We start from the raw sequence: 56,929 nt of genomic DNA on the forward strand, positions 1-56,929 counted from the left end.
AGAATATATATCGAAGAATAAAAATATAATTATATATATATATATATATATATATATATATATATATATATATATATATATATATATATATATATATATATATATATATATATATATATATATATATATATATATATATATATATATATATATATATATATATATATATATACATATATACAAAAATCATTATATATATATATATATATATATATATATATACATATATATAAAAATAATTATATATATATATATATATATATATATATATATATATATATATATATATATATATATATATATATATCATTATATAAAGAATATAAGTTTATTTGAGCCAGCTTTGTAGATATATCTTGCGTAATTTACGAAATAATAATATTTGTTCGTCTAAATTTTTAACTTCGTTCCTTAAGAAAGACTTCGGTTTTTACATTAAACCGCTTAAATATGACAATAAAGCTTTTGTTTTCTATGGGATATTTATATAATCGGGGCCTTGCCTCTATAATATTGCTGTAATACATCGACTATTTCATTTGTTTCAATCATTCTGAGCGAAATGACTATTTTTAAAGGTTGATTTGATGCTATGTAGGGCTGCCGAGGCACCAGTACCAGGTGCATGGAGGATGGTTGGCTGTCCACTGATCGTTGTTAGTCGTTACAAAGGGCAGTATAACTTTCAATTTACAAATAAACATCTCCTGGCTTCCTACTATTGTGTTAGATAGAACGAGGCCCCAACAAAACATCATCAGTTTAGTATTTTTGCCAGCTGAAAAAGCTATTCGTTATTTAATCATACTTTTAATACCAAATTATTATCAATTAGTATTAAAACTTAGGCTTTTAAACAATTTTTTTTTTACTTTTAGTACTCAAGTTGTAAATTCTTATTTAACTTATATAGAACCATTCAAAATTCAATGATTCTTCAACAAGGTTAACAGACGATAAATAATTCATTTGTGCGACATACTTCATTTATGCTAATTATTGTCCAAGAGTTCAAGTCATTAAAAATGTTAATAGAATAATTAAGAGGCTTAATATTATACTATATTAACATTTACTTCTTAAATTTTATCAAAGGAGAATGTCAGTACTATTTTGTCTGTGGGATTGTGCAAACCCAAAAATTATGATTAAATACACAGTGTATGTATTAGTCTTAAGCATTGTGAATGGCGAAAGTGAAAGCGTGAACAGTACTATTCCTGAACATACCCTTCGAGAACCGAGGCAACTTTTGCCAAAGAAAATTATTGTTGGCTATCACAAGAGAACTGGATTAGCCCCCGTTGCAGATGCAGCACAGCCACTATTTTTTTTCGTTCCGCAGCCCTCAGTAGCAGTGAAAACTGAAAACAATATTGCTTCAAATGCGCAGAGCCTGCAACAGCAGTATCAACCAGTGCCGCAATACCCTCAAATCCCAATGCAGGTATATCAACAGCCAATGCAGCAACAGTATAAATCAGTGAGCTACCAGCAGCCAATGCAGCAATACGAACATTCAATGCAGTACCAACCGCAACATGATCAACCAATCCCATATCAACAGTCAATGCAGAATCAGCAGCAATATCCAATGCAGTACCAACAGCAATATAATCAACCAATGCAGTACCAACAGCAATATAATCAACCAATGCAGTACCAACAGCAATATAATCAACCAACGCAGTATCAGCAACAATATGAACATTCAATTCAATACGAACAGCAACAGAACCAACAAATCCCTTTCCAGAAATCAGTGCAGCTGAGTCATCCACCAGCAAACAAAAAAGACCAGGATAAACAACATAACAATTTGCAAACGCAGTTGCAAGAATCAAATGAACAGGAATTAGATAATGCAGATGAAAATACATTTGGTGAGGAAGACATTTCAACTTAGCTTACTGTTTGTGATATTATTTATTTGACTATTTTATTAAAACTGATTAACCATCTTAGATTACTTTGTTCGTCTAGTTTTAGTTTTTAGGCTAGTTTATCGATGCGATTAGCTAAAATTTTCTTGCCCGTCACATTTTCAACTCAGGTTACACTTGTTCCAGTCATTGGCCGCCCGTGAAAAAGTTTGGCTGTATGTTAAGTAGTGTGGTACAAGAGTTAGAACCTAGAACAGGCACAGCTTGGAAATTAATTTACTTTCAATCATTTTCTTGATTTCCGACGTAATATGTATTTAGGGATCTCCCACTCCGCACAAGAGGTTAGATTATGACCGGGTCTTACTTCCCATAAGGCTTGGCTGACTTCCAATACCCAACAATCTTGGTTGATTCCTACACTTTGTTAGATATGCTCATGACTGGAGCTTAGGGATTGCTTTTCACTTCCTCTACAGAGCTTGGAGATTTGACTCCGTTAAATATAAAAAAAATAATAAATTGCCCCCTCCTCAATAGCCCACTCTTCAAGCTATGTTTTTAGGGCTTCTATAAAGCATCTTATTCCAATTTAACGGCCCTTGTGTTTCAAAAGTAATTCTTAAATGATTGGGACAACAAGTCAAACCTTAGCGTAAAGAGTGAAGGATTGATGAGGGGGTAGCCCCCTCTCATAAACAGAAAAAATTCTGCTCGATTTAATATTTAACGTTACTCCTTACTTTTAGTTGAAAGAACGTCTTCAGTACCCATTTTCTGCCACGTGATGTACATCTTAGAACGTTAGATGTGTCGTGGAGTTCAGACACGCTCTGTAACATGGGGCGTAACTTGATATGGGGCAGGTGACAACTGCTCCTTTCAGACCTCGGTTTGACCCCCCCCCCCGACCTCAGCTTGCCCCACAGCTGAAATTTAGTTTCTTTCAAAATCTTGTCAAATCTAAGATATACATGCATAATGCAAGCACCAACAGAGACAGATCAATTTTTTAGTACATGTTTATCTTAACAGTACTATAAAGTACCTTTATAGTACTTTGTAGTACAAAATATTACCTTCATAGAACCAAATTGCTTCTTCTTAATTTTTACTGTCATTTTCACATGATTCTGGAAAATTGGCTTGAACTTTGACCTCCCCACCACCCCCCAGGATTTTTACAAAATTACGCCACTGTCAGTACCTGGTGGCGCTTGACACGCGTTAACTGGAGTACGAGACCTCTGAACCTGGGCTCCCCCTCTACACAAGAAGGATTTTAATCTTAATCAACATGGTTTCCCTCAAATTGCTAGGATGGAGAGTAATCTATTTGCTCATCATACCCGTTTATGTAGGGAAATTTGGAATGTGAAATCTGAACTGCTAACAGTAATCAAGTTTTAAACATATCAATATATTCCTAGGACAGGGATTATCAACCAATGCCTCGCTCTTGTGCTCGCTCTCAGTTTAACTCTTTCTCTTAACTCTACTTTTTAAAACAGTAAAAAAAACTTTAGCGTAAAGAGCAGGGCGTTGAGGAGGAAAAGCCCCTTTCATATACGGAGTAATTTCTGTTCGTTTTAAGTTTTAATGTCGCTCTTTACTTTCAGTTAAAAAAACTTGTTTTTTTTATATTTAATTTCTGGACGTTTTTGAATTAATGCATGTTTTGATCTTGGCTCTCCGCACATAAATAATTAAAACGAAATTTGCATATAATTTTTTTTGCTAAATGGCTGTCTCATAGTTTTAATCGGAAGATTTTAAGAAAAAGGAGCGAGGGAGCAGGCCTAGCTGCCCCCCAACTTTTTGATTACTTTAAAAAGGCAACTAGAACTTTTAATTTTTACGAACGTTTTCATTAGTAAAAAATACACGTAACTTACGTAACGAACTTGTATATTCGTATGTTTTTATTGCGTATATGAGGGGGGTTCACCCCTCGTCGATACCTCGCTCTTTACATCAATTTTTTTGGTCACTTAAAAGGGCACTAGAACTTTTAATTTCCGTTAGAATGAGCCCTCTTGCGACATTCTAGAACCACTGAGTCGATACGATCCCCCCTGGAGAAAAAAACGAATAAACACGCATCCGTGATCTGTCTTCTGGCAAAAAATGCGAAATTCCACATTTTGTTTGATTCTATGACTTTTAGGGGGTGTTTCCCCTTACTTTCTAAAATGATGCAAATTTTCTCAGGTTCGTAACTTGTGATAGGTAGGACTAATCTTCATGAGGCTTATATATTTAAAATCAGCATTCAAATGCGATTCTTTTGATCTAACTATTGGTATCAAAATTCCATTTTTTAGAGCTTCGGTTACTATTGAGCCAGGTCGCTCCTTACTGTTTGACAGACACAGTTCGTTACCACGAACTGTTTGACAAATTTCAATTGCGGAATTAAGTTTCTCTTTGGAGACGTCTTCACATATATTTTTTTTGTTATTTCAAACGCACACTATCAAGATTTCCTTTATCAAATTTGTATCATTTACCCATCTAAAAGTGTCAAATTATTCAAAAGACGATAAAACCAAAAGGCTCAATGAGACCAGAATACTAACAACAATTTGTTTTGACACAGATTATATGTTGCCAATATCCGTGTTAAGAAATCGGAACGGTGTTTCACTAAAGAAACATTAAAAAAAAATATCATTTTTTCTAAGTTGGGAATAGGAATCGATTTTATAGTGGTCTAGAAATACATGGTACTTGTGTATTATTCAGTACACACTCGAAGAGTGAAGTTAGGTTAATCCAAATGAAATATGCCCGAATATGATGAAAATATGATAATTTACAAACTAATTTGGGCAATATATTTGTACATTGGGGGGGGGAGAGTAAAGTATAGCGGGTCTGCATACAAGATATTTTAGCTACAGTTAATCTGCATATTATGAAGTAAGAATTGTTTTCCTAGCTTCACACGGTCCAAATGCTTTACCCCTTACCCCCCTCCCAAATGTGCAAATATATACCGGGGATTCAAAAAGACTAGATTCGGGAAATCGAGACTCAGCCCCGTTGGTTTGATCATAACACCTTTGTTTATACGCATCCATGTTAGCATATTGTCCTTATGCTTACTTTCATGGTATCGGTACTTGTATGATTGATTTAAAAACTTTTTCCACAAAACAAGTTTTTCAAAGAAAAGTGAAGAGCTCCGTTAAGCCAAGAATGAGCATAAATGAAGTCAAATAATCTTTCAAGCGTAAAACTACCACAAATCACTGTAAATAAATAACTAAAACTCAAAACATAGAGAAATTACAATAAATAGCCAAGTCAAACTCAAAACGAGCAAAAATTAACATGAGTAGGGCTGATAACCCCCATGCCTTCCCAAGACCAGAACACAATTTGCGCTTTATTGAAGAAAACAAAAAACAAATGACCGTTGATTGTCAGTTTAATTGACATATACTGATATTTATTCCATATAAGTTTTGATATTTTTTTTTATTAAAGTAAGAAAAGTGAAAACATTTCAAACGTATTTTGTTTTCAGTAGAATTAATTGTAGCAGCGTAAGCTTTAGAGGCAGTAGCAGCCACAGAGGTAGTAAGAATAGTAGTAGTATGAGCAGAAGCAGTAGTATTAGGATGCAAATATTTTCTTTTGGTTAGTTCAACATCCCTCACAACAAGCCCTGTTAGTTTCAACTTCACACACCTAACCGTTCCTAAGATATTGCTGTTACATCCTATGGACAACCTGCATACAGAAGGCATGTTCTCATTCAGTTCATCCCCCCTCAAAATTTCTTGAAAATTTCATCTTCATGTCCTTAGGCATAGTTGTAATAAGAGCCACGGTAGCAGTATTGGTATTACTAGTAATAGTATTGAACAGCGGTAGTACTACTAGCAGTACTATTCTCGGTAGAGAGTAGTACTGCTACTCTCGGTAGAGAGCGGTAGTACTACTCTCAGTAATACTACTCTCATCAAGTCCTGGATGTTTCAACTTAATACACTTAGCCATTGCTGATACGTCCTTTTAATAACCTGTCATGTTTATATGCTTCTTAAAATTTTCATCTCACTACTCTTAGCCCTATAAGTAGTTGCAATATAAGTAGAAGTACAGCAGTAAATGTAGCAGCAACAGTAGTATTAGCAGTAGTGTGCACATATTGCCTTTTGGTGACACGAGTTTCCCCTTTAAATATTTCCAGAAAATTTCAACCCAGATCCACACTTGAGGCACGCTATTTTGACAATGTGCATGCACATTGCGTTTTTGATTTACTTCAAGTTCCCACTTAATACTGTAAATGGAGTAGTTTGGTAGTATTAGTGGTGGTAGTTGTAGTAGTATTGATAGCATACAAATATCGCCTTTTTGATCACCTCCCTTATCATTTCCTGAATTTTCGAAATTAATATACTCAGTTATTCATGTGTCGTACCCTTTTGACAATCCATATTCAAAATGCCGCGTTTTAATTTAGTTCAACACTCCCTTCAACAATCCCTGAAAGGCTCACCTGAATACCCTTCGTCTTCTTCGAAAGTAAAGTTCTAACATGCATACCTTTCTCAATCACATATACTATGTGTAAACAATGAACGAATTGCCTAACTTTAACTTTTTTAACTTTAAGAAATAGAAAAAATATTAAAAGTTCAACGAATAAATATCAGTATATGTATACTAAACTGACGATCCACAGCCATTTTTTTCTTCAGTAAAGTGCAAATTATGTTCTAGTCTCAAAAAGGTATGGGGGTTGTCAAAGACATAATTTCCAGACCTTTCAATTACGCTGAACAAAATGGCCATTTCAAAATTTTGATTTGCTATGTTTTGGGAATTGATGGGCATGGGGGCGCTTGTTACCGTCCAATCAATTTCGACCAATAAAAAGGGCACTAGCCCTTTAAATTACCAATCGAATGTGAGCCTTTTTCGAAGTTTCTGCGACAACAAATGTCCATCTCAAAATTTCTATCAGATACATTTCGAGAAAATACGAGGTTTGGGGGGGGGGGGGTATCCACCCTTCGGTCACTCTGAACCTTAAAAGGACACTAGAACTTCTGATTACCAATCCAATGAGCCCCCTAGGAAGTTTATATGATCACCCTTTCCAAATATACCATGAATGCCCACAAGGGATAACTTACAATCCTTACTCCAAGGGCTCTGAGAGGGTTGTCATCTTCAAAAACATAATTTCTGTACCTTCACTTACGTTGAACAAAATGGCTATCTTAAAATTTTGATTGGATGTGTTTGGGAAAATGGTGGGCGTGGGAGGGGGTTAGTTGCCCTCCAATCACTTTCGACTACTAGAAAGGGCACTAGCCCTTTCAATTTCCAATCGAATGGGCCTTTTTCGAAGTTTCTACGACAATAAATGGCCATCTTTAAATTTCTATAAGATGCAATTCAGGAAAGTAAGAGATATGGAGGGGTATCCACCCTCGCATCACTCTGAATCTCAAAAAGGGCACCAAAACTCCTGATCAGCAATCCAATAAGCCCCCTCCGATGTTCATACGATCATCCTTTCTATATAAACCTTATATGCCCCCAGGGCATAACTTACAACCCTTGCACTTAGGGCTGTAGGAAGGGTGCCATCCTGAAATACATAATTTCCGGACCTTTCAACTACGTTGAACAAAATCCAATAGAATTAGCCCTTTTCAATGTATCTAAGACAACTATTTCGATACGAAGTGCCCTGGTCTAAAACCAAAAAAAAAACAAGAGCTAAGAGCTCATATGGCACTTGTGACGAGGTCGGAAGAGCCGAGAGCTCATATGGTACGAGGTCGGAAGAGCCAAGAGCTCATTTGGACGAGGTCGGAAGAGCCAAGAGCTCATTTGGCACTTGTGAGAAGGTCAGAACCTAAAGTTAAACTTTATAGCACAAGATCCTTCTAAATATCAAATTTCATTAAGATCTGGTCACCCTTTCGTAAGTTACAAATACCTCAATTTTCAAAATTACCTCCCCCCTCCCAATTCCACCAAAGAGAGCAGATCCGGTCCAGTTATGTCAGTCACGTATCTTAGACAGGTTTCTATTCTTCCCATCCAGTTTCATCCTGATCTCACCGCTTTAAGTATTTTCTAAGATTTCCGGTCCCCCCAACTGCCCCCCCCCCCAATTACGTTTGATCCGGTTGAGATTTAAAATAAGATATCAGAGTTACGAGGTCCTTCTAAATATGAAGTTTCATGAAGATCCGATCACTCCTTCGTAAGTTAAAAATACGTTATTTTTCTTATTTTTCAGAATTACCCCCCCCCCCCCCGCAATTGAGCGGATCCGTTCCAATTATGTAAATTACGTATGCAAAACTTTTGCTTATTTTTCCAACCAAGTTTCATCCCAATCCTTCCAATCTAAGGGTTTCCCATCATTTTAGGTCTCCCCACCCCAAACTTCCCCCAATGTCACCAGATCCGGTCAGGATTTAAAATAAGAGCTTTGAGCCACGATATCCTTCTAAAAATCAAATTTCATGGAGATCCAATCACCCATTCGTAAGTTAAAAATACCTCATTTTTTCTAATTTTTCAGAATTAACCCCCCCCCCAACTACCCAAAAGAGAGCGGATGCGTTCCGTTTATGTCAATCATCTATCTAGGACTTGTGTTTATTTTTCCCACCATGTTTCATCCCGATCCCTCCACTCTAAGTGTTTTCCAAGTTTTAGGTTTCCCCCTCCCAACTCCCCGCCCCCATCACCAGATCCGGTCGGGATTTAAAATAAGAGCTCTAAGACACGATATCCTTCTAAACATCAAATTTCATTGAGATCCGATCACCCGTTCGTAAGTTGAAAATACCTCATTTTTCTAATTTTTAAGACTTACTCCCCCCCTCCCAACTACCCCAAAGAGAGCAAATAAGTTCCGATTATGTCAATCATGTATCTGGGACTTGCGCTTATTTTTCCCATCAAGTTTCATCCCGATCCCTCTACTCTAAGTGTTTTCCAAGATTTTAGGTTTCCCCCCTCCAACTCCCCCAATGTCATCAGACCCAGTCGGGATTTAAAATAAGAGCTCTGAGACACAATATCATTCCAAACATCAAATTTCATTAAGATCCAATCACCCGCTCATAAGTTAAAAATACTTCATTTTTTCTATTTTTCCGAATTAACCGGCCCCTTCTCCCCCCCCCCCCAGATGGTCAAATCGGGAAAAGGACTATTTCTAATTTAATCTGGTCCGGTCCCTGATACGCTTGCCAAATTTCATCGTCCTAGCTTACCTGGAAGTGCCTAAAGTAGCAAAACCGGGACTTTAGGTTTTCCCCCTCCAACTCCCCCCAATGTCATCAGATCCGGTCAGGATTAAAAATAAGAGCTCTAAGACACAATATCATTCCAAACATCAAATTTCATTAAGATCCAAATACCCGCTGATAAGTTAAAAATACTTCATTTTTTCTATTTTTTGCGAATTAATCGGGCCCCCACTCCCCCCCAGATGGTCAAATCGGGAAAACGACTATTTCTAATTTAATCTGGTCCGGTCCCTGATACGCTTGCCAAATTTCATCGTCCTAGCTTACCTGGAAGTGCCTAAAGTAGCAAAACCGGGACCGACAGACCGACAGACCGACAGACAGACCGACAGAATTGGCGACTGCTATATGTCACTTGGTTAATACCAAGTGCCATAAAAAAATAATAATAGATTGTGCCCACATCACTCTTTACTTAGGCAGCGCTATTGCGCTACCTACGATATCCCAACCACGCTCAAGAGTGAAGTTAAGTCAATCATAATGAAATATACCAAAATATGATGAAAATATAATACTTTAGTAACAAAATTATGGAAAGTACAGAGAATTAGCGAAATCAGGGCGCCCAGAACGCATTATATTAAATACCTAACATAACCACCTCTATATATTAAGTATTTCATTAAAATATACGTCCATGGCATTTTATCTTGAACAGGCAAAGCTGATTATATCCGAATACACACATAGATACAGAGAGAAACTGGTTTTATTATACAGATAAAACATAAGTATGGTCGGGATATCATACAACTGTAAGTACCACTGCATCAATCGGACTGACATTGAGGTGGTTAAATGAGGAAAAGTTCAAGTTTAATCAAAGGCACAACCAATATTCTGTTTACAGAGGGGGGGCATTCAAAAGGCAGTTAAGTCATTAATAGGAACGATGTTTAGGCTACATTTCCCAAGCGTAGTGGCATATATCACTTACATACATTAGTATCAAATGTTTCGCAGCCAAATAATTTTTTCCAGAAAGACATGATAGAAGAGTACAAACTTACCTCAATACAATAGACACACTTGCACGTTTCTAATTCCAACATATCTGCCGCTAAGACGTCATCCAGGCAAAGCTTGCATATGACATTCTTTTTTTTAGCACTTCCATCACTTAAATTTCGGTCAGCAAACTTCCCCGTTTCTTGCACGTCATTTCCGCTTAAATGTTCACTTTGTGTCACTTCAATAATCTCCTCTGATGCTTCGATATCGACTTCTGTGACGATCGTTGCAGAAGACTCAACAATCCTCAGGCCAGTGATGGGATCTGAGCCCCAAAGCCAGGAGCCAGGAGAGTTCGGTCGACTACTTTCTAAGTTGGTGACTATTGTCTGCGTGGACTCAACATGACGAACTGGGGAAGACGGGGTTCGACGTAAGTTAGAAATGAAACGACGGATAAAATTTACATTAAGTTTTTTCTTTATATAACATTGGGAATCCGAAACTCGCTTGCCAATTGTTGATATTGTGCAGCACTTAGTTGTGGAAGTGAAACGATTTCGACGTTCTGAGCTCGTTGGGGAAGCAACTGCTAAAACGTCGATATCTGTCATACTTTTTCCTTTTCGATTCGTCAGGCAAAGGTAGGCTAATATGACACGTTTCCTTCCTAAAATTTAAAAAGTAATGCTAAGTTCAGAGGCACAGAAGCTTGACAAAATCCTTTAGAATTGTGTCGCTGTTTTCAACTTGATATCTTTTTCTAGAAATCCTTCAAGGTTCTGTTCAGAGCCAAAGGCTATAAAAATATTTCAAGTTTTCCTTGGAACCTTATAGGATATTTTGAAAAAAAGCAAAGATGAAAATGGCAACAAAATTCCTAACAATCCTTTTCAAAACCCTGTGACAGCAAATAAAAGGTAAGAAAAATGTATAAACAGAAGCGCCCACTCCTGTCAGAGAGCAGGACATTTTTTGGGGAAGGGGGCAAGTCATTAGGCCTATTGTATTGCCAAATGTTTTTTATTACACATTTTTTACTAATATACAGTTAGTCTTCTAGGGGAGGATAGGAGAGAATATGCGTTCTCTTGTCGTTCGTTGTCTATATATCAAGACAATGACGTTAGAGTCTTACAACAGTTTTTCACAAAATCAAAGACAAAATCCGTTAAAAATGATATAAGTAATGTCTTATTTTTATCTATAATGTTAATAAGTTTAAAAACCCACGTTTTACCTTTAACAACCTACGATCTTGTGATAGGCGACAAACAGTTTATATTACAAATACTTTTGATGTACAAAAGAAACACTGAACCAAAAGCAACGCTTTTGCTAAACCCTGTTTAACAAAAGTAAAACAGGGTTCTGTTTTGAGCCCTGCCATTTTTTACAGTGCTATTAGGGTCGCTACACGTTACATTCCCGATTACCTTATTGAACCCTACGTAGATGTATGTCACCTCAATGGCGGATCCAGGCGGCCGGGGGGGAGACCCCCCAAGATTTTTCCTGGCGCCCTCATTCCTTTTTTTTCTTTTACTCTTTTATTTTAGAATAAATTTGTCATTTGGTTATTTATTGGCACCTTTATCACATGGAGCCGCCCAACCCCCAAGATTTTTCTCGTTGGTGCCCTTGTCACATTGGGCCTCCCCCAAGATCTTGCTCTAGATCCGCCACTGTGTCACGTTTCCTACTCAGACACTACAGACTGCTGTGAATACTATTTATTCTAAATTAAAGGCGATTGTTTTTTTCAGTTGCCCCCTCAAAAACTGAATTCCTGGTTTTTGGTTCTAAACAATCTCCAAATATAATCATTCAAGTCGGTCCTGCAGAAATCTCTGTCTCTGCTTTACTTAAGTTTCTTGGTCTTCCGTTTGGCTGATCTATGAAAGCCACAAGGACACTTATTGTAAAAATTCTGAAGGAAAAACTGAGAAAAGCTTACGGTTTACTTGCTAAAATTAAAATACAATTTGATAAAAGAACGTTGGATAGGCTTTGTAATTCATTTTTTGGTCAGTTAAGGTATGCGTTCTATTATGAGCATAGTTTTTTTTTTTAGTTTTTAAGCAAATTAGTTTTTTTCGTGTTTTAGCAGTTTAAGAATATTATTGCCCTTATGTAGTTATTGTCTTGTTTTTTCTTTTCTCTTTTTATTTGCTCCTCTAGCGTTTGTTTTTGTATATAGAGGGTACAAATAAATTATTATTATTATTACACCAGTCATAGGAACAAAAGTAATGTCTACAAAACAGTATTCGGACACTTATTATAACGCAAAAACATGAAAGGTATTCCATGTCTGAGCTTTAGACAAAAATATCCCCAGAAAGCAGGCACGTAGCTCCAGCATTTTTATTTGAGGGCAAAAAGAGTCAGGGGGAGAGCCAAGGGACAAGGGCTATATAACAATTTTTTCTCCAGATTACTGGGGGGAAACTGCCCTACCGCCGAGACGATGCCACTGCCAGAAAACATAAAACGGAAAGCACAGCACTGTATTTGGTTTCTTGATTCAAGGGTTGGGTGGGGAGTTAGCTATGGAAAAAAATTCGTCCCATGCATTGAATAGCCGAGCCATTGGGCGCAATATTCAATTATTCACATTTTGGGGGAGCCTATTTATGTAATAAAAAGATTTTGCCGCTCTAAGAGATGAAAATTTTTGTTTATCAAAGAATTATTTTTTATTCCAAAATGTTAACTCATACAAAAAACGGGTAAAGCAAACGATTTTTTTTGGTGGGGAAACGATGTAGCTATTATACATAATTGCCAACCCGTCTTTTTTTTAGCTAAATTTTATTTAGGACAGATCAATCAGCTTTAAATAAAATGTTATAGACGTTTTGCATTTAATATCATTACTCTGCAATATTCAATGTCTTAGAACCAAGTAACTTATACCGTTTGGTCGCAACTAAATCTCAAAATGCAACACTTAATTTCTACATTGGATTAGCTACGATGCAATTGAGTTTTAGGGTTATTTTACATTTAAGATCATCTATATTACGGAAAAAAGGTTTTTTTCCGCAGTAGAAACTGCAGCACCAAAGAACTCACTGCAGCACCAAGTCACCGCTTGCCAGCACAGGTGCGTGCACTCGCCCTCCATCCCAATCTATTCAAACTTTCCTCGTACACCCTCCCAAGAAGTTCCAATTTCCTTTAAATCCTTTGGAAAGACTGCTTTCTATTCCATTCGGACACGGAGTTGGCAATCTTTCATCTTTTATCCGAAAAACATGATTTAGAAAAGGGACCATTACTAGGATCAGGCACGTACGCAGGAATCTTTTTCGGGGGGGGGGGCAAAACCTTCGAAAGAGCAGATATATAATAGCACTTTTTTTATTTAGTAACTAAATAAATGCAAAAAGCACGTATATCGGAAAAAACAGATTAACTCTAATCTGTAGTATTGTAGCGGATGGGGGGAAGAAGACTGAAGCCTCAAAAGTACGTTTAGGCTCAGGTTATGTTCATAGCGATTTAGAACCAGTGATTAATCAATTATATCCCACTGAAAGGGAAATTTTAGGGTTAACAGTGCAATATGGGTGCTATGGGGGGGGGTAGTTATTCTATTGCGAAAACATCGATTTTAATGAAAAATGATAGTTTCCAAAATTAATCCATTAAAAGCTGTACTTTATCCTGAAAAGGGTGGATAAACGCCCCAATATCAAGGATAATTCTATTTTGTTGTGGAAAGCAAACTCTCTTTACGAAAAAAAAACAGTACAATCGCAAATGACTTCAAAGAGGGTAAAAAGTTAGACAGAAATGGGTTAATAATTGGTCAGTTACTTGACCGGATAATTGCATGCTGTAAAATCCCCCAAAAAAAGCTTCACACATGTATCTAGATTCCTAATAAATGTCCTACTTTTGCCAGAAATCCCAAGAAACCATGGGGAAATTAAAGCATTTCACAAAATTTCGAGGGGGGCGGGTCCAAAGGCCCCCCCTGCGTACGTACCAGACTAGGATGTAAACAATAGTATTTTTTACTCTCTTTTTTGATACATTATCAATATATTCTAGTTTCTCAATTATTCCTCGTTTCCATTCTTAAAATGGTTTATCGAAAAAGGTAAAATATGTCATCTAGCTTCAGTTAAACCATATATAGTTAAGCATCTATAGTTAAGCCTCTTTGTATTCCTAAAGCAAAACCAAAGTAGAGAAGAGCTTGACAGCCTAAAATGCAGAGTGTATCGAACAGTTCGTGGTAACGAACTGTAGTAAGGAGCGACCCGGCTCAATAGTAAACGAAACTCTAAAAAACGGAATTTCGATGCTAAAAGATATATCAAAAGAATCGGATTTTTATGCTGATTTTAAATATATAAGTTTCATCGAATTTAGTCTTTGTCATCCAAAGTTACGAGCCTGAGAAAATTTGCCCTATTTTGGAAAATAGGGGGTAACACCCCCTAAAAGTCATAGGATCTTAACGAAAATCACACCATCGCATTCAGCGCATCAGAGAACCCTATAGAACAAATTTCAAGGTCCAATCTACAAAAATGTGGAATTTCGTATTTTTTGCCATAAGACAAATCACGGGTGTGGGTTTTTAATTGTTTGTTTGTTTTTTTGTTTTTTTTTCCAGGGGTCATCGCATCGACCAAGTGGTCCTAGAGTGTTGCAAGAGGGCTCATTCTAACCGAAATGAAAAGTTCTAGTGCCCTTTTTAAGTGACCAAAAAAATTGGAGGGCACCTAGGCCCCCTCCCACGCTCTTTTTTCCCAAAGTCAATGGATCAAAATTTTGAGATAGCCATTTTGTTCCGCATAGTCGAAAACCGTAATAACTATGTCTTTGGGGATGACTTACCCCCCACAGTCCCTGGGGGAGGGGCTGCAAGTTAAAAACTTTGACCAATGTTTACATACAGAAATGGTTACTGGGAAGTGTACCGATGTTATCAGGGGGATTTTTTTTGGTTTGGGTGTGGGGTTAGGGGGAGGGGGCTATATGGGAGGATCTTTCCTTGGAGGAATACTTTATGGGGGAAGAGAAATTCAATGAAAAGGGCGCAGGATTTTCTAGCATTACTATGAAAAAAAAAACAATGAAAATATAAACATGGAAAAAGTTTTTTCAATTGAAAGTAAGGAGAAGCATTAAAACGAACAGAGATTATTACGCATATGAGGGGTTCTAAAAATACTTTAGTATAAAGAGCGAGGTATTTAGGAGGAGATAAATACTTCGCTCTTTATGCTAAAAATTTTTTTAAGTAATTTCAACTATTTATTCTACGGCCTTTCTGATTCAGGGGTCATTCTTAAAGAATTGGGACAAAACAAGATTTAGCGTGAAGAGCGAGGTATTAACGAGGGGACCAACCCCCTCATATATATAATCAAAAATATAATAATATAAAAGTTTGTTACGTAAGTTAATTCTTAAGTTACGTATATTTCTTACTAATAAAAACGTTCGTTAAAAATTAAAAGATCTAGTTGCCTTTTTGAGTAACCGAAAAATTGGAGGGCAACTAGACCTCCTTCCCCACCCCTTATTTCTCAAAATCGTCTGATCAAAACTAAGAGAAAGCCATTTAGCCAAAAAAGAATTAATATGCAAATTTCATTTTAGTAATTTATGTACGGAGAGCCAAAATCAGACATGCATTAATTCAAAAACTTTCAGAAATTAAATTAAAAAAAAACAAGTTTTTTTAAATGAAAGTAAGGAGCGACATTAAAACTTAAAACGAACAGAAATTACTCCGTATATGAAAGGGGCTTTTCCTCCTCGACACCCCGCTCCTTGCGCTAAAGTTTGATTCTTTCTCGCAACTCTACTTTTTAAAACAATAAAAAACTTTAGCGTAAAGAGCGGGGTGTCGAGGAGGAAAAGCCCATTTCATATACGGAGTAATTTCTGCTCGTTTTAAGTTTTAATGTCGCTCCTTACTTTCATTTCAAAAAACTTGTTTTTTTTATTTCTCACTCAGGAGCCAAATTGTTTTTAAAAGTTGTGAATAAACAAAAAGTTGTGATTAAAAGTTGTGTTTTTAAAATCAGGAGACAAAATTGTTTTAAAAAGTAGAATTGTGGCAAAGAATCAAACTTTAGCGTAAAGAGCAAGGGATTGCGGAGGGGACAACCCATTTTATATACGGAGTAATTTCTGTTCGTTTTAAGTTTTAATGTCGCTCCTTACTTTCAGTTAAAAAAACTAGTTTTTTTTTATTTAATCGCAATAAGAAATTATTCCAATTGTTAATAAATACAGTTAGTGAAATGAATGAACCTTTTTAGCTTGTAAAATGTTAGCTTTTATCACACAGTCTTGCCTGAACTTTTCGTTGAGAAGTGATGATACAAGGCTATTTTAAAAAATGGATTTTTAACCAAGAACTTTTATTGTAAGTTTTTTTGTGTTATTTTTATTATTTTCTTTGCTGAAGACGACCCTTAGATATAGGACCGAAATATTCAAATAGGTTTTGTTAATTCGCTGTCTTGGGAAAAAAAAAGTCTTTATTATTCTCTCTTCTGTATTTGTAGGAGCATTACCGTATCGTGGCTATTAAAAATCGGAACATTAATTTTTTTTTAGCTTGGATGCGCCCGAGGGGGCACTAACTTTCAGATATCACGTACACCAAGTGATTGAAAGGGTACGACCTCGCACGTGGTAAATGGATTTGCTGTATCTATTTGTGGCATATGGCCTACCATTCAATGCTCCTACCATTCTAGCTCCCTCCCCTAATGGGGCAAGATATATAAAACACCATGACTAGACCTATATGCAAAAGTTTGCTGATCTTATCCTGTTATTTTTGATTGCATTGTCAACCAAACGTCGGTAAGAAATGAGCACACAAAAAAAAGCAAAATCAGCGAACTTTTGTATATAGCCTAACATACAAGTAGCCTATATCTAGCCCACTTAGAGAGGGGCCTGTTACCCCATAACAACGGTAAGCTAGTGATAGTTGTATTTGAAAAAGAGATTGAATTGAGAATTGAATGATATTTTTTTTTTATTTCTGACCTATATACAAAATTGGTGTAGGCCTACTTCTAGACTAGGACAAAAATAAGATAGAACTTCTTGCTATCTCAGAGAGGAGTTAGGTTAGGAAAATGAAACTTTCAGGGATGAGTCTACAGGCTAATGTATGTCCCGGGAAGGTATTTTGAAGTACCTACCTCCACTCTTTCTCCCTCTAGAGGGCCCTGACCTTTGATGACCTTCAAAAATATATGTGTTATAAAAGTGAAACCTTGCAAAATAGATCTTCTGCTTGAATGAAGTGCAACAAAAATTGCTTTCATCTTCACAACTTTGCCCAATCCCAAATTTATAAGATTTTAAAGATATACATTTCCTACATTTTGAAAAAAAAAAACATTGATATGGCTCAGGATTCTACACAAATAACAGTAATTGCATTTTCAGAACTAAAGGCAGAGAAAAAGCAACTGGTAGGCTAACTGAAAATTAAGGTAAAATGTTGTTTTGTCAAAATTTAAAAGGTATAGACCTGTAATGTAGGCGAATTTCAGGGCTCTCTAGAGGGAGAAGGAGTGGAGGTGGGTACTTTAAAATACCTTCCCGGGATATACTTTAGCCTGTAGAACCATCCCTGAAAGTTTCATTTTCCTAACCTAACCCCTTTCTGAGATAGCAAGAAGTAACTCAACTATAATTTTATCCTAACTTTAAATTCTGCATTCATTTTCTTTCCATATATAATAATCACTGCCTTCATAATTGCGATCCATCCCTTCTCCCTCAACGAGGTCAGTAGTGGCGTAATTTCACCAAAATCGTGTGGAGGGGGGAAGTTGGATCCAATTATCCCAAATCAAGTGAAAATGACAGTACCATAAGGGCGAAGATATACTAAAGAACACTGACTTGTTTCTCTGGATACTTAAATGTACAGGCGTATCTTAACAAAAAAAATCAACTTGGGGGGGGGGGGGAACTGAAGTCTGGTGGGGGGGCAAACTTGGGTTTGGAGGGGGCAGTTGTCCCCCTGTCCCAAAGCAAATTACACCCATGAAGGCCAGATATAGCCTTAGGTTGTATACAAAACGTTGTCTAGGCTTTTTTTCCGATTTTGCTTTATTATATGAGCCATTTGAGGCTCATATTTATTATATGAGGCTTTAGCATATGAGCCAGCTGTTGGTGAGATATAGGCACAAAAATAACAGCAACCCTACAAAATCGGCAAACTTTTGAATCTGGTCAAGGGCTATGCCTAGCCTCATTTGGGAGGGTCGACCCAATTACAAACAGCAGCAATTATTATAGGCGCTATTGAAGTAGAGAATCATATAGTATATTTCTTTTTTTAATATCCGATTGCTGTCCTATAAGAACGATTAACCAAATCAAGGCATTTGTTTGTTTTTTTTAATCTCACCCTCAACAAAAAGAAACTATCAAGACCCTTCCCTCCGTAATATGCCTACAACCATTGTTCTCGTAACAGAATGGATAGCCTCAATTCCTCAGAAAAATTTCAGACAGACAATTAAGAGAATTCTAACCTGATGTATTTCAAACTCAATATTTAAATAAACATCTCTAGTTAGTTTTTCACTTGGGTAAAAAGTTTCAAAATGAAAACACAACTGTATTCATAGCAGAGAAAATTGAACAGAAACCGCGCATGGGATGCTACCGGTGACGTAACTTTAGAGTCCACGTGCAAGTCGCATGGCTTAAACTGGAAACAATGGATCGATAACATAGCGGCGTCAAACCAGACTTCATTGGCTAAAAAAGAGGCGGGTAGATTGAACTCAAAACAGGTAATGAAGGGTCATACCCCTGAGCATGTTAATCACTTAGGAATAGTTATAATTTATTCAAATTAAGATTGTTCCATGGAAAATTGCATAGGAAACGTTTAAGTTTTTCCTGGAAGGTGGGTGGGTCTATTACACATTGTTCACGTTTTCTTTTTTACTTTTATTGAAGTGACTTAATTTTTGGAGGATATTTAGCCGTAGAAATGCCTTATTGGAAGTACTAAATGAAGCTACTAGAATGTCTGAAACTCCATTTTGGTTCCTCTAAGGGGCCCTTAAAGTGACCCTATTCAAATTTTTTTTCGCTAGTAGAACAAAAATACTAAATGGAAAAAAAGTCAATTTGACTCCCCCTTCAATGCTCTAAGCAAATATAATAATCAATGTTGTTCTAATTTGGTCCCACGCACTCTCCCCCCTAATGAGGCCAAATAGAGCTCTAGAAAAAAGTTTGCTGTTTTTTTCTAATTTTCATTATCTGGTATTATAGAACAACTGATGTTGAGAAATAAGCACAAAAATAATACTCCCATAAAATAAAAAAAAATAACCCAAAAATAAGCATACTTGTGCATTTAGCCTAGGATTATAATTGGTCCCATTAGGGGCTGTGGCACAGTTACGGTAACACGGGCGGTAATTATGCACCTTCCTTCCCAGCAAAAAGAAAACGCTACAACAACAAAAAGGGTAGAGCCATTCGATTTCTATTTAACAACTTAAAAATATAAAGGTCGCTCTCGTGACAATCTCGTTCGGACCCTCATAATAGGATCAGATCTAGCGCTAGGCTATATACAAAATTTAACTAACCTTATTGTTTTTTTGTTTTTGTTTTTTAAATTAGTAGTATTATCAATTATGAATCAATTGTCGATGAGAAAAAAGCAAAATAAGATAATAAAAACCAACAGAAAAGTAAAGTTTTGTTTAAAGCTAAGGGTTATACCTGGCCAGAAACGCAGATAAGGAATAGAGGCCCCCCACAAAGAAAATTCCAATGTGCCAGCATGCAGTGGCCACGCCCTAGAACTTTAAATGTATCCAGCATCTTAAACAGGATGATGTGTCCGCATCGAGTGTTGAATGGGGAATTGCACGGTACTACTCTGTGGTTAGTGTATCCTTCAAACTGGGAATGAAGGTATATGCCTCCTTAAGAATCACCAGAGTGATTCTTGCATTCGGAAAGAAAACTGGATGGTTTATTTCTTTATTTCGAACCATGTCCATCACACACTTTAAAACCCCCTTTAGAGCTCAACATGGTATTTTTCGGTTGCGGATACTATATTTGGAAAGAGGGTATTAGTGCTACTGCTAAATTACCCTCCAGAAGGAAACAATATAGAATTCTAAAAACTACTGTAAAGGATTCTATAACGCCTGCTAATATCATTCCTTAAAGTGCGTCAATGAACTTTATCCCATCCCAACGGTCGAATACATACACCGAGTTGTATATAAGTTACACTTAGTTCCCACTGTTGCGTCAACCCCGATACGATTCTTTTTTTTTAATCAGAACAACACTTGTGATTTGTCGCATGAGTTGAAAATATTTGACGCATCTGACATTACAGCAAAACGGATGGTTTTGCGCCATTTGTCGCACGATTTGTGTCATTTGTCACATGTTGCAGGATTTTGCGCGAAATCACAGCAGTGGTTCCAGAGTTATCGTGAATGTCCGAAATATCTTTTTCTCACCTTGGATCTTGTCAGCGTTGCCAGTCAACTTTTTCAATTTAATGCAAGGTTTGATGATGAAAGGTTAGGTCAGGTTCGGCTAGGTTTTTAACCCATTTCTGATCTATACAACCAAATTTAACCTAACCTAACTCAGACTAACATAATCGAACCTAACTTTAACTTTTACCGTTGTAGCTTGCATAAGACTGAAAAAGCTGACTTGTAAAGATAACTGAATCCAAACAGAGAAAAAGGAATTTCGGACATTTACCGCTAAATGTCGACATTAGCCAGATTTCAGACATTCATGGTAACATATACACAGCGAACTTTCCATACATTGAACTGTATAGCGTGTTTTTCGTTTAATCAATTTGAAGGGAAAAGCACATTGAGAGGTGTGTTCATGTTTTATCTTGGTAAAAAAAAAAAAAAAATAGCCCATTTCATGCTACATACACAGGACTTTCAGGAAGAGATCGGCAGATGCTTTTTTCAGCAGGGGCGTAGCTCCACTATTTTTATTGGGGTGGGGGCAAGAGGTGGTGCTATTGAAATAGGGACTATTCAAGCGGGCAATGAAGAAAAGCAACTAGATGACAAATACGCTACTTGTTGAATTTAAAAACATTACACAATACATTATAAACAGTAAACATACATTAAACGATCATAAATATAAGTGCTGGTGCTCGGCTTTTACTGAAATTAAATAAAAAAAAACAAGTTTTTTTAACTGTAAGTAAGGAGCGACATTAAAACTTAAAACGCACAGAAATTACTTCGTATGTGAAAGAGGCTGCTTCCTCAACAACGCCCCGCTCTTTACGCTAAAGTTTGACTCTTTCTCTCAATTCTTCTTTTAAAAACAGTAAAAAACTTTAGCGTAAAGAGCGGGGCGTTGATGAGGAAGCAGCCTCTTTCATATACGAAGTAATTTCTGTGCGTTTTAAGTTTTAATGTCGCTCCTTACTTACAGTTAAAAAAACTTGTTTTTTTTATTTAATTTCTGAGCGTTTTTGAATCAATGCATGTTTTGATTTTGGCTCTCCGCAGAGGAATAATCAAAACGAAATTTGCATATTAATTTTTTTTGGCTCAATGGCTTTCTCATAATTTTGATCGAATGCTTTTGAGAAAAAAAGAGCGGGGGACGAAGCCTAGTTGCCCCCCGATTTTTTGGTTAATTAAAAAGGCAACTAGAACTTCTAATTTTTTACGAATCTTTTTATTGGTAAAAGATTTACGTAACTTATAAATTAGCTTACGTAAAGAACTTTTGTATTCTCATGTTTTTATTACATATATGAGGGGATTCGCCCCATCGTCAGTACCTCGCTCTTTACACTAAAGCTTAAATTTTATCCCAATTCATTAAGAATGACCCCCTGAATCACAAAAGCCGTAGAATAAGTAGTTGAAATTACTGAAAATACTTTAGCGTAAAGAGCGAGGTATTAGAAGGAGGTGAGCCCCACATATGGGTAATAATTTCTGTTTGTTTTAAGTTTTATTGCTGTTCCTTACTTCCAGCTGAAAAAGCTTTTTCACTTCTATTTTTTAATTGTTTTTTTTTTTAAATAATGCTAGTAAATCCTGCTCTCCCTTCATGGAAATTTTCTTCTCCCATTACAAATTCTCGAAGGAAAGTTCCCCCAGCATATCCCCCTCTTCTCAACCCCTCCCCCAAACAAAAAAAGTCCTCCTGAAAACGCCTGTATACTCCCCAATAACCATTACTATATGTAAGCACAGGTCAAAGTTTGTAACTTGTTGCCCCTCCCAAGGGGACTGTGGGGGAGTAAGTCGTCCCCAAAGACATAGTTATAAGGTTTTTCGACTACGCTGAATAAAATGGCTATCTCAGAATTTTGATCCGTTGACTTTGGGAAAATAATTAGCGTGGGAGGGGGCCTAGGTGCCCTCCAATTTTTTTGGTCACTTAAAAAGGGCACTAGAACTTTTCATTTCCGTTAGAATGAGCCCTCTTGCAACTTTCTAGGACAACTGGGTCGATACGATCACCCCTGGGAAAAAAAAAAAAAAAAAACAAAACAAAAAACAAATAAACACGCATCCGTGATCTGCCTTCTGGCAAAAAATGCAAAATTCCACATTTTTGTAGATAGGAGCTCGAAACTTCTACAGTAGGGTTCTCTGATACGCTGAATCTGATGGTGTGATTTTCGTTAAGATTCTATGACTTTTAGGGGGCGTTTCCCCCTATTTTCTAAAATAACGCAAATTTTCTCAGGCTCGTAACTTTTGATGGGTAAGACTAAACTTGATGAAACTTATATATTCAAAACCAGCATTAAAATGCGATTCTTTTGATGTAGCTATTGGTATCAAAATTCCATTTTTTAGAGTTTTGGTTACTATTGAGCCGGGTCGCTCCTTACTACAGTTCGTTACCACGAACTGTTTGATTGTCAGCAATTAGCTATTGCAGACGACAGTACTATAGTGTAAACAGGTTTTCAGGTAGGCGAAGGTGAATGTTGTATGCACTCGGGTTTTTTTTAGCCAGATTCGCCACTAATACTGCAGTATATGCCTCCCCCTTCACTTCTCACAACCCCACACCTAGCACAGGATGCTCAATCCTACAACTGAACCCAGCTCTAATCTAATCACCCCGGTATAGCGCTGTTCATTTGCTTGTGACTTTGAATAGATTTTGACTCGGTAAGATTTAATTTGTTTTACTAAACTTATAATATACCAGATTTATTGAAATATTATTTATGATTTTTTACTAAACTGATTTGTTTGTGGGTTCGTCGATTTATATCATTAAATATCATTAATATCAGCGGACCAAAGCCGAAACAAAAATTATAGGCAGCACAATAGAGTTGTCTAAGTAAAGATACAGGATAAATCAAAGTATTAACACAGATTGCAAAACATCACATTGTGAGATGTTCCTCACATTTAAATAGAGACCATTTTTTTTAAATCTGAAAGGGTATAAAGTTAGAATTAAACGTGAAAGCTAATACTGTTATAATTTATCTGTTGGGCAAAGTTTGAAGAAGAATATCCAGGAAACCTGATCAATTATTGGCATAATCATAACATGAACCTTCAAGTAAAAATTGCCAAGGATGCCAGTTGGAAGGGAAAATTGACTCCTAGAGTTTGAAAATTACCTTCCCCTTTGTTTCTTTATTTAAAAAAAAACGAATTCTATAAAAACTACGCAAAAATTTTTATTTTTTAAATAAGGGCAGGGGGAGGGTAAACATTTCCAGAGGGGGTTAAACACTGAATATAGTACTGTATAGTAGCACTGTATAGCACTGGTGTTGTGTGAAATGCGACTAATTTAAGCCATAATTTTTAGCACATTTCTGTCAGTTCTTTATTTGGAGCTGGTTAAAAGAAATATTAGAAAAGCGAAATTAGCAAGAAGTCAGCACGGTATTGTAAATAGAGTCAGTTCAATATTTATACTTTAGTATATAAATCCAAAACCCAAAGAATAGGACATTATCAGCGCTTATTAGGTATTTTAATGACAAATAAGAAATCGGAGTTTACATTAAATACTGGAAATAAAAACAATTAAATAATTCCTGGAGCGGATCCCCCTCTACCAAATTCCATGACCAAACTACAACCGATTTTGCCTATCTAGTTATAACATGAATATCATTATAAAAATCATTAAGTCTTATTTTATTTTTCAATGATTTCTTTTTCACTCAAGAAATGATACTCACTGTATATCTACCTTCTTATTCTTCAATGATTCCATTTATGTCATATTTGCAAATGTAGAGGGTATATTCATTTCCAATTTTGAAAGTTTTAAAACAAGAGCTTCAGTCTTGCACCAATGGATTTTAGGAAGGAAAAGCACCTTAAATGTGAGGGGGGGGAATGACCAGGGCAAATCTGGCGAAACAGGAAGAATAGAACGTTTTTCAATTTTTCCATTAGCTAAGCTAACATTTTCAGTTGAAAAATATCAATGTGGAACATATTATGAAGTGTGATTGACCGCTATTTTTCTCGTTTTCCTTATTTTAAAAAGGATCATGGATTAACCAGAAAAAAAGTATGTTCAAAATAAAGAGTAAATTTGACATTTACGACAAGGAACAGTTTTAGAGCTACTTAATAAATTATCCTTTTTTCCAAATTATTGGGGGGAGGGCGAATGCCCCCCCTCTTAGCGTCGCCATTGTTTTTCAGGCTCCTAAAATATTTCCTTTTCTTTCAAGAACAGTCAGGGTCAGAAATAAGGCTTTAATGCTTCTAGGTCCAAGCATATTTGTTATTCTGTTTTTGCGAGATCTTCGGGAGAATCCCATATAATTTTGAAATAGTGGAGGCGATGAATGCAACGCAACTGATGAGCCAAAAGTAATGGAAGAGACAAGTGACACCGAACTCTCAGCTACCATTCTAGGGGAACATCTGACAGTTTATATGTGGCCACAGAATTCCTGTGTTGTTTAAAATCACTTTTCTGCAAATACACAGCGCAGCGGCAGAGCGCACCTAACACATGGGTGATAAATCACATTAGCCTAGTTCAGCTTTTGTTAAGAAAAAAATCACCCAGTGATAATTTATTGCGCCCCTAGGCCCGGGCCTAGTGGGCTTAATGGTAAATCCTGGCCTGAGAAGTGATTTATTCTGGAAAAAATAATCTAGAGCTAAATGTAGCAAACACATACACATAATTGTTCTCATGGGCAGGAAAGAGGTGGAGAGACTATTTTCCTATGATTTTGAATTAAATAGTGCTCCAATTTCCCATATTCATCGCAACTCGTTGATCCGCATATATTTCGTGCTGATACTTGATGCAGAAAGCGCCTCTTCTTTTATTATTATTGTTTCGGCCACTTTTTTCGACTCGACTTGAAAAGCTGCGAGAGAAAAACGCAGATTTGTAAGTATTCAGGCTGCGTCAATTGACGACAGTGATTTAAAACCTTATCTTAAATTCTAAAACTTAAAAATTACCTAGGTCCTGAAACAGCAAATGTGTCCACAATATCACATTACTCCATATTTCTAATCATTTTCCATCATTCATTAACATTAACGAAAATCTTTGTTGAAGACTAAGAGAGGAAAGCAGAACTAATGACAAAAGGAAATCGAAACATAGCCTATTTATAACGGTTTCTATTAGATTCTAATAGACCCCTAATGATGGGCAAGTTAGATGGCAGCATTGTCAAATCTTGCCTTCATTTATTAACCCATATTTGTGAAGTGTTCAGCCAATTGTCATCTTTTTTGTTGTTTTTGAGAAAACAGCAATAGCTCTAGGAGACAAAACCAAAAGTCCCCCCTAAACTTGTTAGAAATAGATGTATTATATTTTTTAAAAGGTCCAAGTAGAATTTTAGTTAAATATAAAGTTTTTCTTAAGCATTATGCCCTCCCCCTACACTTGAAAAAAACTAGCCCACTCCTAACTTTCCCTGATTAGTTTCTATTGTAGCTCATTAGACATGGTTTATATCAAGGAGCTGAGAACATTAAAACAGTTTTAGAACCTAGGCTTGGCAAAATCTTTTGATTTATGAGGATTTTATCCGAAGTGATTGTCATTTTTTTTTTTTTTCAAAAACCAAATAACTAGCTGTTAAGATTTAAAACTTGTATTTGTTTTCATATATAAGAAGATGGTTGCCCTCCTTCTTTATACTATTCTCCTATTTGTAACAAACCTGTCTGTTGCAGCTGTATCGGTTATTTGGAAAAAGGAGAGTGTAACCCTTCTTTCCCGGCTAAATTACAAGGAGAGTTGCAACCAAACTCTAAAACACTTGTGCACAGAGTTGTTGAAGAGTTGTCGAGCAGAAGATGCCACCGTCTAACAGTACATCCATTCCTTCTTTCGCACTGATTGGATTACGATGCCAGATTCTTAGGCAATGGCTTGAGCTCTTGTTCAAATCTAGACTGCGTTTTTATGTATTGATGAGTATGGCAAGAAAATATCTAAGTTCCCTCATTGAACAAACACCAATCTCAACTGCTGCAACTATTCTACTTCAGAAACACGGCATGTATAACACATGAACGCGATCAGTTCATTTAGTCAACATAGAATGTCATATGTGGTCTTTAACCACCAAATTGCAGAAATATGTTGCCTCTGCCATCACTCATCCTGCTTTGCTTTGACCCTGCATCCTACCAAAAAGGGAGGAACTCCTACCACGTCATCTCTGTACTTAAGAAAAATAGCAACCTTACCTATGTTTCCTCATAACTGCCTCTTAGCGTCCGCTCTTACACTGACAAGATTCATGTGGGGAATTATAATAAAAACGATTACACTCAGATGAAGTTAAATAGCACTCTCAACGATAACTAGTATGGGTTCTACAGAAATTCAATACTTAACTACTGGAATGCCAAATATCAGGAATGTATTGGACCTCTGATCCAATTTTGTGATAACAGGATGCCGTCTTCTACCACTACAAAACATTTTGACAGACTCTGGCATAAGTGTGAGTTAATACAACACCGAGCGCATGGAACTTTAGGCTCTTGGATTTTTTAAAGTAATTTTGCTCTCTATGCAATTCTCATTGAGTTTACTTCCAGCAATTGTCTAAGACAGGCTAAGTTTCTTTCGGATAGTACCATAGGTTCACACTCTTTTTGGTGGAAGGGGGAAGGTCAATATCATTAAACTTTTAAATCTATTTGTGGACATTACCATTGCCCAAGCAGCTTTTTGAAAGCCAGAAGATTCTGCACAAGCTTTTCTATCTCTATAATCAGATCTTCTAGAGAAAGAAAAATGATCTTAAGTGCCGGGTTGTTAAATCTAATACATAGAAGTTCTAATCTCCAAAGATTAAGGAGCTACTAATCACCTGATCAAAGGCCTCGTGTAAGCATTCAAACTTTATTTCTACCGGTGAACAAAAGGGCTGAGACATATAACTTTGTAAGTATTCCTTTCTCATCAGACCTCTCTTGTAGCAAATATCTTGATTGGATCAAATCCTTTTACACGAGAAAGCTGGGTGCGATTGTTTGGTCTAAGAACTTCCTACCATCCAACTTGCGTACCACTCTGGAGAAATCATGCATCATAAATCACACAAATAATTGCAAAATATGGACGCTCATTTCTAAAAAAAACTATATTACTTTATGATACCACCCCAAAGGGTTCAAAATGAGCTTCAAGGGCAATTCGCTCAATCGTTTGGCAGCCTTTACCACAAAAAAGTAAGACACTTAATTTGATGTGTGCTGCTGTTTTCTACAAATGTATCCACCACCTTTCCTCCATTGAGCTATGTCTACGTGCATTACTGTTTCCCAAGCCAATTACCTGAAAATATGATGCAATGAGATATCATTTAAGAGGAGACACCCTGCAATGATTAATTGAAAGAAAGCTCTAATCTCATTTGATTTCGGGGATATTTTCGGAGTATACAAACAACATGGGTGCTGTTCATAAATGCCACCAAAATCTTTCCGAGGAGGAGACAAATGCAACGTTTTTATTAAAATTCAAATATGAAGATCTGTCATCATCGTAGTCATCTATAACTTTATCGTCCTCTGCCCAAGGGGTATTAACCACTTTGCATCCTGACTGACTCTATGAGAAGCATCCACGGAGTTTTTTTCTTGTTTTTGGAGAATTCATCTTAAAATTTGTGGAAACAATGACCCAATAATTCCGTCTAAATTTTTAATAGCCCTTCTCCTTAAATCGAATAGTTCAAGGGATGCAATTTCACAGAAAAAATTAATGTCTTTGAAGGATCGCTACACAAATATCAAACTTGGATGTGAAAATGGGTTTATGGAGGGGTAGTAACTTCTTTTAATTTTTAATAGCCTTAGATGAAACGGCTTGTAGCAACAAACTGTAAGCGAAGAAAAAATATTGTCAATAGAAGCAATCTAAGGCAGCAATGGCCAAAATGCAAAATTTCTTACCTTTTCAGAGAAAAATGGTTTTCTCTGAAAATGCATATGACTATACATAGTCTGTAGTCGTTACTCATAAACTAAAGGTTCACGCAAATGACCATTTAAATGTCTATTGCACTTTGAGAATAACAAGAGAGGCCATGCCATGTCATTGTTGCAGGTCATTCTAGGACTTTTGCTCTGAAAGTAGTAATTTTGGTGTCAACAAAAGAACTATATATATATATATATGTACTAGTGGGCAAACAAAGGACAATGCGGGAGAGCGATATGAATGCTGTGAGGGTAGGGAATCTTCTTTCTTACGGAGGTTTATTTTTGATAATGGCATTTTGTTCTGAAAAGCAAATAGACTCAATAAGCCCTTTTCCTAGAAGTATTATTGTGAAAAAGTTGAAACTATGATCTAAAGAGTCAATTCTGAGGCTACGGTAGCATTTTCCACATTTGGAGTAACTCTGAGTGTGATATTAAAAAGAGGCTGAAATTAAGCGTCAAAAAAAGATCTTGTGTTGAAAATAAAAAGTAAACTTAATCCATAAGATAAATACAATTATTTTTATACGAGATAAACTGTCCTTTCCTCATCCCCTTGTTCTTTGCGTTTAAGTTTTAATTTCTATCCCATAGGTTTAAGAAGGTGTGCTTAAAGTTTAATTACAGCCATAAATGAATGGATCTTAGAACCATAAGACTTTAGTGGACATGATGATGGGTTGATGTATTTGTGAAATTTATGATCATTATTTTTATCTCTCATCCTTAAAATTTCTATGTGATAAACACTTTCGTGTAAATACAACTAGAATTTTTACATGCTTTTGGTCATTTTTTCGCTTGATCTGCCGTTTTACTAAGAAAACTACCTTGAAGTAATGAATAATTAATGGCGTTCTTTTTGAATTAGGAGCAAATGTCGTAAGCGATAATTGAAACAAAACAGTCAAGAAAGGTCCGAAATCTGCTGCTGCTGCTGCTGCGATAATTGAAACAAAAAGTCTTCCCTTTTAGCAAATATGTTTTATTGTTTGTACAAATAGCCTTGATAAAAATATTAAATTTATTGATACTTAATAGCTGAATCACAACTTTGTTCTTACCATTAACTTACAAGGCCTTACTACAATTCTTCAAAAACTATGATAACCTATGGCAAAAAATGTGATCCCAGGATATAAATTAATGTCCTAAGACAAAAATAAAATAGATGAAAAATATATGATTTACTTTCTCTAGAGGTATCACTAGCTGAAGTTTTGGGGTGGTGGAAGGGGAAGAGGCTATGAATTTTACTGGACTCTAGTCATTTTACCAACTGAGCTGGATTATATTGCTGTTAGAATTACTTCATTTTATTTTAAGAATGGTTTTCTTTGGACTGGGTAAGTTATTTTATTAGTTACATTGACTGATGGAAGGAAATGATAGCCTAGAAACTTAACCAAAGAAGATGAGTCTCAGTCAATAAAAAAATAAAGTAATCTTAACAGCAATATTACCCAAATCAGTTGGTTGAAAAGCCATTCAGTAAACTATTGCTACCCCCCCCCTTCCACAATGTTTGGCTATTGCTATTCTTGGTCCCAGGCACAGGCATAAGCTCTTCAAAATCCTGGAAAAAGGTGGTTCCTAGAAAAAATGAGGGATTTTTAACTTATAAAGGAGTGGCTAGATTTGAATAAAATTTCATATTTAGAAGGACCTTGGGTAAAATTCTAGTTAATTGACTTCTTGCTATCTGAGAAAGGGTTTAGGTTAGGAAAATGAAACTTTCAGGGATGAATCTACAGACTAAAGTATGTCCCAGGAAGATATTGTGCAGCAACTACCTCCACTCCTCCTCCTTCTAAATGACCCTGACCTTTGATTACCTTTAAAAATATGTGTATTATAAAAGTGAAACCTTGCAAAATAGATCTTCAGCTTAATTGAAGTACAACAAAATTGTTTTCAGCTTCATAACTTTGCTCAATTCCATTTTATAAGGTTTTAAAGATATGCAAATACATTTCCTAAATTTTGAGATAAAAACTGATATGGCTCAAAATTCTACTCAAATAACAAGAATTGCATTTTTCAGAACTAAAGGTAGAGAAAAAGCAACTAGTAACTGAAAATTAATGTAAAATGTTGTTTTGTCAAAATTTCAATAGGTATAAAACCTGTCATGTAGGCAAATTTCAGGGCCCTCAAGAGGAAGAAGGAGTAGAGGTGGGTACTTCAAAATACCTTCCTGGGACACACTTTAGCCTGCACACTCATCCCTGAAAGTTTCATTTTCCTAACATAAACCCTTTCCAAGATAACAAGAAGTCAATTATCTAGAATTTTACTGGACCTTGTAACTCAGATACCTTATTTTAAATCCCAACTGGATCCAGCCTCATTGGGGGAGGGGGGAGCTAGAAATCTTGGAAAACGCTTAAAGCAGAGAGATTAGGATAAAACTTGGTGAGAAGAATAAAAACATGTCCAAGATACATGACTGATATAACTAGACTGGATCTGCTCTCTTTGATTGAGTTGGGGGGGATTATTCAGGAAAAATTAGAAAAAATGAGGTATTTGTAACTTACAAACAGGTGATCAGATTTTAACAAAATTTGATATTTAGAAGGATCTTGTGCCTTAGAGCTCTTACTTTAAATCCTGACCAAATTCAGTAACATTAGGGGGAGTTGAGGGGGAAACCAGAATTCTTGGAAAATGTGAAAATTGAGGTATCTTTATCTTACAAGTAGGTGATCAAATCTTAATAAAAGTTGATATATAGAAGGATCTCATGTCTCAGATGCTCCATTTTCAACTTGAATTGGATCCAGAGACATAGGGGTTAGAGAGGGGAAACAGAAATCTTGAAAATGCTTAGAGTAGAGAGATTGCAATGAAACTTGATGGGAAGAATAAGCACAAGTTATAGATTCATGATTGACATAATTGGAATGGATCTGTTCACTTTGGAGGAGCTGGGGGCTGTTGATTTGGAAAAATTAGGAAAATTGAGGTGCTTTTAACTTAAGAATGGGTGACCAGATCTAAATGAAATTTGATATTTAGAAGGAATTAATGTCTCAGAGTTCTTATTTCAAATCCTGACCAGATCTGTTGACATTGGGGGGAGTTGGAGGTGGAAACCAGAAATCGTGGAAAATACTTATTGTAGAGAAATCAGAATGAAACTTGGTGGGTAGAATAAGCAAATGTCATAGGTAAGTTATTGATGTAACCATACTAAATCCAATATCTTTGGGGGAGTTAGGGGGTGGGGTTCATTGCTTTGGCAAGTTTGGTGCTTCTGGATGTGCTAGGACAATGAAAATTGGTAGGCATGTCCAGGAGCTGCACAAATTGACTTGATAAAATTGTTTTCCCTGATTAAACCATCTGGGGAGCTGAAGGGAGACAAAAAATGAGGTATTTATAACTTACAAGTGGGTGATCAGATCTTAATGAATTTTGATATTTAGAAGGACCTCATGATTCAGAGCTCTTATTTTAAATTCTGACCTGCATTAAGCCTCTGATTTTCCTTTTAAATCAATCTATTGATTCTTAGAATTTTGCTAGAGCTCAAACCATATGAGCTCTTGGCTTGTCTGGCCTTTATCACAAGTGCCATATGAGCTTTTAGCTCTTGTTTTTGTAAGGAGTTGCTACTGGAACTGTAATTGTAAGTGAATTGTTATGAGAGAACAGAATCAAGAAATATTTACTGAAATTGACTTTAAAGAAGCTTTACAAAAAGGTAACTTTACAGAAAAAATTAAAACAAGCAAAAATTACTACAAATGGAAGTTTGGCTGCTAAATACCTTCTGAAGCCCCCTCTATCTTCTAGTTATTTCACTGCCAATATAAATTCCTAAGTCTTAAGGTAGTTTACTATAATCTAATTGCAGCATAACCAAGAACTTGTCTCAAATTTCTTCCCTGCTTACTATTTAATCACCACAAAAAAGTAATAGCAAGTCTAGATGCTGAAGCCTTAGCAGGGAATATTATTTAGCTTAGTTAGCTTAGTTTTAATTAGCTAGAAGCTTAGTTAGGCTAGTAATTACTAGATAAAATTGCAAAAAAAAGCTAACTACAGTATTCAAATACAATTCAAAATTACTAAATATACCAAGAAATGTTAAACCTACACTAAAGACTTAAAAAATGAATATTCTACATGCTTATAAAAGAAACAAAGCTGTTTTAAATTACTAACAACATTAAACAGGAAATTTAATTGGTTATATAGAAACTCAAACAATCTAATCTCCACAAAATAGAAAAAAAGCAGGAACCCCATTTTAAATGAAAAATCTGCATGCAGTGTTGCCATTTTTGATAGTAGTTGGTATTAAATTAAAAAAGAAATGTGAAAAATCACCAGTCAAAAGCATCAAAAGCAGATATTTCAAATTTTACAAACCATTTCGTTATATTTCGTTATACAGACTATTTTTAAGGAACTCTTATAGACTGTTTTACTAATTTTATGGACTATATTAGACAGATTCTTTGAATTTTAGTATAGGTAGATAATAGGTAGCCTTTGATTCAAGCTTAGCTCTGTTTGCTTTTTTGGATATTTGTCCCTTGTCTATATTGTGTGTTAAATAAAAATATGAAAATCATTAAAAAAAAAAAAAAAATCTAGAATCTTGTCAAGTTTGATTAATTGTTTTACTTATTAATTTTCATGGCTCAATGTGGCAACACTAACAAAAAGGTAACACTGTCCTAAAACCTTTATAATTTTGAAACAGCCAAAACAAATGTCTTAGAAAATCCCAGTTATCATATATGACTAGACCTATATATATATATATATATATATATATATATATATATATATATATATATATATATATATATATATATATATATATATATATATATATATATATATATATATATATATATATATATATATATTTATTCCTACTTTAAGGATTGCAAAGAATCGATCTATTATTAATGACAAAAACAAAGTAAATACATAACTGCAAAATTTAGTTATGGGTACAATAAAAGATAAATCGCTTGTTTATGTTTGATTTGAACAGAATCACACACATAAACAGCTGAAATTAATTCAAAATCTAGATTTTGTTGCCATGCACTTGGATTTATTTTGTAAAAATGGCTCTTAGTTCTATAGAAAGCAAGATTTTATAGAATTTATAACAGCTTGAAGGAGATATAACAGCTTGAGAAATATTTTTTTTTCTCACAGACGTTTTTGTAAAAAGAATAGAAAAGGTATTCAGTTTTGGTACTGAATTGGTAATTATACAGAACACATCCAAGAAGTGAAGTTAGCTTAATCCTAATGGAATATGCCAAAAATTTCATGAAAATATAATACATTATTAACAAAATTCTGGAAACTACAACAAAGAATTATAGAAAGTCTAGAACGCATTGTATTAAATACCTAACATAATTTGACCTAACCAAACTAACAACTCTAAATATTGAATATTCACTTAGAATATACCAACTACGCAGTTATTCTACCGAGCTTAAGCTGTTTGTATCTGAATACTGACAGCCAAACCGGTTTTTCTGAGACCTTAGATATACAAATTCAGCTGTTTTTTTTTTGGTTATTTCAGCTGTTGTGTTGAGTTGAGGTCACCTTTCATCTTCAAGGACCTTAGGACCAGATTTTGGGTTGTTTCTCATTCTTCAATGTGCAGTAAACTTCCGACTGCTATAAATTGAAAGATGACACTATATGCCATTTTATAGATAAGGCAATACACATTTCCAAGTTTTATCAGTCTTAGACAAAAAATTCCAGTATAAGATCAGTTGTTGTCAATGAATGCTCAATCTTCCATGTAGCATGATTTATCTGTATTGGTAAACCATTCAATGCAAAACAATCCTGAATCTTTTTTCTGCAATTTATAAATGATGGACAATCAAACAAAACATGTTTCAATGTTTAATTTATTCCACAGTTTTCGCAGTCGGGATTTCAACCATTAAAACGTCCCATATAACTAACTTTCTGCACCAAAATGTCCTTATCAAATCATGGTATATTCCAAGATTTGATTTGGTTGAGGTCATGCTGTGATTGCTTATCCTGCTTGTTGCTCTGTTACATAACAATAGTTGGTCATTCATTGTTATCTTTTGTATTATGTTAGCAATTTTGCGTATTTCTTTTGGTGTGTCTGGCATTAAAACTTCACCATCCAATATGTCTTCTTTTGCTAATTTGTCTACAGCCTCATTACCAGGGATCCTAGCTTGATCGGGCAACCATTTCAAAGATATAGACCACCCACTATAGGAATAATTAAAATGAAATTTGTATATTGATTTTTTTTTGCTAAATGGCTTTCTTATAGTTTTGATTGGACGATTTTGAAAAAAAAGAGTGGACAAGGAGCCATAGTTGCCCTCTAATTTTTTGGTTATTTCAAAAGGCAACTAGAACTTATAATTTTTAACGAACGTTTTTATTAGTAAAAAATATACGAAACTTACGAATCAACTTACGCAACGAACTTCTATATTCGTATATATTTATTATGCATATAGTGGGGTTTTTCCCCCTCGTTAATACCTCGCTCTTTACACCAAAGCTTAAATTTTGTCCCAATTCTTTAAGAATGACCTCTGAATCACATAGGCCATAGAATAAATAGTTCAAATTACTAAAAATACTTTAGCGTAAAAAACGAGGTATTTAGGAGGAGATGAACCCAACATATATGTGATAATCTCTGTTCGTGTTAAGTTTTAATGCTGCTCCTTACTTTCAGTTGAAAAAAAACTTTTTCTTATTTATTTTTCATTTTTTAAGTAATGCTTGAAAATCCTGCGCTCCATCATGAAATTTCTCTTCCCTTATGACAAATTCCTTCAAGGAAAGAACTCCCCATGTAGCCCCCTCCTATCGACCCCCCAACCAAAAAAATCCCCTGAAAACGTCTATACAGTTCCCAATAACCATTACTATATGGAAAAACTGTTCAAAGTTTGTAACTTGCGGCCCCTCCCCCGAGGACTGTGGGGGAGTAAGTCATCCCAAAAAGCATTATTATTATGTTTTTCGACTATGCTGAAAAAATAGCTATCTCAAAATTTTGATCCGTTGACATTGGGAAAAAATGAGCTAGGGACGGGGCCTTGGTGCCCTCCAATTTTTTGGGTCACTTGAAAAGGGCACTAAAATCTTCCAATTTCCGTTAGAATGAGCCCTCTACCGACATTCTAGGACCACTCGGTCCGTACAATCATCCCTGGAAAAAAAAAAAAACAACAAACAAACAAATAAAAACGCACCCGTGATTGGTCTTCTAGCAAAAAATATGAAGTTCCACATTTTTGTAGGTAGAAGCTTGAAATTTCTACAATAGGGATCTCTAATACGCTGAATGCGATGGTGAAATTTTCGTTAAGATTCTATAACCTTTAGGGTTTTCCCCCCTATTTTCCAAAATAAGGCAAATCTTCCGACAGCCCTCTTCCAACATTCTAGGACCACTTGGTCCGTACGTTCACCCCTGAAAAAAAAAAAACAAATAACAAACAAATAAACACGCACCCGTGGTCGGTCTTCTGGCAAAAAATACGAAGTTCCACATTTTTGTAGGTAGGAGCTTGAAACTTCTACAATAAAGATCACTAATACGCTGAATGCGATGGTGTAATTTTCGTTAAGATCCTTTATAACTTTTAGGGTTTTTTCCCCTATTTTCCCAAATAAGGCAAATTTTCTCAGGCTCGTAATTTTTGACGAGTAACACTAAATTTGATGAAACTTATGTATTTAAAATCAGCATAAAAATCCAATTCTTTTGATGTATCTATCAGAATCAAAATTCCGATTTTTAGTTTCGTTTACAATTCAGCCGGGTTGCTCCTTACTCGTTACCACGAACTGTTTGATTTTGGCTAAATTTTGTCGAAATCTGTTTAATGTCTCCTACCTATTGTCTTTGAATACTTTGGTTAGCATTTTTTGTCGCAATTTTATTTAGCAATTACTAAGCTAACTAAGCTAACAGCAATTGATTACTGCTTACACATAAGGTGTAACTCCTTTATTCAAGAAATAATCTTCCCAGCTAAGGCCCAGGAGTTTAGACTTGCTCTTACTTTTTTGTGGTGATTAAATAGCAAGGAGGGAATGAAAACTAGACACGTTACAGGTTATGCCGGGATGAGATTATAATAAATGACCTTAAGGCTTAGGATATTATAGTGGCGTTGGAATAGCTAGAAGATAGAGGGGGGGGGGGCTTCATAAGTTATTTAGCAGCTAAACTCCCGTTTATAGTAATATTTGCTCGTTTTAGTTTCTTTCCTGTAAAGTTACCTTTTTGTAAAGTTTCTTTAAGTTCAATTTTGTTAAATATTTCTTGCTTCTGTTCTCTAATAACAATTCACTTACAATTACAGTTCCAGTAACAACTCCCTTAAAAAAAACTATTTATAAAAGTAGTTCCAACTAAACTATTTTGTCAACATTGTCATGTTTAGTCATGTGTCATTGTCATGTTCAACATTGTCAACATTGTCAATGTTTGTCAACATTGTCAACATGTCCAACTAAACTATTTTGTCAACATTGTCATGCTGTTTACTAATCTTGGACATAAGTGAAGATTTAAGCCAATAGAACAACGTGAAGTGATTAAAGATAGCAAACTATCATTCTTATAATTAGCAGAACCTTTTAAAATAATACTATCAGCTACCTTGTGCCTCTTAAATCAGAGAGCTACTGCTTATATCTCTTTTGCTGCAGAGGATTTTTAGCCTATTTTGTGTACCTCTCAAGTAAGAGGATGCTCTCATGAGGATGTTTTTGTTTTTACAAGAAACCTACATGACTTTGAGTCACTCCGAGTGACAAGAACTTGATTTTCTAAGCTTTAGGATTTTTTTACAACATCAGAAGCAGAGATTAGGGGGGGGGGGGAGGAGAAGGCATTCAGGAATAGTTAGACTTGGACCAGTGAAAGGGGGGGACTTTGAACGATGGAAGCAAGGTACAAGATCGTTGACAGTCTTAATTCTGGTTAATTCTGAAAAATTATTCTGAATAGGTTAATTCTGAAAAATTTGAAAAATGAGGTATTTTTTACTTACGAAGGAGTGATCGGATCCTAATGAAATTTGATGTTTGGAAGGATATTGTGTCTCAGAGCTCTTATTTTAAATCCCGACTGGATTCGATGACATTGTGGGGAGTTGGGGGGGGGGGGGTAAAATATTGAAAAACGCTTAGAGTGGAGGGATCGGGATGAAACATGGTGGGAAAAAGAACCTCAAGTCCTAGATATGTGATTCACATAACTGGAACGGATCCGCTCTCTTTGGGGGAGCTGGGGGGAGGGTTAATTCTGGAAAATTAGAACAAAATGAGGTATTTTTAACTTACGAAGGAGTGATCGGATCTTAATGAAATTTGATTTTTGGAAGGATATCGTAGCTCAGAGCTCTTATTTTAAATCCCGAACGGATCCGGCGACATTGGGGGGAGTTACGGGGGACCTAAAATCTTGGAAAACGCTTAAAGTGGAGGGATCGGGATGAAACTTGGTGGGAAGAATAAGCACAAGTCCAAGATATGTGATGGAAATAACTGGACTGGATCCGCTATCTTTGGTAGAGTTGGGGGGGGGGAGTAATTCGGAAAAATTAGAAAAAATGAGGTATTTGTAACTTACGAATGAGTGATCAGATTTTAATAAAATTTGATCTTTAGAAGGATCTTGTGCTTTAGAACTCTCATTTTAAATCCCGGCCATACCCGATGACATTGTGGGCAGATGGAGGAAGAAACCGGAAATCTTGCCTAGAGGAAAACACCTAGAGTGGAGAGATCGGGATGAAACTTGATGGGAAGAATAAGCACAAGTTATAGATACGTGATTGACATAATTGAAACTGATCCGTTTTCTTTAGGGGAGCTGGGGGTTTCTAATTTGGAATAATTAGAAAAATTGAGGTATTTTAGCTTGAGAACGGGTTATCGGATCTTACTGAAATTTGATATTTAGGAGGAACTCATGTCTCAGAGATCTTATTTCAAATCCCGACCAGATCTGTTAACATGGGAGGGAGTTGGAGGGGGGAACTGGAAATCTTGAAAAACGCTTATAAATGTCATAGATACGTGATTGACGTAACCGGACTGGATCCGCTCTCTTTGGGGGAGTTAGGGGGGTGAAGTTTAGTGCTTTGGTGAGTTTGGTGCTTCTGGACCTGATAGGACGATGAAAATTGGTGGGTGTGTCAGGGAGCTGCACAAATTGACTTGATAAAGTCGTTTTCTCCGATTTGACCATCTGGGGGCCAAAATTAGAAAAATTAGAAGACAAATTATTATTAATTTTTCTATTAGAGAAAACTATTAGAGAAAAATAGAGGAAAAATTGGAAAAGTTGAGGTATTTTTAACTTACAAGTGGGTGTTCGGATCTTAATGAATTTTGATATTTAGAAGGAGCTCGTGACTCAGAGCTCTTATTTTAAATCTCGACCGGCATTAAGCCTCTGATTTTCCTTTTAAAGCAAGCTATCGATTCTTAGAATTTTGCCAGAGCTCATACCATATGAGCTCTTGGCTCTTCTGATCTCGTCACAAGTGCAATATGAGCTCTTAGCTCTTGTTTTTATGGCACTTGGTATTTACCAAGGGACATAGAGTGATCGCAAGTTCTGTTGGTCTGTCTATCCTGATTTTGCTAGTTTAGTCACTTTCAGATAAGCTAGGATGCTGAAATTTGGCAGGCGTATCAGGAACCAGACATGATTAAATGAGAAATGGTCGTTTCCTCAATTCGACCATCTGAGGGGGAGTGGGGGAGTAATTCGAAAAAATTAGAAAAATGAGTACTTTTAACTTATGAATAAGTGATTGGATCTTAATGACATTTAATATTTAGAAGGATATAATGTCTCTGAGCTCTTATTTTAAATCCCGACCGGATCTGGTGACATTTGGGGGATTTGGGGGGGGGGGAGAAACCTAAAATCCTGGAAAACACTTAGAGTGGAGAGGTCGGGATGAAACTTGGTGGGAAAAATAAGCACAAGTCCTAGATACATGACAGACATAACTGGAACTGATCCGTCTCTTTGGGAGAGTTGCGGGGGGGGGGGAGGAGGCTTAATTCTGAAAATTAGAAAAAATGAGGTATTTTTAAATTATGAAGGAGTGATCCGATCTTAATGAAATCTCATATTTAGAAGGACCTTGTGACTCCGATCTCTTATTTTAAATCCCGAACAGATCCAGTGTATTTGGGGGGGGAGTGGGGGGACCAGGAATTCCAAGATACATGACTGACATAACCAGACCGGATCCGCTCTCTTTGGTGGAGCTGGGGGGTGGGTAATTTGGTAAAATTAGAAGAAATGAGGTATTTGTAACTAACAAACAGGCGATCAGATCTTAATGAACTTTGAAATTTAGAAGGATCTTGTGCTTTAAAGCTCTCATTTTAAATCCCAACCAGATCCGGTGACGTTGGGGGGAGTTGGAGGGGTAAATCAGAATTATTAGAAAACGTGAAAATTGAGGTATCTTTATCTTATGAATGGGTGATTAGGTCTTAATGAAACTTAATAAAAGGATCTAATGTATCAGATGCTTCATTTTCAATTCTAATCGGATCCGGGAACATAAGGGGTTGGAGGGGGGAAACCGAATTCTTGGAAAATGCTTAGAGTGGATAGATTGGGATGAAACTTGACGGAAAGAATAAGCATAAGCTCTAGATACGTGATTGACATAATTGGAACGGATCCGCTCTCTTTGGAGGAGTTGGGGGGATTTCCAGTGCTTTGGCGAGTTTGGTGTTTCTAGACGTGCTAGTACAATGAAAATTTGTAGGCGCGTCTGGGACCTGCACAAACTGACTTGATACCCGATTCAACCATTTGGAGGGCTGGAGAGAGAGGAAAATTGAAAAAATTAGAGGTATTTTTTACTTATGAATGGGTGATCAGATCATGATGAAATTTGATATTTAGAAGGACCTATGTCTTAGAGCTCTTATTTTGAATCCCGACTGTATCCGGTGATATTGGGGGAGTTGGAGGATCTGAATGACATTCAATATTTAGAAGGATATCATGTCTCAAAGCTCTTATTTTAAATACCCCGGTCTGGTGACATTGGGGGGAGTTGGTGGGGGAGGGGAGAAACAGGAAATCTTGGAAAAAGAGATTGGGATGAAACTTGGCGGGAAGAATAAGCACAAGTCCTAGATACATGATTGACATAATCAGCTTTAATCCGCTCTCTTTTGGGGAGTTGGGGGGGGGTCTTAATTTGGAAAAATTAGAAAAATTGAGGTATTTTTAAGTTAAGAATGGGCGACCAGATCTTAATGAAATTTGATATTTAGAAGTAAATCATGTCTTGGAGCTCTTATTTTAAATCCCGACCAGATCCGGCGACATTGGAGGGAGTTGGAGGGGGAAACTGGAAATGATGGAAAACGCTTAGAGTGGAGAAATGGGATGAAACCTTGTGGGTTGAATAAGCAAATGTCGCAGATACATGGTTGACGTAACCGGACTGGATCCGCTCTCTTTGGGGGAGTTAGGGGGAGGCAGTGATTTGGTGAGTTTGGTGCTTCTGGACGTGCTAGGACAATGAAAATTTGTAGGTGTGTCAGGGACCTGCACAAATTAAGTTGATAAAGTTGCATTTCCCGGTTTGACCCTCTGGGGGGCTGAAGGGACAGGATAAATTGGATAAAATTAGGTATTTTTAACTTATGAGTGGGAGATCAGATCTTAATGAATTTTGATATTTAGAAGGACCTCGTGTCTCAGAGCTCTTATTTTAAATCCTGATTCCTGACCGGCATTTAGCTCTGATTTTCTTTTTATATCAATCTATTAGTTCTTAGAATTTTGCTAGAGCTCATACCATATGGGCTCTTGGCTCTTCTGACCTTGTCACAAGTGCTATATGAGCTCTTAGCTCATGTTTAAATTACTCATTCCTATTCTAAGTTTGGCACACCAAAACCAAAACACTTTAAAGTGAGTTTCATTGCTTTATTTTATTTGATAATAGACCAAATATCTGATAATTTTATCTCTATTCAGTATTTTAGGTTCTATGTAAATATGGTAGTCATCAGATAGTTTATGATAACAAACTGTAAGTAAGTAGCAACACAGCTGAATAGTAATTGAAACTCTAAAAAACAACAGATATATCAAATGGATTGGCTTATTATGCTGGTACCAAATATATAAGATACTTTAAGTCCAGTGTTATTCTTCAAAGACTACAAGCCTGAGAAAATTTGTTAAATTTTGGAAAAAGGGGGAAATCACTCCATAAAAATATCAAAGAAACTTAACGAATATAACACCTTCTGATTCAGCATATCAGAGAACGCAATTATATAGGGTTAAAGCTTCTATCTGCCAAAATGTGGTCTTTCCCAGAAGATTCTGTGGTCTTTCCCAGAAGATTCCGCGCCCTTTCCCCCCAAAATTGTTTGATCAAAATTTAGGGATACCTCAGCTATTTTGATTGGCATAGTTGAGAGACCCAATAACTTTGCCTTTGGAGTTAGTTTGATCACCCACAGCCTCTGGGTAAAGGTCTCAAAAATATATTATTTGCCCAATGTTTACATATAATATCTGTTATCTGGAAGTATGCATTCTGTTTTTGGGTAAAGGAATGAATTATCTGCTGGAGGATTTTCTGCAGGGAGAACTTCCCTTTGGAAAATATATTTCTGCAGGATAAAATTTTAAGGGGAAATTTTGCACCGGGGGGATTGGTCAGAATTCCTAAACAAAATTCTCTTTTTAAACTCAATCTTACGCGTGGAAATGTTAAGGGTAATTGTCCGGGATAGATTTTTAATGGTATTGAATTGTCTAGATGATTTTCCCGGGGAAAGGAATAATTTTTCCATGGAATTGGAGATGGATTTCCTGGCATTTTAAAAAACCATTTGAAATAAAATAATTTTTTTTTCAGTCTGAAAGTGTGCCTAAGAAGCAACATTAAAATGAACAAAAACTATTACATATACGAAGGGGATTGTTTACTACGCGGGTCCAATCCTTACTTGAGCCTGAAAACGAAGTTATAACCAATTTTGGCTCCCAAATTCTTTCAACATAATTCCATTTTGAACTTGCCCTCGAAAATTCCCTGAATCTTGAAGACTTGTCCCTGAAAACTCCCTGAATTTTTAAAACTTGTCCCTGAATGTTGAGATTCGAGAGTGGAAGCCCTGCCAAAGAATGTGAGACTCCTATCAGCTCACATTCTAGTGTTTTATTTATTAGGCTACTTGTTTTTTCATAAACTAGTTTTGATATTAGACTTGCATTTTTAAGTTCAGTACTAATGTTACTTTATGAAAGAAGGCCAATAGAATTCAAAAATTAGGGAAAATAAAGTTATGACTAGAGGATTCTCAGCAAAAAAAACTTAGGTTCGTAAAATAATGATAAAATTATATCAAGTAGACAGATGGCCGCATTAGAGGAACCAGTTGTTATACAAGTGTAGCAGAAGTGGCTATTAAATTTGGAGAAGAGTATTTAATAGGGATAAAATAGTATATTTGTTTTTTTCCCTACCTGATTTCTGTTCTATAAGTAGCCTTAATTAAGTTTTTTTTTATTTGTTATCTTTAATACTTAATCCAACTCATTAAATCACATTGTCCAGCAACTAAGGTAAATCCTATGATGATTCTAGTGTGGAATGACACACATTGGCTGCATTCCACTGGGTCTTCCATGGTTGCATTTGCCAGTTGTAATCAACTCCAGATTTAAAGGCATTGGCAATAGAAACTGTTAACATTTCATTAGTCAATAAATTCTAGTTGTACACAATTCTGTCGGAGACAAAGGGGTTTGCTGTATATATCTAGTGTCTCTTCTAAAACAAATGAGTGACTTCTAGTCCTCTGCTGGGTGTCTAGTTAGAGATAAGATGGAGTACTATCACTGGTTAATAACTTCTTAGACATAACCTTGTCCCCCCTTTGTCTGCTATAAACTAGCAAAGCTTGCTTAAGTTTTCTTAATCCTATAGGATAGTCAAGACTTTTGTACCCTTCTATACATTTCGTGGCCTTTATTTTAAGTGACACAAGGACAATTACATCATCCTTATTAATAGGGAATGCGACAGTCATACCATTTTCTATGACAGGCCATTTTTTTTTATTTTAATTTTATTTTATTTTGGTTATGGTCTACCAACAATCATTTTGGTATGGTATTTGACTTTTTATTTGTTATCTATAATAAGCCCTAGATCTTTTTCTTCAGTAGCTACAGAAATAGGTTGAGAATGTGCATTATTAGTATTTATATTGTATACATGATCAGCAATAGTTTCCCAAAAAGGATAGCTCTGCACTTCGCTGCCTGTTTAGAAAAATAGCTAATATTGCCTTGTAAGGTAGTGTCTCCATTTAGTGGGCCAATTAGGAGGCTTCTCAGGGAAGTTTTTTGGGTCCTACACTGTTTAATACGCTTCTCCCTTTACCAGCAGTTAATTAACTCTTTATACAGACAACCTAAAGCTTCTTGGACTAGCTTTGTCCTGTGAAGATCATGCCCTGCTATAAAGTAATCTTCAACTGGTGGGTCAATGGGCTGAGGCCTAGCTTCTTGAAATCAATGTTGCCAAGTGTATCATTCAGTTTGACAAACTGAATTCTTGCTACTCTTTTTTTTCCTAGGTCACCCTCTCTCCTCTGTAAATAATGAGCAGGATCTTAATGTCACTATTGACAATGAACTAAAATTCTACACTCATGCTAAGAGTTTTGCTGCTTGGGCTATTTTGACCCTGGGACTGATTAAGCGTACTATTTCTACTTGTTTCACTAAAGTTATCAGTCTTCTATATAAGGGACTTGTGCATCCTAAGCTTGAAGTTAGAATGTCTTTTGCCTCCCCATATTTAAAAAAAAAGACAAAAAAGCTCTTGAAGATATGCAGAGACATGCCAAAAATGTGATATCTGGCATGTGGGAGCTTTTCTACCCTGTAAGACTAGAAAAGCTGAATCTCTCTTTACTTGTTTACAAGAGAAAGAGAGGGGATGCTATTTTAGCCTACAAGTTATTGAGGGCTAATCCTCTCCCAGCATTATTCCCTACTGTTGGTACCAACTCAAGAACTAGAGGTCATCATCTGAAACTTGTCAATTAGTCCACAATATCTAGAATCTACACTCAATTCTTTCCATCATGCATTGTCAACAGCTGGAACAAACTATCCAATTAAACAGTTACTGCTGAATCTGTTGATGTTTCCCAACAAAACCTAAATGCTGAGTGGTCCTCTAGATAGTGTAAACTCAATTAGAATACTACTGAACATGGAACAGCACCTGGAGACTAATGCACTTTGTATACAACTCAAGTCATCATTCTGGAGCTCTACAAGAAGAAATCTTTAGATCGCTCCTAGCTGCAGTTTAAGGTAATTTAAGGTAGTAATTTTAGAATTGTCAACATAAAGACTTTGTTATTTTATAACTCCATATGGGGCATCATTAGTATAGATATCAAACAATGTTGACCCAAGCAAATTACCTTGTGAACTCCACTGATGACTGTCGTTATTTCAGAAAAGAAAGATTGGCCTCCATCAGTATATCAAGAAGGCCGTGTTTCTATTTGTCAAGAAGGCCATTATTCAGCTGGTTGTGACTGAATTAATATCAATAGTATGTAGCTTTATTTTTAGTCTTCGGCAAAGTCAAGAAGCAAAACATCTACATCTACTTCTTTATCAATAAGTTAAATTATGTATCAGAAGCATCTAGGAGGTATGTTTGATTTTCTTTGTCAAACTCTATGCTGGTTTTGGTAAGGAGCTTACTAGAATCAAGCTGCTTAATTAGCCTACAGCTGAATTCACAAGACTTTCCAATACTTTACCCATGGCTAATGTCATACTGATGGGTCTGTAGTTCTCAGCAACATCCTTTTTACCCCCCTTTGGGAATCGGGGTAGGCCTAATGTGTGCTGGTCTTCAATTATCTGGTACTACTGAGGTGTCCAGTGAACTTTAAAATAGTTATTGGCTCAGCTAAAACTGAACATGCTTTCTTCAAAAGTCTATGGGCAATACCTCTAGGACCTGCTGACTTATTATGATCCAACCTTTCCAACTGTCTACACACTAACTTAGAATCAAGTCTGAGGGTTTGTAAAGCATTATCAATTGGGTACAATGGCTCTTCTGGTAGAGTTGCACTATCTGAAGTGCGAATTAGTAATCAACTGACCTTGAGATGCTAATTGAGTCACCGAGTGTCTACCTAGTTTTTTCTGCAATGCTGATTTCCAAAATTACTTGGGATTATCTTTTGTCTCTATTGCCAGAAATTATTTATATTCTGCAGTTACTTTTCTTGTCAAATTTCTGAGGTTATTTCTATCTTGTTTGAACTAAGCAAATGCGAAGAAGATTTACATAGAAAGAAGATTTGTTAGTGTTTTAAAAAGTAGAGTTGAGAGCAAGTGTCAAACTTCAGCGTAAAGAGCGGGGTGTTGAGGAGGGAGCTGCCTCTTTCATGTACGAAGTAATTTCTGTTCGTTTTAAGTTTTAATGTCGCTCCTTACTTTCAGTTAAAAAAAACTTATTTTTTTATTTAATTTCTGAACTTTTTTTAATTAATGCATGTTTTGGTTTTGGCTCTCTGCAGATAAATAATTAAAACGAAATTTACATATTTTTTTTTTGGCTAAATGGCTTTCTCATCGTTTTGATCGAATGATTTTGAGAAAAAAGGAGGGGGGAGGAGGCCTAGTTGCCTCCTCAATTTTATGGTTACTTAAAAGGGCGACTAGAACTTTTGATTTTTTTACAAACGTTTTTATTAGTAAAAGATATACGTAACTTACGAATTAGCTTACTCAACGAACTTCTGTATTCTTTTGTTTTTGTGACGTATATGAGGGGGTTTATCCCCTCGTCAGTACCTTGCTCTTTACAATAAAGCTTAAATTTTGTCCCAATTCCTTAAGAATGTCCGCTGAATCACAAACGAAGTAGAATAAAATAGTTGAAATTACTAAAAAATACTTTAGCATAAAGAGCAAGGTATTAGGAGGAGGTGAACCCCTCATATTCGTAATGATTTCTGTTCATTTTAAGTTTTAATGCTGCTCCTTACTTTCCCCAATCCAAAACTTCTTCATATTTATTTTTTCATTGTTTTTTTTTAATAATGCTAGAAACTCCTGCGCTCCCTTCATGGAAATTTTTTCCCCCATGACAAATTCCTCCATGGACTTCCCCCAACATACCTCCCTCTTCTCAACTTCCCAATAACCATTACTATTTATAAGCACTGGTCAAAGTTTGTAACTTGTAGCCCCTCCCACGGGGGAGTAAGTCGTCCCCAAAGACATAGTTATAAGGTTTTTAGACTATGCTGAATCTTATAAAGGGTAATATAACTTTTCATTTCCGTTAGAATGAGCCGTGTCGCAATATTGTAGGACTACTGGGTCGATACGATCAGCCCTGGGAAAAAAAAGAAAGAAAACAAATAAACACGCATCCGTGATCTACTTTCTGGCAAAAAATTCAAATTTCCACATTTTTGTAGATAGGAGCTTTCTACAGTCCTGTGGTGGCGCAGTGGATTTGACCTTAGCTTGGTAATACGGGACCCAGAGATCGAATCACGCTGCAGGAATGCACTGCAGGGCCGACGCAGGGACCATAGTAGTCAAGAAGCGTCGTTAATTCTTAAATAAAAAAAGGAGCTTTCTACAGTAAGGTTCTCTGATACGCTGAATGTGATGGTGTGATTTTCGTTAAGATTTTATAACTTTTAGGGGGTGTTTTCCCCTATTTTCTAAAATAAGGCAAATTTTCTCAGGCTCATAACTTTTGATGGATAAGACTAAACTTGATGAAACTTATATATTTAAAACCAGCATTAAAATGCGATTCTTTTGATGTAGCTATTGGCATCAAACTTCCGTTTTTTGGAGTCTTGGTTACTATTGAGCCGGGTCACTCCTTACTACAGTTCGTTACCGCGAACTGTTTGATAAGTTCAATGACATATTCAGTGTATCTTCGGTTGATTATCCTGGTATGAAACCTAATTGTTGTTTATTGAGGTTCACATGCATGCATGTGACTCGTAATGTAATCGGGCAGAAATACGTTCTGCTCTAACAGATACTGATGCACTCAAATCTTCAAAGTCCAAGTCATGAATTTTTCTATGTTTCAAGCCTCGCTAGGACCCCGGTCACTTGTTTCTTCAAAGTACCTGTTTCTTGGAAATGCCTGTGCCCAACTTGTCATGTAATCGCGCACATGTAGGTTTGATGCGCTCAAATTGCTTTCTTCCTCGTATTTTTTAAATGTAGATTCCTATGCTTCACCTGATTTAGAATGAAGAACACTCCATAACGGCACAGTTAGTGGGGTTAAAATCCCCAAAAGAGTTTACAACGTCTGAATGAAGACTTTAGAAATTAGCGCTTTTTGAAATAGCGAATTCCCGCTATTTCAATTTCGTCACTTGATCTCATGGAATTACCATTAACAGTACTAGCTGAATCGCTTTAGGGCTGAATCGCGTTATCTTCAATATTAGTGCAAGACAATTGACCTTTACTCTCAAATTTTTTTCTCCTAGAGGCTGCAAGATCGGAGCAACATCTGAAAACCCATTCACAAAGTCTATTTAATACTGTCTGGCTTGTTTCGCTAATTGCACCTTTATTGCTGCTTTTCAGACACACAATTATGCTGTAAAATTTCCATTCAGTACATCTTTCAAAGACGTTTTTGTTTCCATGAGTAATCAAGTAATTAAGGAGAATTAATGCATTGTGGACATGGCGCCAATCATTTGTGTCCAACATTCTTTTTTTGATGACGTCCATTATTTGGTCCAATTGAACATCATCATGAGTACATCGAGCGAGTTCCATAAAATTTTCAATTTTAGGGTAACTTTTGTCGTTGCAGGTAGCACTCCGTGTTAATTGTTCTACATGGCTGTAGCCTAGGAGTTTATTTTTCATAATTCTTTTTGGACTCATGAATAATTTTTTGAAGGAAATTTTTTTTTGATAATCTTCTTGAAAATATTCAGTAATTGGTTTCTCTTCTTTAGATTTGCTAAAGCTGCCAAAAAAGCCTCTCTTAAGTGCTACATTCTTATCACCTTGAACAATAAAGTCTTTAGCAATAAATGCTTCATCTTCAATTTCCGAAAATTTGGTCATAATAGATTAAAACTTATCAATTAAAACAATTCACCTGGATTGAAACTTCAATTGCAACATGTACTGTTGAAGAAGGTAAAAATTGTGTTTGTGGAATAAATGTATCTGGCATAGCTGGAAAAAGTACTTATATTTTTTTCCCATGTGTAGAGGATAATATTGCAATTTCTATTTTGGGTGATTTTCTTTTTGAGAGAGAGAGAGAGAGGAATACATTTATTAACAAAAATAACGGTGACGTCATCTTTCAACAATGATTGGGGAAACCTATTGGGTTGTATATGATGGTCGTTTCATTCTATTATCTAGTAATACATATTCACACCTCACCTATAAATAAAAAAACTGAAATCATTAACAACTTCCCAAAAGTTAATGTTTCAACCCACTCTTGAACTGGCTATCATTTTCTGGTCCCTTTAAAGCCTCCGGGAGAGAATTCCATAACTGTGGTCCTGCGAAACGCAGAAATAAAGATCCTCTTTGAATACTCCGAACCTCAGACACTATATCTGAAGAATGCCTACTTTCATAAAAATGATAAAATGTTCACTCCGATCCATAACAATTTAGACATCGATAAATAAAAATAGCTACTTGATAATCTCTTAACTTATAAACATTGAGATTTTTCAGTTTAGTGGAGTAATACAAAGTACTATTTCTAGATCTCACGTAATCTCCTAAAACACGAACAACTTTATTTTGTAAAATTTTAACTCTTTTAAAATTTAACACAAAAGAACTAGTTCACAGCAAATAACCATAAGACAGATATGGATTGATAAAGAAAATGATAGAGGACCATTAGAATTCTTGGTGGAAGCTCATTTCTTAGCGTTCTTTTAAGACCCAAAATTATTGCCACTTTTGTTGCTACTGCATCACAGTGTGGTTCCAAAGTCAAATTGCAGTCAAGATAAAAACCTAAATATTTAACACTAAAAGCTTGATTTAAAAATACACCATTCAGACATTTTTTTTTTAATAATTGAAGTATTATCCAAAGCTTGTTCTTCCTATTCATACATCTAAATAAACCTTCAGTAGCCCAAGGACAAATTGGTGCTTTTTTCTCCCATATTTAACTATTTTTTTTTAATATTCTTTAAAGAAAAAAATTGATTGAAGAAAAAACGGTTTTAATTTCTATAAAGCAGTGAACAAAAATAAAATATATAAACTACACTTTAATCAAAAAAAAAAAAATAAAAATGCTCCGAATATTTCGGCCCCACGTCCGGGAGCCTTTCTCAGCGGAAAAAAAATACAAACCGACAATTTAAGACTTTTTTTTTAAGAAATCATAAATAAAATGCCACCACAAATAAAACACCCCAAAAAATATAAACAATAAAATAAATAAGAAACAAACTCACATTATAAAACAAAAATCGTGCACTGACGGTAATAACTTTAGAATAAAACTAAAGCAATTGTATATAATGAAACTTTCCTCTGCCACATTCGGTGTATAAATGGGAATATTATAAAACAAAACTCCTGCACTGACGGTAATAACTTTAAAATAAAGCTAAAGCAATTGTATATAATGAAACCTTCCTCTGCCACATTCGGTGTATAAATCACCGAATTTGGTATTCGGTAAAAGATTTAGAATAAAATCTTTAGTTTTATTCTAAAGTTATTACCGTCAGTGCAGGAGTTTTGGTTTATAATATTCCCATTTATACACCGAATGTGGCAGAGGAAAGTTTCATTGTACACTATTGCTTTACTTTTATTCTAAAGTTATTACCATCAGTGCAGGAGTTTTGTTTTATAATGTGAGTTTGTTTCTTATTTATTTTATTGTTTATATTTTTTGTGGTGTTTTATTTGTCGTGGCATTTTATTTATGATGTCTTAAAAAAAAGTCTTAAATTGTCGGTTTGTAATTTTTTTTTCCGCTGAGAAAGGCTCCCGGACGTGGGGCCGGAATATTCGGAGTATTTTTATTTTTTTTTTTTAGTTAAAGTGTAGTTTATATATTTTATTTTTGTTCACTGCTTTATAGAAACTAAAGCCGTTTTTTCTTCAATCAGTTTTTTCGTAAATGGAAAAGCAGTGTGGTCTAAGAAATCATTCTTTAAAGAAATTTGTAAAATTAGTATACAATATATTGAAACCTTTGTTCATATTTCCTTTTTTCCAAATTACATAGACGTGTTAATTGCTCTAATTCAGCTTGTAAAAACCTTAACCACATCTGGAAAATGATAAAAATCAGATCAAATAAGTGACGTCATACTCAAAAAGAAAGAAAGAGAAACAATAGGAAAAGAAAAAAGGGGAAAATCGAACAAAGAAGGGTCAAAAATCACTGTGCTAAAAGTACAAAAAGATCAGCTGAGAAACTACCTTTGGAGATTGAGATAGAGGGATATCAGAAAGGATGGAGTTTCATAGTTGAATGGATTGATCAACAGGAGACCTCTGAGCTACCTGACCTACCTGAGCCTACCTGAGTCTACCCATGGAAAAAACTGTTGTAGAGACGGTGTAAGTGTACCATGAAAAGAAGAATACTCTAAACAAAAATTACTTTTACTTACAAACGATCGAGCAGAACTATTCCACTATCGAGGTCAGAAGAAGGGTATAGCCAGGGGAGAAGAAAAGTAGCCTTCACTGCTCTATTTTGGACATCTTTGATGATGACTGAAGCTGAGAGTGGAAATAAATATGGTTACCTCTCTTCGTGAATGAGAAACATAGAAAAAGAAAAAAAAATGGAATTGACTTGTTCGGCGGAAAAAGGTCTATAAATAAATTTACATAATTAAGTCATGTCCCAAGTTTCGCAACCTTTTGTCTGAAAATTGTTTGCAATTTTACCCAAAATGGAGTTGCATCATTTGCCAGTTCCATTGCAAAATTGTTTTAGGCTAGAATTGAAAGTGGTTGCACTTGAGTTTGACTACAGTTTTACACAGAAAGAAATGGCTTCCTCTTTATAGTCTATCATACCGTTTTTCACTAATTCAGAGAAGAAGCATGAAACTTTAAAGAACTAATTTGCTGCTCAAATTCGGGTATAGCGAGGTATTTTAAGTTTCCATTTTCACCCCTTTCCTGCTTTTTAAAGCTAATATCTGAATGAAGATTGCAAATTTCATTAAGTACCAACCAATATTACTATTTGGATCCTAGTTTGTATGCTTAATTAAAAGTAAAATTCGTGAATTTTTCCTAGAATCCATGATGTTGAGTTTGTTCGAGACTAGCCCATGAGAGTTTAGTCATAATATGTGTAAATTTAAAGAGACTAATGATAGGATCCTATGTCAGTATACATTTATTAATGATTTGGTTTGCTCATTAACTAGAAATATAAAATGGCTGAGAGGTAATCAAAATGAAATATTTCAAGTAATACCCGCCGTCTTTCAGAACGCCCCTGTTTTCAGAACCGTGCTTGGCCATTGTCATCACTGTAACTTCCAGTATTCTAATCTTGGTTTACAGACTTATATTCCTATTATTTGATACTATTTCCAACTCACTGGGCCTTTACTACTCTACTTTTAACATCTTAACTGCATCCACTATCTTGACTAATAATACTACCTAGCTAAGTGCTGTTGTTTTTGTTACCCAACTTCTTCTTGCTACCCATCTTGTTACCCAACTTCATCTCTTCACTTCCTCCCAGTCTAAGTGACTTTCTCTCATCAGAGTTTCTTTCTTGTAGACAATGAGTGTTTCTCAAAGAATTAATCACATGGAATTAATTAGTACAGTTACAGATCTTATAAGGAAGCTGGACTATCCTCGGATACTACAGAATGAATGTAAGTTATTTGTATTAGGATATTATTATTATATGTATTATATGTATGTATGTATTATATGTATGTATTTAGGGTAATATATATGTATTAGGATGTAATTTAGGATAGTGCCATGAGTAGTACTGGTGCTTTGTAGTACCATAGAGGAAGAAAGGGAATGTTTTAGGTCTCCTTTCGTTGCAATAGGCATGTTTTGTGACCTAATATGCAATACTCTTCTTATTATTTGCAATGTTCTGACTAGGATCTGGTCATCTTTATAGAAATTCAAGCCAGTTTTAAAACCCTCTCCTGGCCTTTTCTAGGCAAATCTATGTTTAGCAATTTTAAAAACAGAATAACTTGTTCATATTACTTCTGTATAAGTTATAAAGTTGCATTCATTTTTAACTTGTGCTTTGGGAAACTATTATCCGAAGTCATTTTTTGGTTACTTCAAATGAGGGTTCAACAGAGTAAATAGATTCATCAAGTATTGTGATTAAAATGGTTGAAGGCCTGCAGTACATTAAGCTTTTATTTTATGTGTTTGTTGTAAAAGAAATCTTGAAAAGCAAGGATCTTTAATAAATGAAACTCAGTGATATACCGGGAATGTGTTTGTCATCGTAAGGGAGGTAGCTTTTGTGAAGCTAATATTTTGAGTTTAATCCTCTAAAGTCATTTACTGACCTTATCAGTTTCCCTTAATCAGTTTCCCTGCACCTAATCAAGATGTTAGCTCTTAAGTTTCAAGTTTCTTTTTTTCTAAAGTAATTCGTTTACTCTTTTTGTCGTTTGCAGTAATTGCTGGAGGTCCTAACTTTAGATATTGAGCCTGTTTGTTTTCCGACATTGACATCAGTTAGTTTGGTCTAAATAGTTTAAATGACCCATGTTCTTTGACGTTTATTCGAAAAAAGTAATAATAAATAAAAAAGGTCAATAATTAAACAATGAAATTTCAAGACACATTTAATAAAATATAAATGACAATAAGTAGTAAAATGTATGTGCATAAAATCATGATATAGTAAAACATGATTCTTCTTTTTCTTCCTAAAAAGTATAGTTCAAAGAGAGTCACTAGTTTTTGCTGAAATATAGTTGGTGAATTCAAATTGCATATTTAATTATTTTACAATTGTTTTGGTGACTTATTTCCTGAATAAATTTCCATGACGCTAAGAATCCCCCCAGGAATTTTGTTGTAGGTTTTTCAAGTCGTTAACTGGAAAGGGTTGCATTCAATTACAATTTATTTGGATATGTTTAGGTACACCTTCTATATTTAATTACCAAATATATATTTACTAGCCGAATAACCTGTCGTATATAGTAATGCCACTCACCAAGGGGTTCCAAATCATGGGAATATAGGGAGGAAGGGAGGGGTAAAAATATGACGAGACGAAAAACTTTTCTTACAAAGATAGCATAACATTTTTGCGTTACCTTCAAATATTCGTGCTCAAATATTTTGTAATCGAAAATAGAGTTACACGTTCGTGGCACGGAGCAACATGGCTCAATAGTAACTCAAACTAAAAAAAAAACGGATAAAAATAGACACGTTAAAAAAAATAGCTTTTTATGTATTTTGCAAATATATATGATTCTTTAAGTTTAATGTTACCCATCAAAAGCTATGAGTCCGAAAAATTTTTCCTGATTTGTGAAAAAAGGCGGTAACATCCCCAAAAAGTCACGAAACCTTATTGGAAACCGCATCATCAGATTCAGCATATCATTGAAACATACTGTGACGGTTTCAAGCTCCCATCTGCGAAAATCTGGGATTTTGTATCTTCTTGCTAGAAGAAAAATCGGATGCTTGTTATTTTTTTTTCTTTGTTCTTCCCAGGGGCGATCATATCGAGCCAGAGGTACTAGAAGATCGGGGCTCATTTGAATGAAAATTTGAAGTTCTTGGATTTTTTTAAGTGATCAAGAAGATTGGAAGGCAACTAGCCCCCCCCCTCGCCCTTTTACCCCTAAAGTCGTCCAATCATAGCATAGTTGGAAGATCCAATAACTATGTATATAACTATGACCCCCACCCCATAGCCCCCGGGAAAAGGGCTGAAAGGTTTGAAATTTACCCATTGTTTGCATACAGTATTTGTCATTGGCAAGAATGCATAAATTCTTCGCAAGGGGGATGTTCTACGGGATAATTTTTTGCTGGGACGGAAGTTTCCGGGGATGAACTTTTCAGGAGAAACTTTACACAGAGATAACTTTCTAGAATTAATATATGAAACTCGTTTTATGTGTCGCACTTTCTATTTGGTGACTCAATATTACATTTGGAGCTGTTCTGGTGAAATTGTCTGGGGTAAATGTCCAGTGGGGGTGTAATTCTCTGGATGATTTTTCCACGCAGAGATATCCTGCGGAAGGAATTTTCCACAGAGAAATTTTCCGCTGAAAAATCTTTCTATTGGGGGGGGGGGGGGGTTCTGGAAAAATTTCCACATAGAGGGGATTTCTGGAATGACTTGAAAAATAATCAGAAATTAAAGAAAAAACAAGTCTTTTTTTCACTGAAAGTAGGCCCTATGCCAAGGAGAATTTTTAAGGCGGAATGATTTGCCAGAATTTTTCTGGGTGAATGCTCACCGAGGATTGCATTGTCCGGGGGCAATATATATATATATATATATATATATATATATATATATATATATATATATATATATATATATATTATATATATATATATATATATATATATATATATATATATATATATATATAACGAAAAGAGAAATCACCGATGCAACAGCACAAACACATTAAAAAAAAGAAAAAAAAGGGGGAGACAGAAGGAGAAAAGGAAGACTGTTTTCCTAAATTAGTGATTAATATAGACCAGCACTTGAATGAGGCCTTAACCCTACTCATCCATACAATCACATAGGTCAAACAGCATAGCCATACACAATCAACCATAAAGAATAATCCATGGATAGGCAGTCATGTAGTCAATAAGTATAAGTCGTCATTTACCAAACAATAAAAACAGTAAAGACAAATAATTCAGAGGCAACAACCCAACACAAGGGCTCATCAGGAGAATACACTTGCCTATAGGGTTTCGGCACTTTAAATTTTCGTTACATATATTCAGTTACAAAAAATTCATTCAGTTACTAAAAAATTCAGTTACAGAGTTCAGGAAAGCTTGATTACCAGCGAAGAGGATTTGAATAGACGATATAATGCATACTTTGATTTGCCGGTTATTTAGCGGAAAAAATGTGTAAAATTTCTTGGTGTTTGTTGATGTGGTTGAGCGTAGAAAATATGCTAAAGCGTATTTGAGTATAGGCTTATCAAATTGGCTGGTCATTTTTGTGCTGTTTCGATAGTTGATGTTTTTTTTTCATTAAGCAATCTTTCAAATATAAAAGTTTGACTAATCTAAAATACAGACTAAAAAGTACAGACCGTTTCGTTCATTTATTTGCCTCATGAATGTCCCATTTATTCTATAGGAAGAACACACATTGTGTTTTTTTCCTTTGAGTAGATTACTCACCTTATTTTTTGAAGGACACTTTAATTTAAAAAATTTCATTGTAGTAACGCCATCGCAGCCAGAGCTTTTGCTGCTTCACGCTCTTCTTGGTGCTACCCTTCTTGATGCATTAGCCTTGTTCGACTCGAAAAAATTCAGCTTCTTACCTGGTTCGCGTAAAAGCTACTACAGTGTGTCTCATGGCTATCAAATTCACTGTAGAGGAGGGCCAGTATTTTTGACAGATGACATTAGTAGATGCACATGTCAAGAATTTAGAGTCTCTGTTTTAAAGAAGAAATTAAATATATTGTGTACTCATCAGTTGATGGCTTTGCTGGTTATAGAGAATCCTGATGGTGACAGAATGCTAAATAGTGCAAGGTTAAATGGTTTAAGATGAGTCTTGATTGAAAATATGTTATTAATTTTGTAAGCGGTTTGTATAAATAATTCTAGAAGTCTAATGTCAGTCATCCACTTTTTAACTAGATTTATAATAGCCTTCAGCTCAGTAAGAAACTGACTAAGCTACAATTATGGAAAAATTAAACATTATTTTCAGTAAACTCGTGATGCATGAATATATGGGATCAGATTCAGGTTGCTTTCCACGTCATTACTAGAATTAATTATTCATTTTTGATTATAATTAATGATTAGCTTATGATTTTATTATTATATTTATGATTATAGTATCATATTATTTTATTATATACTAATGATTAATTATTATAATTACTGATTAAAGATGATTAATTTTTTGATTAATTTAAGAAATTACACCCTACCAATTTGAACATCTATGTT

General features: G+C 35.5%; 2 protein-coding genes and 1 long non-coding RNA gene across 4 annotated transcripts in view; 1 reads left to right on the plus strand and 2 right to left on the minus strand.

Annotated features, from left to right (window-relative positions):
* The window catches only part of LOC136031371 (probable E3 ubiquitin-protein ligase RNF144A-A), a 100,431-nt gene extending 74,642 nt beyond the window's left edge, over nucleotides 1-25,789 (minus strand). Inside the window, exons 1-2 of one of the 2 annotated variants that reach the window (XM_065710878.1) lie at nucleotides 25,621-25,789; nucleotides 10,195-10,805 (exon numbers count right to left, since the gene is read on the minus strand). In XM_065710878.1, the coding sequence (XP_065566950.1) occupies nucleotides 10,195-10,749 (555 nt within the window). In that variant the 5' untranslated portion in view covers nucleotides 10,750-10,805; nucleotides 25,621-25,789. Of the gene's footprint in view, nucleotides 1-10,194; nucleotides 10,806-18,681; nucleotides 18,835-25,620 lie in introns of those variants that run through there. The other variant, XM_065710876.1, reaches the window with a different exon arrangement.
* Nucleotides 25,790-27,764: 1,975 nt separating this feature from the next.
* Nucleotides 27,765-28,755, minus strand: LOC136031373 (uncharacterized). Its single transcript, XR_010618499.1, has 2 exons — nucleotides 28,588-28,755; nucleotides 27,765-27,967 (listed from the first exon to the last, which is right to left on the minus strand). It is a non-coding gene; the product is annotated as an uncharacterized LOC136031373 (long non-coding RNA).
* Nucleotides 28,756-29,464: 709 nt separating this feature from the next.
* LOC136031372 (uncharacterized) lies at nucleotides 29,465-56,591 on the plus strand. The gene is made up of 3 exons (XM_065710879.1): nucleotides 29,465-29,499; nucleotides 52,518-52,617; nucleotides 56,185-56,591. Exons 2-3 carry the CDS (start codon nucleotides 52,521-52,523, stop codon nucleotides 56,520-56,522), a joined length of 435 nt encoding a protein of 144 aa, XP_065566951.1. The 5' UTR covers nucleotides 29,465-29,499; nucleotides 52,518-52,520; the 3' UTR covers nucleotides 56,523-56,591.
* The last annotated feature ends 338 nt before the right edge of the window (nucleotides 56,592-56,929 follow it).

Source organism: Artemia franciscana, chromosome 9 (assembly GCF_032884065.1).
Source record: "Artemia franciscana chromosome 9, ASM3288406v1, whole genome shotgun sequence".
NCBI lineage: Eukaryota > Metazoa > Arthropoda > Branchiopoda > Anostraca > Artemiidae > Artemia > Artemia franciscana.

Coding starts and splice junctions, on each gene's coding strand:
- LOC136031372 (XM_065710879.1), top strand. CDS start 52,521: ATGAGTGTTTCTCAAAGAATTAATCACATGGAATTAATTAGTACAGTT. Junction 52,618..56,184: donor TCGGATACTACAGAATGAAT/GTAAGTTATTTG, acceptor ATTTCATTGTAG/TAACGCCATCGCAGCCAGAG.